At 31.7% G+C, this 71,492-nt stretch overlaps 7 protein-coding genes across 19 annotated transcripts in view; 3 read left to right on the top strand and 4 right to left on the bottom strand.

The window, feature by feature from the left end:
* Positions 1-592, bottom strand: part of LOC108321811 (probable transcriptional regulatory protein At2g25830) — a 5,311-nt gene extending 4,719 nt beyond the window's left edge. For all 3 annotated transcript variants that reach the window (XR_008248651.1, XM_017553671.2, XM_017553670.2), the window contains exons 1-2: positions 319-592; positions 1-22 (exon numbers count right to left, since the gene is read on the bottom strand). The exon at positions 1-22 is cut by the window's left edge and continues 40 nt beyond it. Coding sequence is in view for 2 of the 3 variants with exons in the window: in XM_017553671.2 (XP_017409160.1) it covers positions 1-22; positions 319-585 (289 nt within the window). In the remaining variant the exon portion in view is untranslated. The remainder of the gene's footprint in view (positions 23-318) is intronic.
* A 23,670-nt stretch (positions 593-24,262) lies between these two features.
* Positions 24,263-29,325, top strand: LOC108321843 (protein unc-13 homolog). The gene is made up of 5 exons (XM_017553719.2): positions 24,263-24,895; positions 25,299-26,168; positions 26,544-26,999; positions 27,504-27,693; positions 27,777-29,325. Exons 1-5 carry the CDS (start codon positions 24,383-24,385, stop codon positions 28,706-28,708), a joined length of 2,961 nt encoding a protein of 986 aa, XP_017409208.2. The 5' UTR covers positions 24,263-24,382; the 3' UTR covers positions 28,709-29,325.
* A 758-nt stretch (positions 29,326-30,083) lies between these two features.
* On the bottom strand, positions 30,084-33,232 carry LOC108321776 (ultraviolet-B receptor UVR8). Of its 4 annotated transcripts, none has more exons than XM_017553626.2 (5): positions 33,036-33,232; positions 32,748-32,927; positions 31,798-31,833; positions 31,522-31,679; positions 30,084-31,445 (listed from the first exon to the last, which is right to left on the bottom strand). In XM_017553626.2, exons 1-5 carry the CDS (start codon positions 33,202-33,204, stop codon positions 30,174-30,176), a joined length of 1,815 nt encoding a protein of 604 aa, XP_017409115.1. In that variant the 5' UTR covers positions 33,205-33,232; the 3' UTR covers positions 30,084-30,173. The 4 variants fall into 4 exon arrangements, with proteins under 4 accessions (XP_017409115.1, XP_052732822.1, XP_052732820.1 ...); XM_052876862.1 differs by having other exon boundaries at positions 31,522-31,655; positions 31,810-31,833; XM_052876860.1 differs by having other exon boundaries at positions 31,522-31,870; positions 33,036-33,215.
* Positions 33,233-34,608: 1,376 nt separating this feature from the next.
* Positions 34,609-39,501, bottom strand: LOC108321788 (uncharacterized). 3 transcript variants are annotated; one of them, XM_052877070.1, is made up of 3 exons: positions 39,349-39,468; positions 35,890-35,988; positions 34,609-35,719 (listed from the first exon to the last, which is right to left on the bottom strand). In XM_052877070.1, exon 3 carries the CDS (start codon positions 35,463-35,465, stop codon positions 34,752-34,754), a length of 714 nt encoding a protein of 237 aa, XP_052733030.1. In that variant the 5' UTR covers positions 35,466-35,719; positions 35,890-35,988; positions 39,349-39,468; the 3' UTR covers positions 34,609-34,751. The 3 variants fall into 3 exon arrangements, with proteins under 3 accessions (XP_052733030.1, XP_052733031.1, XP_017409135.1); XM_052877071.1 differs by having other exon boundaries at positions 34,609-35,669; XM_017553646.2 differs by lacking the exon at positions 35,890-35,988 and having other exon boundaries at positions 34,609-35,669; positions 39,349-39,501.
* Positions 39,502-40,377: 876 nt separating this feature from the next.
* On the top strand, positions 40,378-43,383 carry LOC108321812 (uncharacterized). Of its 4 annotated transcripts, none has more exons than XM_052877119.1 (8): positions 40,378-40,595; positions 40,941-41,138; positions 41,638-41,698; positions 41,849-41,885; positions 42,420-42,497; positions 42,588-42,660; positions 42,872-43,000; positions 43,091-43,383. In XM_052877119.1, exons 1-8 carry the CDS (start codon positions 40,554-40,556, stop codon positions 43,115-43,117), a joined length of 645 nt encoding a protein of 214 aa, XP_052733079.1. In that variant the 5' UTR covers positions 40,378-40,553; the 3' UTR covers positions 43,118-43,383. The 4 variants fall into 4 exon arrangements, with proteins under 4 accessions (XP_052733079.1, XP_052733078.1, XP_017409163.1 ...); XM_052877118.1 differs by having other exon boundaries at positions 40,379-40,595; positions 40,932-41,138; XM_017553674.2 differs by having other exon boundaries at positions 40,382-40,595; positions 42,872-42,911.
* Positions 43,384-50,526: 7,143 nt separating this feature from the next.
* LOC108321784 (protein NONRESPONDING TO OXYLIPINS 2, mitochondrial) lies at positions 50,527-54,193 on the top strand. 3 transcript variants are annotated; one of them, XM_052875801.1, is made up of 3 exons: positions 50,527-50,773; positions 50,867-51,052; positions 51,222-52,734. In XM_052875801.1, exons 1-2 carry the CDS (start codon positions 50,646-50,648, stop codon positions 51,018-51,020), a joined length of 282 nt encoding a protein of 93 aa, XP_052731761.1. In that variant the 5' UTR covers positions 50,527-50,645; the 3' UTR covers positions 51,021-51,052; positions 51,222-52,734. The 3 variants fall into 3 exon arrangements, with proteins under 3 accessions (XP_052731761.1, XP_017409127.1, XP_017409126.1); XM_017553638.2 differs by lacking the exon at positions 51,222-52,734 and adding an exon at positions 53,950-54,193 and having other exon boundaries at positions 50,530-50,773; positions 50,867-50,988; XM_017553637.2 differs by lacking the exon at positions 51,222-52,734 and adding an exon at positions 53,950-54,193 and having other exon boundaries at positions 50,533-50,773.
* Positions 54,194-59,102: 4,909 nt separating this feature from the next.
* LOC108321821 (GATA transcription factor 12) lies at positions 59,103-60,672 on the bottom strand. The gene is given in 3 exon segments (XM_017553690.2): positions 59,103-59,342; positions 59,345-59,981; positions 60,278-60,672. Coding segments are annotated over 3 exon segments (942 nt in total). The 5' UTR covers positions 60,551-60,672; the 3' UTR covers positions 59,103-59,310.
* Between the last annotated feature and the right edge of the window lie 10,820 nt (positions 60,673-71,492).

Below are 71,492 nucleotides of genomic sequence, written 5' to 3'. Positions count from 1 at the left end.
TCTTCTTCGCATCTTGGGCTTCCTGTAATTTTCTTATATAAGAATCAATCCTTGGAGAAATAGAAGATTTCTAAAGTTCAAAATAATTGGTAAAATGTATCTATAAGACAGCGACCCAACTTAAAGCCACATAGTAACAATAAGCCTTGTTTAAAAATAACGCGAGAAGTAATCAAAACACGAGCACAACCTCATTGATTTACAGCAATACAGCTAGAGGTGTAATGTCCTTAAATAAATGGATTGTGAAGGAAGATACTGATACTAGTTGAGAAAATGAAGGAGAAAAGAATTTGATCAAACAGGTGGCATGCAAACCTTTCTCCCAGCAATTTTGCAGGAACGGCGACCCATACAAACTGGAGCGGAAAACCATATCCTTCTCACTTGGGAGTTCTGAGTGCACGCTCTGTTTGGATTCAACCACAAGGTTTTGGCGCGAAAGAAGATGGAGGAGGAAGATGAATGTGAGAGGCGAGTAGTCAAAGCCTGAAGTTGAAGCAGTGCTCTCATCTTTTTATTTGATTCCTCATACAATACACACCCGCGTGGTGAAGCCATTTTTATATTACTAATTAGTAACATATTTTAACTAAATGTCATACAATATTAATGGAATTTGTATGTTTAAGAATATTAATTAGTAAAGCTTTTTCTATCAACTTTTATAGTTAGTTTTTAATTATCAATGTCAGGAGAGAAAAAAATAGTATGGACAGTGAATTTAGTTTTCGGCTCAAGTAAGTTAGGAATTTTAATTTAAGATTGGTAGAAGTTATTTTTTGTTTGAGACGGTTTAGGATTTTTTTTTAATATAGATTAAGGTTATTCTTTGATTAACCTTAATTAAAGTTTTCATAACTAACGTGGGTACCACCATAGATGGATATAGAAGGGTACCTTCTTTATGAAAAATGCTAAGAGCACACTTTAAACAAACTCTTCTCAACAATTTTCTTGCATTGCTTCATAATTGTTGAAACACAACTTATGTCCCTCGTGGTGTTTATAAGCGATTGTTCCTACCCAACCATAAATCAATCTATCATAATCTAAACTTACTATTATTTTTTGACTTAGCATATTTTTATCAAAGAATTCAATTATAAGATCAATGGCTCATTGGATTCACCTGATCTCTATAGGTATTATATTTATAATATTAACTGTTATATAGTGTAATTGACTAACGTAGACATCATAATGTCTTTTACATACACACTCCATTTAATTTTGAAAGAAAAAACAGAATAAAAAAAAAGAAAAAAGAATTAACGCAGAAAGATCTAGAAAGTATGTGAAGTTAATCTTCACATAATAATAATTATTCAGCAATAACAAAAGTTTTATGACACTCTTAATTATGCTAAACATTTGACCTTTAGTTTTTGTTAATTTAAGTATCTAACATTAATGAAGTCACATAGAGAAAAAACCAGGTTATAATTTCCTAGTATAATACATTTTCATTATATTCATATTAGTCAGAATAGAACGAAATAAAAGTCTAGAAGATTCTTTTAATATTTTTGTCATGCGTCTCACAATAAAATATTATAATTTTTGTTTTTAGTCTCTAAACTATAAAGTGATTTTGGTTTTTGTTCCTTTTCGAAAGGTTTGTTCATTTTAATCTCTTAGTTTTGAAATTCTTATGTTCAGTCGTTAAAATTGAACGGAGTTAATTTTTTGAGAGTTGCTCCCTCCACCACCACCAACCGCTCCCTGCACCACCCCATACCTAATTTGTCCTTCTATAAAACGGATGTCAGCATCCATTTCACCTTAACATCCGTTTACATATTTTATATTTTAGTTTATTATTTTTATTTAAAAAAAAAAAACTTCAACGGATGTGGCCACATCGGTTTAATAGATTTTTAAAAAGTATTTTATTTATTACTTAAATAATAATATATAAATTAAATTAATAATTATTATTTTATTAAATAAAATAAAATTAATTTATAAATAATTAAATAATAATTAAAAAAATTTAATAATATTTATATATTAATTTAAAATATAAAAATTTAAAAAACTAAAAACTAAAAAAAAACTAATTTAACGGATGTGGCACGTCCGTTTAGTATATTTATAACAAATTTTTTAATTATTATTTAAATAATAATAAATAAATTAAAATTAATAATAATTATTTTATTAAATAAAATAAAATTAATTTATAAATAATTAAGTAATAATTTTAAAATAATTAAATAATATTTATATATTAATTTAAAATAAAAAAAAATTAAAAAATTAAAAACTAAAAAGAAAAAATTCAACGGATGTCGCCACGACGTAGCACATCCGTTTTAATATATTTATAAAAATTCTTTTAATTATTATTTAAATAATAATACATAAATTAAATTAATAATAATTATTTTATTAAATAAAATAAAATTAATTTATAAATAATTAAGTAATAATTTTAAAAAAATTAAATAATATTTATATATTAATTTAAAATACAATAAATTAAAAAACTAAAAATTAAAAAAAAAAAAACTCAACGAATGTGGCACATCTGTTGAAGAAAAGAGGTGGGGGTGTAGGATATTTTAAAATATAAATGATAGTTTTGGAATTTTAAAAAAATGTGGTGGTGCAGGGAGCAAAGTGGGGTGGTGTAGGGAGTAACCCTCTAATTTTTTTTATATGGCAAACGGCGAGCCCACGTGTGATGTCACCTTCCTGTGTCACACTGTTTTTCTTTTTCTGAAATAAAATTAAGTATTTGCCATGTTTTTTCCAAACCATTCCTTCTTCTCCCCAATTACTCAAAACTTCCGATCATCTCTTTCACACCACCACTGTCCCTTCCCCTAAGTCTCCATTTTCATCCATTTTCTGAGCACAGGCCACCATAATAACTAGAGGTGCAAACTGAAATATCCAGTAAAACCAACCGTAGGAAAACACAACATTGAAATTGCAAGATTATGATCAGACAAGCTACACACACGCACAGTCATCCGAAGCACAACATAATTCCATCAATAAAGTTAATGCAGTTACCTAATCACTCGTTAGGAAAAAAATAAATTAACATACATGTATAACTTAGAGAATCTCAAACCTTTTGACCTTGGTGGGTGTGTTGGAATTGGAGTTGGAACCAGGATTAGCCTTGGCAGCCTCTGCGGTCCTCACATCGAGCTGAATGAGACTCCTGGTGGCGAGAATGGTCTGTGGTACCAAATCATGCGAAGCACGAGCGTACAAACAGCGAACCACGAAGGAATTCGCGTCCTTCACGTCCTGAGAGTTCAACGGCCGCAAGAGACAATGTCCTAGGATTCTGAGCGAGGGTTGGAAAATCTCCTAGGGGAGAGGGATTCTCTCGCCTTTGGTGGCGCAAGTATCGGAATGATCGGGAATCGGCGACGAATTGGCAGAAGTCGAGCTTGGACCAGGCGAAATGTGGGAGATATGGGAGAAGTAGGAGTGGATGGCGACGCCGACGATGGCAGGTTGAAGGCTTGTGCGCGGCGGAAAGATGATTGTTGGTGGCATTGGAGCTCGCGATGTTGCTAGCGATTTGGGAAGAAGATGATGTTGTTGGATGTTGGTGGTGATTTTCCCCTTTGGCTATGGAAGAAGGTTGAACGACGTCGCTTGCAACGCGAAGAAGGAGCTCTGGGTGGTCTATGTGGCAGCTGCAGCGGCATTGACAGTGAAGGACGATGAAGGATGGCTCGCGCAGGAGGATGCTCGCGCTCTGAACTCGCGGTAACTTAGGGGTTGCTTGCGCGATCTAATGATGGAGGTTGTAAAGGCTCGCGACGACGGTGAGTGGTTGCTCATGGTGGTGGTCCAATGTGAGCTTGAAGGATTCTTGGTGTTGATGGCAGCTTTTTGGCAATGGCGGCCTTCAACATGGCTAACGGTAGAGGAGGATTAGGATTTCTATTTGGAGAATGTAAGTGTTTCTAGGTTGGTGACATTTAAAAAAAAAAGCAATGTGTCACACATGTACAAGGGAAGCTGGCAACCCACGTGGGCTCACCATTTGCCACATCAAAGAAAACTTAACGCCGTTCAATTTTAAGGACTAAACATAAGAGTTTCAAAACTAAGAAGACTAAAATGAACAAACGTTTCGTAGAGGGACGAAAATCAAAATCGCTTGATCATTTAGAGACTAAAAAAATATTTAAACCTTAATTTTATTTGTTTTAACCGTAACAATTGAAAAAAAAATTAGTTGTAAAGATTGTGAAAAAATAAACTAAAAAATAAAATGAAAAATAATTTCTAACTTAATTGTTTTATTATTTACATTGAGATAATCATTGATAAAAAGTTTTATATTAATTTTATTATTGGTGAATTTATAACATTAAATTAAAAAACACGAGTACAACTTAAATAAGAAGTATCACGAATTCATTTACTGTGATTCAATTTCTAATAAATTTTATTTCCTTTGGATCTTCTTTCTTAAATTTCTGGATCCATCCTGGGTGTTACTATTTATTCTTTTGACAAAATTCTTATAAACTCTGTCCAAAAAATAATTTTAACCAACATCATTTGAATTACATCATTAAATAATATTTTTGAATTATTATATATGTTTAAATTTTATGTTTACTGATTTAAATAAAATTAATTAATTTTAATTTTTTATTTAAACAAAATATTTAATATTCAATATGGTTAAATTTGCTAAAAATTCTGAATTTCTTATCATTAATTTTTATTAAAACATGTATAAATTTTAATAATTAGAGACATTAGGAACATAAAACATTAACGGGTGTTGCTCCCTTCACCACCCCAAGTGCTTCTGCACCTTCTCACTATTTTTTTTTATTCCAAAAATACTCTACACCTCTCCACTATTTTCTTTTATTCCAAAAATACTCTACACTTGTGATATATTGCAAAATATAAATAATATTAATAGTAAATATATTATTATTATTATTATTATTATATACTAACTTTATAATGACGAAAGAACTAAATAAATTCAGAATCTTTAACAAATAATTTTTCTTTTATATTTTAAGTATTTAATAATATTTTTATATTATTTATCTAATAAATTAAATACTTTATTCAAGTTATTTGAATCAAACATGTCGGTAAGTTAAAACATAATATAATGTTAAAAATTATAGATATTAAATGTAAAAAAAACACATATATATAAACATTTTTCTAGAAATTTAGAACAAAATTTTACCATTTATTAAGTAATTTGAAGGAAAAAAAATATATTGAACAGTGAAAATAAGATTGAATCAAACTTAATTTAAGGGAAAGTGTAAATAAAATTTTGTAATATATGTGTAGAGTATTTTTGAAATAAAAGAGAATAGTGGAGAGATGCAGGAACACTTAGGGTGGTGGAAGGAGCAACACCCAACATTAACCATTATCCATGCATATCCCAATCAAAGACGCACTTAGACCATGAGTGTTTCATCCTACACATTCAACATCACATTTAAAATTAAATAAAATAATTATTAAAATTAAATAAAACACAATATTTTAAAAAGATTTTTAATCAGATAATATCCGTTTCTAATATTATCGGATTTCTATATCCCATTAACAAATTTTAAATTTGTTTTCTATTTAAATTTTAATAATTATTTAATTTAATTTAATATTTTAATGTAATATAATATATTTAAATATTTTTAATGTGATTTTAAATACTATTTTTATTTTTATTATTATTACTTTTATTTTAGTTATTTTATTTTACATTTTTAATAAAATTATTATAAAATATAAATCATATTTTAATAATTATTAAATTATAAAAATATAATAAATAATATTATTATTTTTTAATTAATTAAATATTTATTAAATTTTAAATAAAAAACTATTAGCATATTTTACGCTATCCAATAAACAAGTTTTTTAAAATTTTTGTTTTTGTTTAAAATTTAATAACTGGTTAATTTATTGTAATATTCTAATATAATCAAATTTTATATTATTGTTATTATTATTTTATTTTTTATTTTTTATTTTTATCATTATTACTTTTATTTTAGTTATTTGATTTTTATTTTTTTAATATAACTATTATTTTAATATAAATCATATTTTAATAATTATTAAAATATAAAATTATATTAAATAATATTTAAATTTTAAATTAAATTAGATTATTATTAAGGTGGTGCAAATGACTTTAATAAGAAAGAGAATAAAATAAAAATATATTTATTAAAAAATAAAATTTTTAGAAAAGTTGGAGGTGCAAGTTAAAATGTTAAAAGGTTAAAAATATAATTTTTAGAATGTAAGATGAGATGTTGGAGGTGTAGGATGAAACACTCTTAGACCATTTATTTTGTGGGCTTTCGTATGCTAATAAGTTTTGGGCCTTGCTATTTTGAACTCCATATTTTTACTTCTCACTCCTCAATTTTATCTTACTTTTTCTTTGAATTTCCCATTTGTTCATCTCTCTTCTCTTCTGTCTCACTTTCTTATTCTTTACAAGACATTATCTTCTTTTTCTTTTTTTCTTTTCTCCCACTTTGTTATGCCTTTATGTTTTCTCTGTGAACTATGAAAAATATGTCAAAAAGGAAGTCATAGTACTATGTAATAATATTTGAAATTTTATATATGTACGGTATGAAATATACCTATTAGAGTTAATGGTCATTTATGAACAATTAACAGATATTAATGGGTCAGATTGTCTTATGTTTTACAAATATACGGTATTAATAATTGATTATTGATTATCTAAAAATACACAGCGTTAATGATTAATCAATGTGTTTGGATGTCACAAGCCTTATAAATATACTATTGATGTGGAAATAGAATAATTTTGATCTATCATAATAAAATATAGAGCTCTTTCTGAAACATATCTTACTTGAGCGTCAGAGTGTCTTCTGCAGGTCAACAATCCATTGGTGTGAAGTACGTTCTTGAAGAGGATTGGACGATCGAAACATAAAGCAGAGAAAGGGAGAACGAGCGACTCTCATACCAATTCAACCAAAACACTTATGTACTGTATGAAATATATTGATCGGAGTTAATTGTCATTTATGGGCAGTTAGCAGGTATTAATGGTTCAAATTGTCTTAGCTTTACAAATATACTATATTAATAATTGATTTTTGGGTTTAATTGCCTAAAAATATAGCGCATTAATAGTTAATCAATGTGCTTGACTGCCACAAGTCCCCTATGAATATACGATTGATGTGCAAGTAAAATAACATTGATCTATCCTAATAAAATATAGATCTTTTTCTGAAACATAACCGACTTGAGTGTCAGAGTAAGATGATTGAATGATCGAAACATAAAGTAGAGCAATGAATCAGCCATCAGACTAATTCAACCGAAACAATATCCAAAATAATATTTAATTACATATATATTTATTTATCTATTGTTGTATTTTCATTTCGCAACCTTTTAAATTAAATATTGACTCATTCATTTCACACATATAATTAATTCAACAAAATATTATTTAAATAATCATTAATAAAGTCTCATTCAGTTCATCATTTATCTAAATTAAATCTACCAACTAAATAAAGAACCTACAAAAATACATACTCGGTAAAAAAAAATCAAATCACTTTTTCTCTATTACATCATCCTTGTGTCATGAGTTACATATAAAAAGTGTTCATAGTATCTAATTATTTAGTCATAATTACCTTGTATTAACAACTAAAACATATAGTCTCTAATTCCTTTTTCTTCCAATAGCTTACATAAATTGTGACATAAGTATTTCATATAGTGCACCAATCATTCCACCACGAACTTCAAAGGGAAAACTCTTAATTTCTCATTCATATCCTAACTCACAAAATGACCATTTTTATCTTGCTGAACTTTTCTCTATAATCTTATTTCTGTTATTCAATAAAAGACCAAATCTTAAAAACGAGCAATCTAAAGTGAGTATCACCTCCTTTCACCCATAAAAACAAAGTCTCTCTAAAATAAGAATATCACTCTTTCTTAATAAAATAAAAATAACAAATATCTCGAGTAATATAATAGATCGAATAAATAAAAAATATTATTAAAATATATTTTAAATCATAATTATTATATCATATTAAAAAGTAATCCTAAACTCACAAAACCAATTGTAAAATAAAATTTATATTCATATATATATATATATATATATATATATATATATATATATATATATATATATATATATATATATATATATATATATATATATATATATATATATATATATATATATATATATACTTTAAACTATCTTTATCTATAGACTTTCTTCCTGTTATTAAAGTTTTAAGCGAACCTAAAAGTTACCCAAAATTGGTTGTTCGCGGCGAGTAAGAGATGTCTGCACCCCAACACTGCTACACCACAACTTCACGTGTGCCTTCTCCTTGTACTTATCATGTTTTCTCGTTGTTATAGTCAATTAAAAAAAAAGTGATTTATTAAAATTCGCAGTACTTTGTTTTCATATAAGACAAAGACAACAGATGTAAATACGAGTTTAAATTTTAATATAATGCAAAGATTTTAATGGACATTTTTATTAAACAATTGTGCATTCAACTCATCTAAACTTTCTGTTAAAAATAACTTAACATCAAGTTCAAAAAAAAAAAAAAAACATGTGTGGTTTTGGAAAAAGACGACACCCGTTTCCTACAAACCAACCATGTGTGGTTTGTCTATTACATAGTTATGAAAAAATAAAGCAGTTCATATTGAGAAGATGGTCCACGGTGGGGAATACGGCAAAACATTATTAGTATTTATAAATATGTTTAAGTTGATTGGCAGCTGGTGGTTGGCATGATTGAAGCGACCAATGATGCAGTGGTTAAAAAAGGGCAACGAGATTTTATGCCAGTTATGAAATATTAATAACATATTCAGCTGTTTCTGTTCATAATCATCATCAATGTTGATCTCAGAAATTCCTACACAGACAAATTAAGGAGTAAACATCGGAAGAGATAAGAAAGATGAATGGGCACATGAAATTAGGTTCATTCCAACCAGCCACGTGTTTTCGGAATTAAACAGCACATTATTTATGGACATCTCCTGATTTTTCAAATATATATATCTTCTTTGTACGTATTATTATGTTATGGTTTGTTCTCGTGGTAGTTTTCAAAAACACCATGTGATGCTTGGCTGTCTCTATAAACTGTACGTCTATTTCTTCCTTCACACGTTGTCGTGGTTTATAGCTTATAACCGGTTACTTTCCTTCCTTGTTTCTTCTTCTTCAAATGCAGATACTACATTTATCTTTATACCCTTTACTTCCTATTTTTAATAAACCTTCACTTTTACTTCTATATGTATTTTTTTTACTTATTAGCTAATTTTAACATTGTTAATATAAGTGTTAACTTTTATACAATGTCAAAAACAAATTCTACATGCTATTCAATTCCTATGGATGTTAAACAATTGTAAATGTTTATGTTATATGTAAAACATTAATTTAAATCTTAAACTTATTTATTAAAATACACAAGTCATTTATTCCACTAATATTTTTTAAGCTATTTACACCAATTAAATTGTTTTAGAGTATCAAATTTTCATTCTCTACAACTCTATTTTATATCATCATGATAAAGTACATAAAAATACATTATTTTGTTCATTAATATTATTATAATAATTCTAAAGTCAAATTTATATTATACAAACTAAAAGTCAATTTGTGTTAATAAAGTTGGTTTATTTTGACATACGTACCATATACCCCTACGATTTATTAAGAGGGACATAGTGAGGTGGATGGACGAACGATCTCAAACCCCTTATAATCTTAAGTACAATCTCTAATCAAGTTTACTGGTAAACATTACTTATTGCTAAACATTACTTACTGCTAATTACATATCGAAACCTAAAAATATAAGTAGAAGTAGGTGATTGCATTTATTGCGAATTTTTAAGATTTTACTGTAATTTTTACTTGATTAGAATACTGACTTGAACGTAGGAGTGCATTTGACAAGTACTCACAGTATTTATCCTAATATACTCGTGTTGTCTTGTGTGTACTTGATCCAACTCTTCTATATCAACTTTGAGTGTCATGTTATAAAGGAAATATGTCTTGATTTATTTACCTTAAATTATATATTTTATGATTTGAATGATATTTATTCGCTTGAGTTTTTATTATTATTTGTGCGATATTGAATCACATATACATCATTATTACAAATACCATTTAAATCTCATTTAAACAATTTGTCATCATTTAAATGATATCATGATATAAACAAAATTTTCAAAAAATAATTATACAATTTATATTTCTAACACTTCATATTATAATATATTCTCATAAGGTTAAATATTTAAACTTAAGAGAAAGTGAGTTTAGTGAGATAAAATTATAATAAAAAAAAATTAACCGTGTATATTGTATTTATAAACTTACATTTTTTTTCTTTGCCTTTAGTTAGATATCGGATCGGATCCTGCTCAAATTGCTTTTTCCAAAAAAAAAATTATGTTTTTAAACGATTAACGTTTAATAAGTAAACACAATTTATGTTTAAAAGGACATATACTATGAAACATATGATATAATGATATTTAATGAAAAGAAACTAAAAGTAAAATCAGAATTAGCAATCATAAAATTCGTATTGTTGTTAGACTCGGCACATCATGTGTAGTTTGATGTTGAATTCATAAATTATACCATCTCATTATGTTAATAATATTAACAATGACAATAATACTATTAATAATAATAATAATAATAATAATAATAATAATAATAATAATAATAGTAAAAAAAGTGTAAAAATTGACAAACGTAGAAAGAAAAGTATAAAGGCAACAGCTGGCTAACGCTGGAATGATAGTTCCTTTAGACTTTCTACTTCTCTTACTCGTTCTTCCCTCACTAGGCCACACCAAAAGAACACGCAATCCCGACAGTTTAAGAAACAAACCGAGTTTTTTTTTTAAATACCATTTTAATTTTTTTTAGTAGATATTTAGTTTAAAATATATGTTAAAATCATCTCTAAAAAATATGGATGAGTTAAGTTTATTCCTAAAAGTACCCATTGCATAATAATTGAAATTGCCTCTATTATAATTGTTGATTATTTTTAGGATTCCTTTCCATCAACTAAATTCATTTCAAAAAAAATTAACCTTATACTCGATTGGTTTAAAATGAAATTCAAGTTTTTTTTTATAGCCATGCTTTATTAGATACGATGATAATACAACAGCATGTGATATGCTCTGCAGGTTTATATATTAAATTCACTTTATACTTAACATGATTTAGTAAGATTTGTAAGAATTTACTTTTGTTCTTTGCTATAAGTATGTAACATTAATTTATAAGTGATGATTTATGTTTAAGTTTTAATTTGTTTGTTGATATGTCCAATGTATGTGTTTTATAGTTGGATAGATACTAAGTAGATTTTCGGGCCTTGAGTGAATGGATTGAAAAATAGTAAAATAAAAACATGAAAATTTAATGAGAGAGCAATTTATTTTGTACGTAATCTTGTACCATTTTTCAATATGAAATTTTATTTGTTTTATGGTAGTAATTTATGTAATAAGTAATTTGTAAATAAAAAAATTATTTTTAAACAATAAGAGTAATGATTTACAAATTAAGACATTATCACCACTAGTAAAAAAAATTGAAACCAATAATTTTAAGTATAAACTAATATGAATGGAACAAGATATAGTTAACAATATTAGTAAATATGAGAGAGAGATAAGATGACGAGGTTTTGTTATTTTCTTCAAGTTTTTTACTACTCTCTTATGTTCTTATGCATATAAAAAAGTTTTAACTAGAAAAGTCCAATAAATATATAAGTTGCACTCCAAGACTTAGGCCTTGTTCACTTGAATGGATTTGGGGGAGACTAATTGAGGGGATTTGAAGGTAAATTTTTTTGTTGTTTATTTGAGTGAATTTGGAGGTAAATGAGAGTGGATTTGGAAGTAAATTTTTTTAATCTGTTACATCAATCAAATCCTACACTAATTATCACAAACTTTACTTCCAAATTCACTCTTACTTATCTCAAAATCCACTCAAATAAACAAAAAAAAAATTAACTCTCAAATTTCCTCAATCACTCTCCCCAAAATCCATTCAAGTGAACAAAACCTTAAGGAGGTTACTCGAGACTTCCCAATACTCTCTTTTTAAAAGTGTTTTACAAGTCTAAATCAAAAGCAATTACCAAGATGAGTTATAAGTTTTGTTATATTGTTAGATTTCAATAAATATAAAATTCGCACTCTAATACTTGAGACAAACTATGCAAGATTTCTCAATATATGTTTGTACCGGTTTGTTGTTGATTTAAACTTGCTTTTTGGGACATAAATGAAGTGATGATCTTACTTTTGGATTGAAACTTAAATTTGTACATATAGATGGTATAACTTGCTCATTTGGTCAAACAATGATATATTTTGTAGTTGTTGGTTCATATCTTCCTCAAACAAAAATTGAGATCTAGAATAAAGTTTTTGTTCAAGTAATAAATTATCACTCAATTAAGCTCAAGTGAGATTTAAAACTTGTTTTAGTTTATTTAATTATTATTAAGATCTCGTGATTTAAAACTTGTTTTAGTTTATTTAATTGCTATTAAAATCTTGTGATAGTAGCAATGACATTATTTTGTCATAATCTTGCATAATTGTGTGAGAATGTAATCGTGGATATAGGTAATAATCTATCTTGATTTAAGCATATTAAGTATCGAGTCATTCAATAAATATTGTATCTTATATAGGTTAGATGTTAGTTTCATATAACTTTTTTGAAAGTCCTCAAGTTGTAAATTAGTGATTAACAAATATGTTTAATATAATTATAGACTAGGTAAGTATGACATTCTTTTTTTAAACCAAGAAAAATGTATATTTTTATCATTTTTATGCAAGTTTACATTATGTTTATTGTTTATGTTATGATTGTAATAATTGTGTGACATGTTGATGATTATGATGTTGAGTTAGAAATAAACTCATTTACTAAAATGGCATTAAAGTCTCTCTCAACAAAGTTTGTTGGGTCTATTAGGTGTCAGTTTATTATATTATTGTTATATATAATCTATAAATATGTAATTTCATGCATGCATGAGATGTCATTTATTTGAAATCATATATTAATTAAACTTATTTACGTAAATTATAAATACAAAACATTATATTTGTATAAAATCATTTAGTTTCTCATTTATATTCAATGTTTTTTTTAAATATACTAAAATATAAATCATTATATAATCTGTTATTGTTATTCAATCTTAATAAAAGTTAATAAAGATAATCATGAAAATATAAAATTATAATGTAACATTTGATAAATAAAATTCACTTCTTATAAAAATATAACTGACCATATAACGTTTAGTAAAGATTACATTAGTATAATTTAATATCTTTCCTTCACATACACATATATATAGATATATATAATTGTCATATATATTGAATACATGAAATTGAATTTATATTGAAATAATGGGAAAAAACTTAAAATGCATAATATGCCATTTTTTTAGTAATAAGTAAGGACAAGCTTCTATTTTTAAGAATCTTAATGGAGATTATTTTGTCTTATAGCAACCATAACATATAAAAGGGTTTTGATTCTGAACTTCTCACAGCCCATATAAACTTATCCAATCTATACCCTAAAAAATAGACTTTAATGAAGCTTTAAACAATGACTTACCAGCTGTCTATTTTGTTATTGAGTGCATTTCTTTTACCACCATTAACTTTACAAATGCCACAACCGACACCCACCAAACTCTTTAAGAATCAAGTTTTCATCGAATAAAAGAAAAAAGATAAAGTGGTGCTCACTGTGATCCTTAACATATTTCAACAACTATCTTAGATATATGCATCACTGGTTCTTCGTATCAATCAAACTTCGTGTCTTCTTTTTTTCGGAGAATAACGAAACTTAACTTCTCACAAACTTTAAACTTTGGTATTGAACATTTACATTAACAAAACATAAAGTTAAACTTACATAAGGTACTTTAGATTTATATCCCACTCAAAACCTTTAAGTAAAAATGAAATGTGATCGATATTATTATATAATGTTATAAAAAGAAATAAAATGTTATTATATGTGATCCTGTTCTGGTTCTAAATTTAAATACTCAATAGTCACAATAAAAATATAAAAAAATGTGAAATAATTAAATACTTAATAATCACAATAAAAATATAAAAAAAATGTGAAATAAGACAAAAAAAAAAAATAAAACCACCATAATCTAACCTAATATAAATACATATAATATGATTCAAAAATAAAATCTAAAACTCAAATAAAAAATAAATAAAACTAAAATTACAAACAAAGACTCTTGCTTAGCGAGACTCACTCATTTAACAAAGAGAAACTGACTGTAAGGACCGTGATTTTAGGAGTGGTGGGGACACTACTTCTTTGTTTGGAGTGGAATTATTGAGGGAAGGAGAAAAGGAAAGGGGGGCATTTTACGAGGGAGGCTTGGCAGAAAGGGGGCTCTCATTTTTGGCATGTGAGAGAGAGAGAGCCGTGAAGGTGAGGCAGCAGCAAAAGGGAAGGGAGCCTTCCTCCCTCCATTTTTCCAGCCGTCCAGCCGTACAAAGAGCACCGTGGAAGTTGCACCAAATTCAGAAGGGCTGAGAGGAGGAGCTGGGATGTACATCTGGTGAGAGGGGAGTCCTTGCAGGGAGAAGAAGTGAAGAACTCTTAAAGATTGGAAGAAGATCAAACTCTCTAGAAGTGATTCGAGGAGGTCTTCAAGAGGTAAGGGGAGCTAGATCTTTTGTTTGATTGTTGATATATACTATGTTTAATGCAGATCTGGGGAGTTTGGGATGAAAAATTGGGGTTTTCTGGGTTCTGGAAAACATGGTGCGATTTCTGCAGAATTTTGCAGAAACGCGCGTACGTCCAATTTGGTGAGTGAATATGGGACGTTCGTCCCATTCGCTAAAGAAGGTTCGGTTTTGTGGTTAGCGAACGTCAGCGTTCGTCCAAAATGGCTCGTCGGCCAAAATATGTTGAGCGTTCGGTCTTGGCTAGATTTTAATAGTGAGCGTTCGGTATTTAAGTGTTTCGTTGAGCGTTCGTCCTTAAGTGTTTTCGTTGAGCGTTCATCCTTAAGTGTTTCGTTGAGCGTTCGTCCTTAAGTAGTTATGTGAGCGTTCGTCCTTGGTTTGGTGAGCGTTCGTTCTTGGCTTTGGTGAGCGTTCGTTCTTGGCTTTGTGAGCGTTCGTCCTTGGCTTTGTGAGCGTTCGTCCTTGTATTTGTGAGCGTTCGTCCTTGGTTATGTGAGCGTTCGTCCAAACAGTGTGATATTGAGCGTTCGTCCAAACACTGTTATATTGAGCGTTCGTCCAAACAGTGATATAGTGACCGTTCGACCAAACAGTGATATAGTGAGCGTTCGTCCAAATAGTGATATAGTGAGCGTTCGTTCAAACAGTGATATAGTGAGCGTTCGTCCAAACAGTGATATAGTGAGCGTTCGTTCAAACAGTGAGATAGCGAGTGTTCAACCTTGATAATAATTATTCTAAGTTAGTGATCGTTCATTCCAACAGTATTCATTTTGAGTGAGGTGTTCGGTTTAAGCGTTCGGCCTTTATTTGATATTATAAGTTATGAATCTTGAGCGTTCGGTCCTAATTGGATAAATCTTAAGTTGAAATCTCTGAACGTTCGGTCTTATTAGCGATTAATGACGTTCGTCCAAAGAGTGTTAGCGTTCGTTCAGATAAAGTCCGTCCAGAAGTATTGTCAAAATGGTTTAGATGACGTTCGTCCAATGAATTATGGTGACGTTCGGCCAAGTGGTGTTCGGCCTAGTGTTTGAAAAGGGCGCTCGTCTAGTGACGTTCGTTCCACAAGTGTTTTGATGAATAGTGTTCGGATGAATAGTGTATGGATGAATAGTGTTTTGATGAATAGTATTCGAATGAATAGTATTAGGTTCGAAGTTGATTTTTCACTAGAATTGAATTATGTGTATAAATGTTTGCAATGTATATTGTAATGTGAATCATGTGAAAGTATGTGAATGCATGGTAGATGCTAAATTACTGAGATAATATGATAGATTATTGTGATCATCTGATGTAAATGTTGAAATTTGAGAATTTTGTGTGGAATATATGTGGTGATGTGAGCTATGAGAAAATATGAGAATGTATGAAATATGATGAATTATTGTGATTATATGATGGGAATGATGAATTTGAGTATGATTCGGAAATCTCAAGGAGAGATGGATGAAAGTGGTTATGGGGAATATCGTGGTTGTTTCTGTATAATTGTAGGGGCTTCGAAATGGTATGTCTATCCCTACACTCAAAGCATTATTCACACTCAAGTAGAGAAGAATAATGTCAGTGGTGAGAGTAGAGGGAGATCCTCGTCTATAGTCTTTGAATTTAGACATAGGCAGCTTGGGGGATTTATATTGCTAGCGTTGGAGAAAGACCAGCAGAGCTAGCAAGTGTAGAGACGACCAATAGTTCGACAATTATACAAAATCCGGATGAGTCGTGTGAGTATGTAGATTGTGGTTTAATAAGCATGCCTAAGTATTTCTGTATTTAAATCTATGTATGATGACGTGAATTAACTGTACTAGGAGATAACATGCTTTTTATATCTAGCTCACCCTTGCATTGTTTTGTTATGTGCTGTTTGGGTATGTTTCTTTGGCGATGATCATCCACTTGGATGGGAGCAGACGTTGTTGAAGAGGTTTCCCTTGAAGCAAGAGCTGGAGGTTGCTGATGTTGCGGAGTAGTCTTCGTAGAGCTTCCTGATTAAACACTTGTAGTGTTTAATCCTTTCAACTGTTCAAGTTTAAATTTTCAGTTTCTGTTGATCCTGAATGACTGTAATTTCATACATGTCGTATTCTGACTGTTCTCTATATTTGAATGATGACGTCTTTATTATGTAATATTTGTTATTATATAATCGGGATGTTACACTGACTGGTCCAATGATTTAACATTATATAAAATTATAAATTATTCTTATGATGTTAATGTTCTTCAAATTCTGTCTTTTATAAAATATTATAAAATTTTAAAAAAATGTATTTTAATTTTAGACCTTCTCATTAATCCTTTAAATTATAAATGTTTTTCTTGGTATTCTTTTCAAAAAATAGTCTTCTATCAATATTCTAACAAAAAAAATAAAAATTCAATCCTATACAATGTTATGTAATTTTAGTGTGATAAAAAAAAATTTATTTTATATAACTTACCATTTTATGGGCTTAATTGTTTTTTTTAGTACCATAATACTGCATTTTGATTTCCTAAAATCTCATAAATTTTGTGTTTATTATTAACATTTAATAACAAAAATTAATATAATTTTCAACAATTTTTATCAATGTGATGTGTAACATATATATACTATATACGACTTAATTTATTTCTTCTGGTGATATGAAAAATACAAAAGGTGTAATCAAAGACATGTTAACTTATATGTGTTAATAATATAAGTAGCCATGTCATAGTCAAGTTTTACATTATTATTTATTATATAACTTCTCTAACATATATGAGTTGTTAAAGTTAACAAACATATTTGAATGACACTATAAAATTATCTTAAAAACATAGTATATTTTCTTATTTCTAAAAGAATGTACGAGTATTTACATTAACTATATGAGATTAAATATAAATAAATTTTACAATTTTATTGTAAATAGTTTTTCTTTATTTTATAGGTAGTTTTATAATTAAAAGGGTTAATATTAAAAAACGGTAAAATTAAAAAATAATTAAATTTAAAAAATGATAAAATAATTAATTTAATTAAAAAATATATATTTAAAGAACAAATTTAGAAAACAAAAGCGAACACAGAAAAATAATCTCATCTATATATAAGTATAAATATAAAAAAATAAAAACATTTCACTTATTTATTAAATTATCCTTTAATAATGATTGTTTTAAAATTTAATTAAACTAAACTGACAATGTGTCTAGTAATAAATCGTTATGTAATTAGGTTTGTTTGATTTCTACAGTAGTTTTTTCAATAACTATATTTAATTGTTTATGTCAAAACCTTTAAAATTCAATGTGAGTGAAAGCCAGGTGTTAATGAAAATCAGAAAGTGGAAAATAAGTGTGGGCAACAGAGTAGTCGATTGGTTTGTTGGCGGTCCTTAAGATTGTTGTAAAAAATGCTGACAAAATCACGAACAGTATTTCCTGAGGCGTGTAGAGTCACTGTCCTTAAGGACTTATCCGCGGTGTATTGTGCAAGTCCCCCAGGATACAACAAGAACTTCTCAGAATTTCTGAGAATCTCAAAACTAGCAAGAAACTCTAAAGAAAGTATAAGGAAAGAGACAAAGGATGAAACTTAAAAGAGAAGAGAATGAGAGAAGATTCATTTTTTGGTGTGTTTTTGGAATGGGCGAAAAGCTCTCTACTTATAGAGTTAAGAAAGAATAAAATCAATAAAAGACAATAAAAGCCATTAAATATTTTACCGTTGGGGCACTTAGTAAAATGAATTTAAACGTTATTGGCAATTAAAGTTTTGAACGTTGCAATCCAACGTTTTTCTTTTCCAATAATCTAACATTATTACAACAATATAATTTTTTTTTTCAAAACTTAGAGCCATTTCTGCATGCATCTTCTCTCTCTTCAACCTTTCTGAGTTTTTCTCCTCCTTCTCTCTATAATTCTCATTATTCTCTCTACGAATTCTCATCTTTTTCTTCTTTCGATCATCATTCAGGCAGCGCCTGAGTCTTCCTGGTGTCAAGGGCTTCACTTTGCACCGATCAAGTTGTTGGTTTGAGCTGGTAAGTTCATTCTTCTCTTAGCACGGTTGTTTTCTGGCACATGCAAGCCAAATTTCTGGTTGCATGAGATTATTATCTTCTTCCATGAAATTCTGATAGCAATTATGGTCTTTTATTTGGTCTAGTTTCGTAATCGGGGAACTCTAAGTGTATACAATTGGTAGTGGTGAGCCATATCATGCAACCGTGAGCGTTCGGCTAAGTTTAGAGGTAAGGGAAGCTTGTTTAATTTAATTATGATTCTCTGTTTTGAATGGTTGTATGTTTGAATGATACTTTGTTTGATTTTTGATGGATCTGAAATATTGGTGTTATTGCATGTTCGGCTGTATGTGTTGATGATTTACAAATGGTATGGACTGGGTAGGAATATGGTTTGATTTTAAATCTGCAGTATTCTGCGAAATTTTGTAATTGTCGCCGATAGTCATTCTTGACCGTTCGGTTTTCCATTAGGCATTCGATCTGGACTGAATTCTTCTTTTGTAGAGAATTTCAGTTAATGACCGATCGATTTTCTATTAGTATACTTGTAAATAAGCGTTCTGTCTACGTATAGTTTCCTATTTATACTTCGTAATCAGTCTAGTTAAGGTATTTAATAATACTTAAAGTCTTAGATATTATATTTATCCTCTGTTGAAAATATGTGTTAGGTAATTGTATTTATAATATATTTATTCATTTTGTATAAGCTCAGTAGTGTTCGGTCTTGAACCAAGCGTTCGGTCTCAGTAGTGCTCGGTCTTGAACCAAGCGCTCGGTCTCGTCACAATACTCAATTATGTACTTATATTTGAAACTAGGAGTGTTAGGTCCAGCTCAATAGTGTTCGGTCAAAGCTTGTAATGTTCGGTTTAAGTTCTTAGGTTTCGGTTAAAGGCTTTCAGATTTTCGGTTAGGTATAATTATTGTATTCAATAAATTCTTTGGGTTCTGTCTAGTAAAGACCGTTCGGTCATAACTGTTGAGTATCGAGTAAACATTCTGTATTACCATAAGTGTTCGACTTTTGATGAGTCTTACCTAGTATGGATCGTTCGGTCCTGTTATGTGGATAAGTGAAAGACCGCTCGGTCTTACACTAAGAGTTCAGTTATGGTAGTTTAAAAAGTATTCTCTTGTTCGGTCTTGCTTCTAAGATGGAGGTTATTTCTTTCAGTTCTGTTCTAGGATGGGATCTCGTTTTCTGGGTTTGGTTTGAATGTATTGATGATGAAGTATGATGGTATTTAAAATGTGATATGAATGGAATAATATGGATATGAAGGAGTATTCCAGGGAGGAATATCTCAGGATTGGTTATTGAATGGTAAAGTATGAATGTGGTTATGCTTAGCTGGCGTTTATCCTGATATTTTGTGATTACTCATTCTCAAGTAGAGAGGAGTAAATCATGTGTGAGAATGGCAGAAGGTCCTAGTCCATAAGGTGAACTTGGGCGAGGTATAACGGACTAACCTTGAGTGACAGCTGTTGAGGGCATCCCAGCTACTACATCACCCGGGTGCATAAACGTCGTAGCTACACAGAATTCATACAGTCCGGACAGTCAGAGTAAAGTGGTCGGTCATTGCATGCATTGTTGTATGGTTATGGTTGGAAATGTATGATTGGTTGTTGCATGATTGACCTATTGATTTATATCAGATTTATGTGAATTATATGTTTTACTGAATTAATTAAATTACGTAAGCTTACCCTACTTTCCTATCTTGTCATGTTGTCCGTTCGGTTATCTTCCTGTTGCAATGATCATCTTGTGAATGTGAGCAGAAGGGGACGAGTGTTTGTTGGAAGAGGCTTTGGAAGAAGTGGAAGTTAAAGCTGAACCATAGGACCGTGCGGTCATTAGAATTAATTCTATTTTGGATAACCGATCGGTGTAAGCATAGTTTTGGAACCGTTCAGTTTAGTCTTTCATTTTGTAAAGTTTAAATTCTGGAGTGTTGTTGTAAGGTCGTTCGGCCATAAACGTACATCTTTTCTCTCAAAACTGAACTATAATATTGTTAATTATGAATATTCTATGATATGGTTTTATACTGTATTTTTGAGATGTTACAGTTTATGAATTGTTTTTTCGTATTTGTATAAAAATTAAAATATATATATATATATATATATATATATATATATATATATATATATATATATATATATATATATATATATATATATATATATATATCTTAAGAAAAAACTTTTCCCTGAGGAAAATGCATTAAAGATTGTGCACTAGATTACAATTTTAAAGTTTTTTTTTTTATGTATAAATGAGTATTTTGATTTTAAATTAGAGTAATCTTCTAAAGAGAATTTTTAATAACGTATACAGATTTATTGACATTTTAAAGTATATGAATTTTGATGAATTGTTTTGTAGAAATAACTTTGATTGGATTTATGGGATTTTTTTAAGTAGTAAGTACAAGCACAATACCCCCCAAATATGTCCTAAAAAAAGCTTAAGATTTTCTTTGATTATATTGTTTTGTGGGTTGATATATACTATTTTCCCATCTTCCCAAATAATTCATTGTATATTTGATAATATTGGAAAACAATGTAGACGATTAGATGTAACAGAAGAAGGTGATCATGAACAGTAGATGTATCTGAATAAATATGTATATAATGAAATTCAATGTTTGAAAGGGAAGGTTGGGTAAAGAAATACTATTAATAAAGTCTAATTACGCGTCGTATTCAAATACATGTTTATACTTTTACTTGCCTCAACCACTTATTAATATTCCTACTTGCTATCGTATTCAAATTTTACCGGTCTTTATACAGCTATTCAATTTCTTTTCAATCCCGCGTTATGCAACTGCGTAAATTCCCAAAGACAGCTTCTTCCACGGATGAACAATTCAAATAATAGGAAGAAGATGTATTATAAGACATATGTTCTATAAAACTGACATTAGGTGCTAATAAACTCTCGCAAAAGAGACCGAAATCAGTTATAGTATTTAGTTTTAAAGTTTCCAAAAAAACTCTTGTTTCACGAATTAAAATGAATTTAGATTCAGAGATCACTAGATATCTTATCATTGCTCAGTATCAATTCATTCACACTTTTAACCGTTCAACGGTAAAATTTGGTTTTGAACATCATACCACAAACCTGCAATCTCTCAAATTGTGATATGATAAACTAAATATCAAATTAAATAATCAAATTGATATTTCTAACTCAATGATTATTGATCCAGAATTGTGTTTTAATGTTAAAGTGAATACTAATTTGCTCATTTCATCATACACTCGTTCCATAAGTTCAATCTCAAATCAACCAATTCAAACATCACACAATCATATTTCCCAAAAGAGGATCTTAATAATATTTTCAACTAACCAAGACTTCAATTTCATCCATTTCAAAAAGACAAACACATACAAACTTTCAACCCCGCCTCAACAAAAAAATCCTTATAACATATACTACCAATTTATAGACCAATGTCAATGAACACACCATTATAAAACTAAAAATATATTTTAGTAGTGATTCCATCAACTAAATTCGGTCATTTATATCAATCATAGACCATCAAACATGCACACACAATTCTAATCATATTATAATTTGAAATAATGATATTTAGTTTATCTTACTTGATAGAAGCTCAAACTACTCTAAAGAACTTAAGACTTCCTCAATTCAAGAAACTTTACGTGTTCCTACAAACAATAGAAACATAATTCTGACATACTATTAGTACTACTGATGAACAGATTTTTTTATAAAAGACTCAAACAACAGATGTTGCTGCTCACATACATAAGAAAAACTCATAAATTGAGAAAAAAAACAAAAACTAATTTACTCTTCTATAATAACTGATCGAATAAATTTGAAGACCTCGTCTTAGTGATCACTTAAACATTCTCTAATCTTCAAACAAATTATCAAGAAATGAGAAGGCTTAAAAGATAATAGAGAGCTCTTAGGAAATAAGTTTTAGAAAGATGGTATGTTTTAGATAGTAAAACCTGAAAGATGATATATTTTTAAAAAATGGTATGTTATAAATAATGAAACTAGTTAACTTTTTTAATATTAAAATAAGTGAGTTTTATTATTTAGAATATACAATCACTTCTAAAATATTATTTTCTAAACTTGTATATTTTATCACAAAATATGGCGTTTAAATAATTTTTTTATAAAAGATTGAAATTATAAAATTTCATTAGAGTAATTATATTGTCTAAAATATTTAAATTCTACCTAAAAATTCATAATTTGAAATTCTTCATGTTCTTATGTTTCGCTTTTCATAATTTTCCCTAGCTTCATTTTGATTAAGATATTATTGACTTGACTAAATCAAGACATTATTATCGGCAGAAATATTTTTCAATTGATGATTAGGATTTTTTTTATTTGTCAATGTTAATAAGAGTTCTTTAAGATTTAAGTTGTTGATTTTTGTTGTTCATGTAAATTACTATTACCTTTCTCTTCTCAATATTAAATAGTGTTACTAGAAAAATGTTGGAAAATTTATTTTTTTTGAATGTGAATTAGATTTTTTTGTTGACATATGTATGCTGTGATTATTTTTCTTATTGATGTTTGCGATGATTTTTGTATCATCAATAGCTATATTTTTTCTTGTCAATAATTTACAAGGATTTTTTTTAATATTAATGGAAAAATTTCAACCAACATTGATTATAATTGATTTTTTTTATCAAATTGAATTGTTAACATTATAGAAATAACTTTGATCAATATCAACCTAAATAGTTGTTATCGAATCTTAGTTAACATCAATAAAAAAAAGTTTTGCAAATATTAAAAAGAAAAAATCTTGACTAACTAGTATTCACTATAAATGATTATTAATACACACACACACACACACACACACACATATATATATATATATATATATATATATATATATATATATATATATATATATATATATATATATATATATATATATATATTTGTAATTTTGAACAATTATTGAATATTTAATTTTTTAACTTAGTGATAATTGAAATAAAAAATTAATATTCCTAAATTTGAATTATGTTGTTTAAAAAAGATATTTTAAAAAAAAAATTATAATTATACTCATTCAAATTAATGTATTGATTTTATCAAGGTGAAGAACCAAGAAAAACAAAAAGAAAATATCAATGTAACGTGTTTTTTTTTCTTCACATGATGCAATTAAATATGTTAGAAAGTAGAAAAAATTGAAGAAGGCAAGCCAGAATTTAGGAGAAAGTCAGAGAAAAAAAATGAAATAAAAAGATATAAGTGAATATTAAGGTTCTAGAGAAAGGAAGGTTGAATTGATTTAGAAGAGATGAATAAAAAAAAGAATAGAAGAAAAGTAAAAAGAGAAAGGAGAGGGAGTGTCCCCATCTGATCTGAACGGGACTTTTACCGTGTATGTATGTAGTCCATACTCTTGACTCTCTCACCTCTTCTCTTCTTCTTTCTTTTCTTTCTCTCTGTTCTCGCAATGGCTCATCTCTTCAGGGACCTATCATTGGGCCATTCCAAGAGAGACACAACTCCGCCCACCATAATGCCTCCAAAACCTTCCGCCCTTTCTTCCGCCGACGACCTCCCTTCTCCGCTCGGTCAACTCGCCGCCAACCTTTCCGATTCCGACCTTTCCTTAACAGCCTTCGAGATCTTCGTTGCCGCCTGCCGCACCTCCTCCGGCAAGCCGCTCAGTTCCATCCCTAATCACTCCTCCGTCCATTCACCCGGCCAGAACTCGCCCAACTCGCAAGCACTCCAGCGATCCATCACTTCCACCGCCGCCAGCAAGGTTAAGAAGGCCTTCGGCTTGAAATCGCCTGGTTCGGGCTCCAGAAAGAGTCCTGGCTCCGGTTCGGCTTCCGGTTCGGGCCAAGGAAAGCCGAAGCGACCGTTAACAGTCGGAGAACTCATGCGGAACCAGATGAGGGTTTCCGAAGCCATGGATTCGCGCGTGAGACGCGCTCTTCTCAGGATTTCCGCTGGCCAGGTCATAACACTCTTCGCTTAATCCACTCTTCACGTTTTTCGCGCTTCCTGCAATGCATGTAACAAGTGATGGTTGATCTGGTTCAATTTTTCTCTCTTATCGGTTATCACTGAGGTTTTAAATATCGGTCACTATCGAGGTTTGAACGCAATCCTTGAGAAATTGTGGACAAATGTGGCTGCAATTGCGGTCGGCGAGATTTCAGAATCCTTTGATCTGCTATTAGATTCTCTCAATTTTTTCGCGTGATTGTTACTTTGATCCAAATATAACTAAGACATGCTCGAATGAACATATTCGCAAAGTGCTGGTTAACTTGTTCTTAATTGTTGCGTGTGTTGAATTGCTCGATATATGAAGCAAATTGTGTCATGAAGCTTAACTGAGTGTATGTTCGTTGTAGGTCGGAAGAAGGATTGAGTCTGTGGTGGTTCCGCTTGAGTTGCTGCAGCAACTCAAGGCTTCGGATTTTACTGATCAGCAAGAGTACGTTGAGTGGCAGAAAAGAACCTTGAAGGTTCTGGAGACTGGTTTAATTTTGCATCCACAAATTCCCTTGGATAAGTCGAATTCTGCGGCACAGCGTCTGCGGCAGATTCTTCATGCTGCATTGGATAAACCTATAGAAACCGGGAAGAATACCGAATCTATGCAGGTTCTTCGTAGTGCTGTCATGTCTCTTGCAAATCGGTCGTATGATGGATCTTATGCTGATTCATGCCACTGGGCAGATGGGATTCCTCTGAATCTGCGGCTTTATGAAATGCTTTTGCAATCATGCTTTGATGCTAATGATGAATCGTCTATTATTGAGGAATTTGATGAGCTGATGGAACAAATCAAGAAGACCTGGGGTATCCTTGGGTTAAATCAGACGTTGCATAATCTTTGTTTCACTTGGGTTTTGTTTCACCGGTTTGTTGTGACTGGCCAGGTGGATTTGGAACTGCTATCTGCTGCTGATGGCCAGCTGGCAGAAGTTGCAAAAGATGCGAAGACAACAAAAGATGCAGAATATTCCAAAGTTTTGAGCTCTACGTTGACTTCTATATTGGGGTGGGCTGAGAAAAGGCTCCTTGCATATCATGAAACTTTTGACCGGGGTAGTGTTGAAACCATGCAGGGCATAGTCTCTTTAGGGGTAGCCGCAGCTAAGATTTTGGTTGAGGATATATCCAATGAGTATCGCCGGAGGAGAAGAAATGATGTCAATGTGGCACGTGAAAGAATTGAAACCTACATCAGGTCATCACTACGCACTGCTTTTGCCCAGGCAAGTTCATCTGTTAACCGTTGGTTTTTCCATTCAGTTAAAGGTGAATGACGTGGGGGTTATCATCTACTTGGATTGCATTAGTGCTTGAAGAGGGAGATAGGGGTAAGGGGGGGTGTGGGGGTGGGAGACAACTCTTTAACTCACTGGTTTGTTGCGTATGAAAATATAACGTCTGCACATTTGACAGGGTCTATAGGGAACAAAGGTTTGGATATCCATATGCGGTCTAATGGATAGTTTGGTTGTGTTGATAGATTTTGATTGTAACTTACATTTATGCTTTTAGTATCGATGTTAAATTCTTCATCTATCAGCCTCTCTGTATTTTAATGAATGTATCTGCTGAAATATGTTTGTTTTGCTGCTGCATAGATAATGGAGAAGGCAGACTCCAGCAGGAGAGCATCCAAAAATCAGCCAAATGCTCTCCCTGTCCTTGCCATCCTTGCGAAGGATGTAGGTAGCCTGGCAACCAATGAAAAACAAGTCTTCAGTCCAATACTTAAGAGGTGGCATCCTTTGGCAGCAGGTCTTGCTGTGGCCACCCTTCATTCATGCTATGGAAACGAATTAAAGCAGTTCATATCAGGTATCACAGAATTGACACCTGATGCGGTTCAAGTGTTGAGAGCTGCCGATCAGTTAGAGAAAGACCTTGTGCAGATAGCTGTGGAGGATTCTGTGGAAAGCGATGATGGTGGTAAAGCAATTATCCGTGAGATGCCTCCTTATGAGGCTGAAGGGGCAATTGCTAACCTTGTGAAAATATGGATTAAAACTAGAATAGACAGACTAAAGGAGTGGGTCGATAGGAATCTGCAGCAAGAGGTTTGCATCCATTATCTTTTCTTTTGTTACCAGTTGATGATTTTCATTGACACCATTACCTATGAGAATTGTTGCGGATGAGCATTTTGATGCTAATTAGGACGGGGTTGGAAAACAACTTTTATGAAGATTACTTGAGATTTTGAAAACAACTTATGACTCCTAGAAACTCTTTGAAAAGAGCTTTAAGTTTCTTGGTAAAGATTATCAAGATAAGCCCTTTAGCTTATTTCAATATTTTTATTATCAAATATATTGGATAAGTACTTGGTCAAGTTGTTTGTCTAAACACACCCTTAGACTCATGATTTTAAAGATGAAACATAAATTTATTTCTGAATATTTGTATGTTGTGTATTTCTTTGCATGATGAAATTCTCTTAATTGATTAGAGATAGCAGGTTCATTTATGCGTGTGATTGTTTTTCGTGTTTTCTGTTTATCTGCATTAATTGAATGCCCATGTCATGAACTAACTTAGTTTACTGTGTTATCCAATCCTAGGTTTGGAGTCCTCAAGCAAATCAGGAAGGATATGCTCCATCTGCTGTTGATGTTTTGCGGATTATAAATGAGACATTGGATGCTTTCTTTCAGCTTCCGATACCCATGCATCCTGCAATGCTTCCGGAAGTGATGAATGGCCTTGACAAATGCCTTCAGTATTATGTCATCAAAGCAAAATCTGGCTGTGGTAAATGCTTTTGGAATTTTATAGTTGAGCACCGGAGTCTGATATTTGGCATCTTTAGTAACTATCTTTGTTTTAATATTCAGGATCACGAAACACATTTCTTCCAACAATGCCAGCGTTGACCAGGTGCACTATCGGTTCAAAGTTTCAGGGATTTGGCAAGAAAAAAGATAAATCTCCAAATCCTCAGAAGAGAAACCCTCAGGTTGCAACAAATGGGGATAGCTCTTCTGGAATACCACAACTCTGTGTTCGCATTAATACTTTGCAATGGATCCTGGGTGAATTTGATGTTCTGGAAAAGAGAATAATTACCCTTCTACGGAACTCTGAATCTGCTCATGTGGAAGATTTTTCAAATGGATTAGCAAAGAAGTTTGAACTATCTCCAGCTGCGTGTCTTGAAGGAATTCAGCAACTCTGCGAGGCTGCAGCCTATAGAGTTGTCTTTCATGATCTAAGCCATGTCTTATTGGATAGTTTGTACGTTGGGGATCCAGCATCTTCAAGAATTGAGCCATACCTTCAGGAACTTGAACGGAAATTAATGTTCATTTCAGATACTGTTCATGAAAGAATTCGCACACGAATTGTTACTGAAATAATGAGAGCTTCCTTTGATGGATTCTTGCTTGTATTGCTTGCTGGAGGTCCCTCCCGTGCTTTTAACCGGAAGGATTCTCAGATCATCGAGGATGATTTCAAATTTCTGAAGGAATTGTTTTGGGCAAATGGGGATGGCTTGCCTTCTGAATTAATAGATAAGTTTTCAACAACTGCGAGGTCTATCCTTCCCCTTTTCAGAACTGACACAGAGACCCTCATAGAGCAGTTTAGACGGTTGACCATGGAGACATATAAATCCTCCGCCAGGTCTAAACTTCCATTACCTCCCACCTCAGGACAGTGGAATCCGTCAGAACCAAACACATTGTTACGTGTGTTATGTTATAGAAATGATGAATCAGCTTCCAAGTTTCTGAAAAAGGCATATGATCTACCTAAGAAACTTTGACAACCCTGAGAACTAGTTAATGGAATGGCAAACTGAGATGTACTTGGGAGTGGGAGATGCGATCTGTTAACTGTCTGGTTCTGCTGGTGTTAAGTGCAACGTTGCCAAGCAGGTAATTTGTGTGAATTGTTCAGCAAGACCTACGTCAGGATGGGGCCGTCCTGTAAGACATTGGGAATATTGTCAAGAGGCTTAGTGCTATCGGCAGCGTATTCTCCAAGTCTGAAGTGAGGCAGCATAAATGTGGGCCATGATTATGGCTGGCTTATTTGGGAAGGTAGTTGAATATTCTTTCTGATTCATTAATTATTACTAGAGATATCTCACGGTGGTTTATTCTGCGTTTATCTTAATTTTTTTTATTTAGAGTTCTCTCTATAATATGAAAATGAGATATCCTACGTTCTCATTATTCTTTTGTTAAATTCCTTTGGATTGGGTTGCCCCTTCTACTAGTATGAAATGCAGGAATTGTATAATAGCCCATTTGTTGATTGAAGTTTATGCAACTTTTTCTTAGTATGAATGAAAAGGCCGGCATTGATTGTAAACTGGGATTTAACATTGTATATATATGCTATTGCAGCACTCTTATGTAATACATATATCCTTCTTTAGTCAGACATGTTTGGTTTTTGGACTTATCCGAAGGAAGTTTCTGGTATGGAATGTTGAGATGTGCCATGTGTGGACAGCTAAAGCACCTTTAGGTGCTTGATTATGGAGAACGCAATGCCGGGTACACATTATCCAGCGGGACCCGAACAATTGATTGCTCTCATTGTATCTATCATATACAATTTTACACTTTAGTGACCCACCAAAATAATAAAAAATAAGAAAGTTATAGCCGAAGTTATATAAATGCCGCAATGACAAACAAGTTTCTGAATTATTTGTAGGCACTTGTACCAGCAAATTCATTTAGATTTACACTTGTGTTTTGATACAAAAAGAAGTAAGAATAGCTTGTGAAATGTAGAAGTGAAAAACGAAAAGAAGTATAAAATCTTGGTAGTATAAAAATGTATTGTGGATCAGGAAATTGTAGATATGAAAAATCACAATATATTCTCTTTTTCTGGTTTGATAAAAATATAAAATGAAACGTATGCTGTAATAATTGTTTTTTTTCGTTTTATATCTGGTATTGTAAAACTAAGAATGTGACAAAATTGATACGCAAATTAACGATATTGTCATTTTCGGTTTGTTTCTGCGGGTTCCACTGGCATTAAACACGTAAGGGTCATTTGTGTAATGGAAGGGAGGTGAGGTTTGGGTTGGAGATTGTAATACAGGTTGTGGTATCGAATTAAACTAGTGCAAAATAAAATGATCAACTAGGGTGAGTAGTAAATGGGCATACCAATGGTGCAAAATGGAATGATCAAATAGTTTATTACTTTTTAGGTGAAATACTTTTGTTCCGAATGGTATCATGTTTTACATTTAGATACTGATTTTACACCTCTGAAGATTGGAGACACTCCTTTACAATTTCCTTTATCCTTCTCTTCATTAGTTCATCTTTTACTCCAGCAAGCATGTCTCGGTAAAACATTTCCAACCTAATTAGCTTCCTATGATCTGCGGTCTCTAACATCTTCTCCCATTCTTTTCCCATGTCAAATGAACCTGAATTCTGCAATGAATCAGGGATATCTTGCTCATCAAAGGGCTTTCCAAAAACCGAACCATGCAGTATACTGGCATAATTTTTAATCACAGATAGCTTTGTTTTAAGCAGCTTCAGCTCATTCAATGCTGAGGATAGTTTCTCTTCTGCTTCATTTGTTGCTTCAGTCTCCTTTTCTCTAGCCTTACCTTGCTCACCATCGCTTTTTACTTCCTCTTCCTCAGAGTCATCCATCATTTGAGGCCATAGTACGAGCGTGGGAGTGTAACAATCTACTCCTTTACCATCTCCAAGAACTCCACTTCTTCCCCTACCCCAAGACCACATTCTATATCCCCCTTGCGCAATTATAACAGTATGTGCGGCCCCACATGCAAGTTTAACTGGATCTGGAAATTTAGGTTGATTTGGCTTCCATGACATAAGACGGGGAGACAGTGCATCACCAGAATCTGTTCCAGCTCGACTAGCATCAGGGCATAAGCCAAGACCCTTCTCCATTCCCCATGACCACACATCCCCATCTGAGGAAACTACGCTTGTATGAAACAAACCACAGTCAACACAAATAAGGGATACATTTTGTGGCAATTCTTTAACAGGTGTAGGAAATAATGTGCTTTGTGTTGTTCCATGCCCAAGCTGGCCATTATCTCCAAGGCCAAAGGTCCAGCATCTGCTGTCTAATGTGTCACTACTACTTTTCTTTATACGAGTTAGCAAAGCAGTGTGATAGGCACCACATGCCACCTCATAGGGTGATTCCTCATCAAATGTTTTAACAACTTCCGGATGCAGCCTGTTCTCTCTGTCCCCCAAGCCCAATTGGCCACGGGTGTTATAACCCCAAGAGTAGCATACTAGATCTTCACCATTGTATGATTCGCCAGCACTAACCAGAGCTACGATATGCTCATTTCCACATGCAACCTTGACAACAGATCGACCCAGAAAATCCCGAACTGGAGTTGGAGTGAAACTGCTTACAAGTGCTAACTCACCTTCTTTACTTTGTTGTGGGCAGTTTCCCCACACCCATAGGGTCCCACAGTTATCAATAGCCAGAGATATCATTCCTCCAGCTTTGATAGCACATATCTGTGAAAGTTAAACAGTGTGAAGTCACCTTGGTTTCCACTTTAGATTAAGAAAATGAATGCAATTCGTGTTATACCTTAAGTAATGTTTTGGCTTCTGTTTCAGACACACCCGATGAAGAATTGACAGAGTGCAATTCAACAAACCTGTTCAGTAACCGGGGAACTAAACAATGGTCTCCAACCTCATATTCATTGTCATGTGATTTCTCTCCATTTGTACCAAGTTGACCATCCATACATTAGTCAAGGGTGTAGGTGCCAGTACAGAACATAAATTCAACAAACTGCTAAAGTAAAAACAAGCAATATATATTAACTGAGATGAACCAATGGATTCCAAGTAAGGATACAGAAATTGTAACCCCAAGACCAAACAGCTCCATCTTCTGCCAACACAGACTGAAGAATTAGATGGCGGAATACCTTCAAATTCAAATAAAAAGAACCAGCCTAAGTTACAATAGCTATGTTTCATATCTGTTTGACAAATCTAAATTCAAGCATACACTTATCACACTCATGAAGGTTTAGCAACAAGGTTACTAATAATTGGGAAACTTTAGCTAGACTTACCATCAAGGGAAAAAGATTCAAATCTGGAAATCTGAGTTAGCAGACAACAGTTTATGATTTGACTTCTGCGTTCACATTTCAGCAAACAACAATGAAAATGAAATTATACTGCAGGAGGTTGGTCACCTGCTCATTATGGAGCATTTAAGATGAAAATTAATTTCTCCAAAAATAAGATGAACTGTTCCTCTTAATAACAATAAGCTGAGGAAGTAAGTTACTATATTCTGATAAATTTTTATTTGTTCTTGTCCAGGTGACCTAAGAATTCAGCAAAAGAAAAACAAGGTCTGATGTACTAAATTTTATTCTTGAACAAAAATCAATTTTGGATTTTATTTAATCTATTTCTCACCAGCACGTTATACCACAATTTTTAATCAGAAGACAAATTTCAAAAAATGATAGATCTATTCAAGGAACAACACTTAAAGACACTCAAAAAACTGCACTCGAGTTTTCTTTCTCTAGATAGAACAAAACTTACATGCAGTTAGCTTGCCGTTTTGTTATCTTAATAAAATTGAAACTGTATCTTGATAATTTATATTGACCATTTATGCAAACATTTATTGTGCAAATTTAGAAGACGATATTATATATCTCATTGGAGTACATGACTAATAGCATCCAAAGAAATGCAGCTAAGTTTTGTCCATGGGATATCTATATAAAAAGGGGGAAATTGAAAGGTGTGAAGTATTGGAAAGCACTGAAAGATGTGAACCTGCAAGAGCGAGACTATGATAAGCGCCAGCAGCAATTCCCACGACCTTGACAGTGTCTTGTGTTCCATTTGGATTTGCGTTTCCAAATTTGAGTTGTACTGGAAAAAGCTCATCCGTTTCTGAGCCACTCCCAATCCTTCCAAACATTCCCCTACCCCAACTGTAGACACTGCCATCCCCTGCAAACCACAGCAACAATTCAACCCTCAGCTCAAGCTTCACACAAACAATGAAATTTGAAATTTCAATTTTCTTTCACAAAAAAAAAAATGAATTGGGATACTCACCAGTAAGAACGAGATTGTGTGCTTCTCCGGCAGCCAAATCAACCACCTTACGCGACGGGTTGCCGGACTTCAGAGGTTTCCCGGCGTCTTCCATTGCTTCCGATGAGAACTCGCAAAGCCACAACACAAGGCTCTGTTTATCCCAAAGTACGTAAATACATAGCTCCATACGAGACACGAAAATAAAAAAATAAAACACAAATGATATTTTACTCTCACAAATAAATCTAAAAGATGACAAGAAAAAAATATATTAGCGTTAATTTAAAATTTATAAGAAATATAATTATTTTTGTTTTAAATTAACTAATATTATACAAGATTGTAAATATTTTTATTATTAAATCAATCCATTTATATTATCTTTAAATATTTAAGAATGATTTAATATTTTAATTTATAATCTTTGAAAAACATCAATTTTAACTTCATATATTTAAAATACTAATTTATTGATTTTATATGATTTACATTTATTTTTCATTTATTCAAATAGGCGTATAATCTGCCAAATACTTGTTTAATATATAAAACTTTACATACTAGAAACTTGTCTCATATAATAAGTTAGACCAATTATCCTCTTAAATTTTAAAACTAAACTAATGAATCTAATGTTTAAAATAAAAAATTTATTAAAAAAACACATGAATGCAGTTTGAAAGAACCTTTCGTTTGTTTTTAAGTCAATAAATTTTATTTCATTTGATTTTATATAAAACTTGTGGAAACGTTATGTCTATTTATTTAGCTCTTATTTTTTTTATTTTTAATCTTTTAAATAAATAATCTAAATGAAATAGGAATTGAATTTCTATAATACTTGTAAAAATAGTTCATCTATTACTATTATTATTTAAAATAGAAAAAAGTGTGTACATAAAAAAGCTAACTTATAAAACAACTTCAAGTGTATTTTCTTTATTAATTTTATAGATTATAGATATGAATAAATAATTCTTTCATTAAATTTCAAATAAGTTTTTAAAATAAATATTTTTTGAAAATTAAAATATTACTAAATGCATTTTAATTTATATTTGAGATTTATCTGGAAAAGGACCGTTACTCTTAAGCCATTTCATTTAAAAAGAATAAAAAGTACATGTCATAACGTTCTATATCTTTATTTTTAATAATATGAAAGGATGGAATTAAGTTAACATTTACAATTTAGTTTCATTTAATTTAAGATTTGGTGCAATCAACGAAAAATAATTTTAAACAAACAAATATTGCAAAAATATTCTATTTTCAATAAATTCCAAAATAAAGTTTAAACAAGTATATTTATGCAATGCATTAAACAAGGCCATTTCAAAATAATCTGTATTCTTAAAATTTAGCAAGTCCCTCGAAATGAGTTCTATTTATTCAAAAAAATGAAAATTTTCAATTTTCTCAAAATCAACGTTATAAGTAATGATTAATTTTTTGAATCAGTATGTTTTCTGTCTTTCATCTTTCTCCTGGTAAAAAACCTCCGTGGTGTCCAACTATGTCTTTTTTCCATTTTGAAAAGAACCAAACTGCAAAGTATGTTTAGTGAAAACAAAAGGAAGGAAACTCTTGCTGCAGAGGATAAAAGAAGTATGAACTACAGAAACAATACACAAGTATTCTGACTAATCATAGTTTCAACATAAACAGTTTCAGTTAATTGTGATTATGATTCTTTAACCACACATCAAACATTATATTATATGTACATGAAACTCAGCCAGTGCAGAGCCCCCCAGCAGGTTCTCCGATGTCATCTTCACTAACATACGCAGAAAGGTTCAGATATTGATCCTGCTCCGCCGTATCCCTCCACCTTGCTCTACAAATCACACAACTAGCCGATCTTCTTCCCCTTGTTCTCTTCCACCTCATCAAGCACTCTTCATGAACAGGGTTACGACATGTCCCACATGCAACCAGCTTTTGCTCCTTCTCCATTTCTTCAAGGCAAACCGGGCACGTCGCACCCTCCTCCGTCTCTATCTTTGGCCTCCTTGACCCTCCACCGAAGAACAGTTGGTGGAACCTCTGCCGGAGGGTGCCGCCCGCCACTGCCTCCGGCAACGTGGGCTTGCCGAGGAGGCGTTGGAGCTGGCAGGGACGAAGGGTCCTCCTCCTTAGACAGACATCATCAAGGGACACGCCCAGAACTCGAATGAAAACAAAGAGAATGTGCTTGCATGGGGTTGTACGATCAGGGCAGGTGCAGGAGGGGGTGGAGGAGAGGGTGACCGTGTAGACGTTACCGGTGGCACCGAATATGAAGAAGGTGGAGCCGGCACGGTGGAGGAGGCGGAGACGGTGGCGGAGGGCACGGACTATTCGGTCGGAGATGGGTTGGCTGGGTTTGAACCTAGGCGGGTGGTGGTGGTGGTGGTTGTTATTATGGTTAGGATGAGAGTTTGAATTGGAGGCATGGGATTCCATTGTTGAAAAGGAAAGAGGGAAATTAAGGTTGTTGGTTAGGATAAGGAGAATATGTTGTTGGTCGAGGGTTATGTAGAAGAGGTGTGGCTGGGATTCGTTGTGTAGTTTTGGGGGACACGTGAAGGAATAAGAATGGATGATGGGGCAGGGAATTTTGTAATGTGTACAATTCCAAACCTTTACTTGCCAACTTCCCTTTTCTCCCTACAATGGTGGTAAACCATGCAGCACGCTTTAGCAATTCACCCCAAAACCTGCAACTCATACGTACAATGCACACTTTCTTCTTTACTTCATCATCATAAGATTAACACCTATGAAATTTCTACCACACTATCTTGACTTCCTATGAGGAGTTCTTATGCAGTTTGTTTAAAGTATAAGAACAGATCCAGATACTTGTCAAGTTATTACAAATGCTTACACTCTAGTGAATCTGCTCTTCGAATTGACTGGATATAGTGACAAAGTGGGACCAGAGTCTCTTCTACTCACTTGTTTTTCAGTCAGGAATTTTTCTCTTCTGTGAAAAGAAAAATTAAATATAAAGTCCACAAGAAAAAGAAAGAACAAAATATTTTCTAAAATAAATCTAACGTTGTTGGAAGTTTTCTAATAAGGAACACACAGAAAACTATAGATAAGCGATGTGATATAAACTTCCAACAACGCTACTTTTAACATTGTATGCTATCAGTTAAAACTAATTAAAATAAATATTCTAAGTGTGGCTTTCAAAATGTTGGGTTTTAATAAATTTAAGCCTACTATACAGAATAATTTTAGAAAAGTGAATTGTTATAATTTGTTTAAGTGCTTTATTATATATGTTGTTTTTCCGTGGGAAAAAGTTAAGACAAACTCTTCACAACAGTGTATAGTATTACCCCCTTGGAATTGCGCAACTCTGTAATTCTTATGCAGGTTCTGTTACGATAAATTATATTTTTTCCTTTATGTATACTACAAAAGCAATTTTTTACAGACGTAATAATATGTAAGAAAAGCATCAAATCAATTAAAAATGGGATATTACTCACGAATTATATACAAAAATAATTTTATATGTATAAGAGACATAGGTACATTCACATTCAGCATAAATAATACTACATATTAAATAATCCATACATAAGGTTATGAAATAATTCGTTGATAGTGGTCGTGAACAATTCCCACGATTAGAAGATGTGTGAATAATGAATGTGTTTATATAAAGAAATATCAATTGTATGTAACAAATGCATGAATTATTGACAAAATAAATTTGTGTGCAAGAAATTTAAGGAATATTACCAACAAATAAGTCCGTGAGGAAATCTATCTATAATACATTCTTTAATTAGAAAAGTATATTTTTGTTTGGTATCCAAATTTGTTTATATTCTTGTAACTCAATTGCAATAACGAAATAAGATGTTACTAAAGCATTACCGTGTATTGACACTAAAATTTTACTACCACAACTATTTCAAGTTGGTGCACGTGACATTATTTAATGAAGTTCTAAGAACACATAATTTGACTAAAGTTCTAATAACACAATCCAGAATCTAGTTATAACAACGATCCAAATCAAGAGCTAACAACATATAATCAAAAATCCAGAATGAAGCTCTAAGAAAATATAATCTAAATCAAGTTCTAAAAAAGCATAATCTAAATCAAGTGTTAACATAATCTAGAAGTTCAAAATTAAAACTAAATGCCTAATTATTAGAGTAGTCATGTGCATGTTGGTATTGGTTTTGGTGGTTTTGTTGTAGATCTTCTTGATTAAGGTTGTTGTTTTTAAAATATGGTATGTGCATTGTAGAAACAATTTTGACAATAGAGTAATGAAATTATGTTGAAATTGAGAGAGACAGAGTGTCTTCGTCACCGAGTCTTATCTTGGAAGTGAACTCAAGTGGCGACTCTTTATTTCCACTCATTGACCGTTCCCAGTCCAAGTGGTGTGAGTTCTTGCATTGTTGAGTTTATCGAGGAAGAAGTTCACTGGGGAGAGACAATCTCATATACAAGAGGTTAGTGATCAATTTGTGGATGAACGATTCAGGATGACACATGTAAGTCTAGTATTTTTTTGTTATTTCTTTTATTATAACGTCTATTGTATGTATGAGAATTTGAGAGGGATTTTGTCAAGTTAGATCAAAGGGCGCATCCTATGCTAGACAATCTGAATTATCTTCCACAGAGCCTGTAGAAGAAGAGAAAATAAGGGCTGACAGTTGGATTTTTGTTCTAGGTGGAAAGGAAAAAGATTGGTTCTACAGGTTGTAGAGCTCGCCTGTACTTTGAAAAGTGAAAAAAAAAACTCACGTATCAAGAAAATTCAAGTTTTTGTCTAGCTAAATCAGTGAGTTCATAATTATAGGGGGAAAATGAGAGGTTAAGTTGTCAATTGCAATCACTTGTAAGTGTTGTCCTTCCTTTCCTTCCACCTAATGCACAAACCATATTTCAACAACAATGTTACGCCTAACAATGCGTTTAGGCATATTACACTAACCAGGCTTATAAAATATTGTAACACACGACAAAATACATGTATATGTTTTCTAAAACACATAACAGATTTAAGGACAACCTTACTCTACATTGACATAAATAGTAGTAAAGTGTAAACTTATTCAAAAGCTAATAAAGAATCCTTTTTCAACCATGATACTTTTAAGTTTTCAAGAAGATAAAAATTGCACATTATGATGTATATATCAAATATCAAGAATAGGGATAAAGAATAGTTTTAACATAAGTAATAGAGGCAAAGATTTTCAATATGAAGGTTGAAACCTTGCTGTCTAACAATAGGAGGACTCAGGGCCCAAGTTGTCGACTATGCAGAACATGGACCATATAACAGAACTTAAACAAAGAGTTGCCATGTTGCAAAATCGCAAATCCAAATCAGCTGCTATTGATATTCAGATAAAGCTAAAAGGGTAAACGAATCTTAGGTGCGAGTCAAAACAGTAGGATGACATCTAATTTGTGACTGTAGATGGACAATTTTGACTTTGCTCGAACCTTTGAAATGCTATTCTAAAAGACTCAAAGATAATAAGATCACTTGCACACAGTTCACTGACTCAGACATTGTGTTCTAACCTTAAACACAAATAGATATGATTACACATCTAAAAAGGATCCAGCAGACCCAGAATCAAGGACATCATGACCCTTTGTTCCCCCAGTCCCCAACTCTAACAACATTATTTTCACATAGCAATGCTTCAACTTTGCTACCAAAAATTCCAACAATGCACGGTTTGAAAGGAGTTAAGGGAGATGAAGCAGACTGGTGAGGTTTTCTTTTACCTTATCAGTTAACTTTCACACTTCTATTTGAGGTTCCAGAAAAGCTACTCTTTGCCTTAAATATAGTAGTAAATAAGCGACAAATAACATCCCCAATGAATATTGAAAAACAAAGCAACAGAATGAGAACAACAAATAACATCCAAGAAAATAAGCAACAGGAAATCATTTGACCTGGCGAAACTAGTTGAGGAAAGGAAAACATGAGCATTATCAGAAACCAAAATGGTAAAGAATAATAGCATTGTTAGCAAACAAACAAGGGGATTGTACAAACATGAGATTGAGCCAACACATATTATGTTAACACATTTAAACCGTTAAAAATAAAATTTTTTGATAAGTCGTACTTCTGATTCAATAGCTCATGTCTATAATTTTTAGAACGTGAATTAAAATTTATACGTGTTTGTGTTCGTTATTAGCACCTTTATAACCTTTTGCATATTTTGTCATAGAAGATGGACTTGAAACCTAACTGTAAAGTTGCAACAACATAATTATCTACAATAACCACGAACAAAATACGAAACTGAAGTAGTTGGGTACTAGGGTGAACCTGACAAATAATTCTCGCTGACCACAAATAACATACGAAGTTAGAGCTGCGCAATTTGGTCACAGTGAGATTGGTTTTGTGCATATTACTAAAATGCAAAAAAGAAAAAGAAGATAAAGCGTGAAGAAATGGGAAATGAAGATAACATTCGTCAATTTGTACATAAGGATTAGGGTTACAGCCTCTGTTAATTTCAAACTCGCTTTAATATACTTTTAAAAGAAAAATAGTTAATATGACATATTAAGTGTTGATACATGATTTTTAATTCCTTTTTAATTCTTTTTTATAAATATTATACTAATTTTGTTATTAAAAATACTTTTTTAATATATTACATAATTGTATATTTGTATGTAGTATATTACAAAATTATTTTTAATATACATATTAAAATTATTTATATTTAGTTAAAAATAATATAATATATTAAAAAATTATTTTAATATAAATATTAATATAACATTTATATAAATAATAAATTTGACCATAATTAAAAAAACATCAAATTTATTATTGACATAAATTATTAGTTAAATTATTCTTATTAAAAAATATAAATTAATAATATATTATTTTTAATTACTTATTTTTTAAAAATAAATATTTATATTTAATTAGTTTTAATCTTAAAAAATATAAATTAATAAAATATAAATTAATAATAAATAATAATGTAATATAAATTTATGATATTTGACATTGACGTTAACCTCTAATAGTAGTGTGATAGTGTATTATGTCACACTTCACATTAATAATTTTATGTGTCACACTAAAAACCTCTCCGAAACAAATTTTTTTATAAAAAAATAAAAAACAACATGTATTAATCAAATAATAATTTTCTAAAAAAATACCTAAAATACTTCTTCAAAAATTAACACGGTATTGATTTTTTTTTTTAAAACGAATTAATTTAACACACCTTACACAAAAATGGAGACAGTAATTAAGCCAAAGAAAAATTTAAAGGTTAAAAAACAAAAAAAAAATATACACGGAAGCATAACCATTAAACCTTTTTTTCTTCCTTAATGCGGCATGTCTCTACTCTACACTGGCCAAAGCAGCCACCAGTAAATCTTCATCTTCTCAAAATTGGCTTACCCTTTTGAGCTAAGGGTAAGATAATAGCACTTTTCTGTTTCAAACATTCAAAATTTACCCATTCATGTTCCTTCTTCCTCCTCTGCAAAAACTCAATGTTCTCTTCAATCCTAAATTCTAATCAACCTCGGGATAAGGTTAGTCCATGTCTTTCACTTCCCTTATCTGTCTTCTTTTATGTTTTTTTGTCCCAACAACTGAACAAGACAGGTATTGCACTCTTTCACTATATATCCTCATAGTTTATTCAGGGAAATTCATTTGTTAACGCGTATTTGATATGTAAAATGTTTCACCATCCTTTTGAACAACCATGCACCTCTCCCCCAGGAAAGGGGTGGTCCAAAATTCCAATCTTTGAGTTACTTCTTTTTACCCCTTATATATTGGGAACCATGTCAATTATATTTTGAGTTTTGATACGCTGAGTACCTTGAATATGTTATTTGTTTGCCTGAGTGTTGTTTGTATAGCAACAACAGAAACAAAAGGAAGAATGGTTCGCGGGGAGTTTCAAGGCAGAGAACTTCATTCCAGGTCTTGTTATAGGTTTCATTTTTGGGTTGTTGTTAGATTTAACAAAGCCCAGTAGAAATCACTTGTCCAAGAAACAATTGTCATCTACCAAGCTTCAAGAGCAACTCTCAGTCTCCAGCAATGGTGACCGAGAACTTAAAATGGTTTGTCATTTCATCACATTTGCCACTCTCTCGTATCATTAGAGTTTTACCTGCATATGGTTACCTTCATCACATTTGCCACTATCTGTACATCATGTAAGCAAGTCATTCATGTGTGCATGATTAAAATTGTTCCCTTACTATCCATCTGCTTTTTCTCAGTTAGGAGGAAAGTTTGCCGAATGAACTTGTTTAATCATTGATGATTATATGTGAACAGTTTTCTCTGTAGAATCACTGAACAAAACCCAGGAACAAGTTTATAATTCTTTTACTTTTTTAGAAGTACATAATCTGAAGCAGCAGTGTATACAAAGTTTTTTGTATCCATGAATGTAATTACTCAATAATTAGATTAATTGAACTCCTCTTCTGTTTCAAACAAATTTATGGGCAGGTAAATAGATGTTACATGCATTCCTTTTAATTGTTAGAAACATCTACCATTTTATGTACAAAAAACACTTCTGATTTTAAAAAGTGCACTGTTTTCTGACAGGTTCTGGTCGTTCGACAAGACTTGAAGATGAAATCTGGAAAGATTGCATCTCAATGTGCTCGTAAGATATCAAACTATTGTTAACTTTTGAAGTGTTGTTTATCTCAAATTTGTCAAAAGTCTCTTTTCACCATTACAAATTTCCTTATCACTTCCTTTTGCATCCTTTATGTTTCTTAGTTTATGCCTTTACAATTACATTTTGTTGCAGATGCTGCAACTGGCATGTATGCTGAGTTAATGCAAAGGTACTTTTGTTCTGAGAAGTGTCCATTTCAAAGCATTGGGCCATCTTCTAGATATCTAATTAGTGGTCCTTGTGAGTCCTGGGAATTCACCTACCAACATCTCCTTCATGAAGAAACAAGACCACATCTAGGTTCACATAATGTTTAAAAGATTGTGCCATGTTGTTCAACCTTCAGGACAATTTTTGTAGGTGCATGATGGCCAATATGGTTGTGACTTCACATAATCCAGTGCTGGGATGACATTGTTGTCAGTTTTTTTAGATGCATACTGTAAAGTTGGTTATACTCAAGGAGATAATTTCCATTACCTTAAAGCAAATGAAAATAGGAACTTGACATGTTTAGTTTTAAAACATTTCATATTGAAAATGAAAATGATGATTATTTCATACCTGTGATTTTGCTATACTTCGTAGCGATATTATTATACCTTAAAACTTAAGTTCATTCAGGCTACATATTCCTTGATATAATAGCTTCTACCAGCAAGTTTATTGCTGTAATAAACTCCAGCACCTTGTACTTTTGCAGTGATAGGTCTCTTCTGAGACAATGGGAACAGTGTGGCCAGCCCAAAATTGTTGTGACTTGCAGGAATCAACAAGAGATGTAAGCATGTGATTTTAATCTGGATACTGTAAATTCACTTGTTCAGTAGAACAAGACCTACAATGCATTGATGACTTCTCTTTGGATCAGGAATAAACTGAAGGACACAGCTGAGAGTATTGGCCTTCCTACATTTGTTGTTGCTGACGCAGGAAGAACACAGGTAATGCCTCATATTTGGCTAGAAATAAAGTATAGCATCACCTTATAAATCTAGCATAGAGTTGATACTTAGTGACGAACTCTCCTTGTGTAATTGTTAATAATAACAAAGTAATGCAATAGGTTGATTGTGGAAGGGTTTGCTTTTATCTTCTAACATCCTCACATTGTGGCTTTTGATAGTATCATTGCTAACGCTTTTATATGTTCAGGTTTCGGCAGGATCAAAAACTGTTCTTGCTGTTGGACCTGGTAAGCTTCCTGTTGCTTGTATGTCATGTAAGACCAAAAACACGTGCAAGAAAATCCAAATGCTTCTGCAGTTAATTGAAAAATTGAATGTCAGTCTTGGATTTGATGCTGATGTTTTTCAAAGTTGCTACCTTTTTTCTTTGTTGACAGCTTTTGTAATGTGCTGCATTTTTTGTCAGGACCAAAATCATCTGTGGATGCGGTGACTGGTAGATTGCCACTGCTTTGACAGCATTCCAGAAGCATGTCCTAATATGATAAATACCTAAGCTTGTTGCCACTTGCTCTTGTGTTCTAACGCATTATCTAACACCGCCATTAGTTGCCTAATTAGTCATCGTCACAGTGGCTTAAGAACATGGCAATGGTATGCTTGTGTTCAATAGGTGTAGTTGCATGAATTTCATCACCCTGTCTACCATGATGAACAAAAACTATTTATTTGTTATTATATAGAATTGTTGAAGGACAAAAGTTGTTTTTTTCTTTTACAAATAAATCATTTACTATATCAAAAGCATAAAATATATTTGATGCTTATTATGTAATTTGACAGAAAGTTAAATTAAGCTTTGAAGTTGAGGTCATCTGTTAGGCGTGGATTAGATTATCTTCTTAGAATACAGTCATAGCATCATAAGTTTAATAACATTTGGTAGGTAAGGTCAACTACATGCACCATGTTGAGGATGATTAAAAATATAATCTTTGTTTAGATGAACTTTTTTACTGTAGCTTGAGGGTTCGAAGTTGCTGAATAGTGGCTTAATCCTATAAACTGGTTTGGGGTGTTTGGCCCTATTATATTAATTTTGAGAAGGCTATTGCTTCCTGTATCTCCACAATTACTAACTGTACCCGTACAATAACATAAAAAACTAAAATATCTTTCACAACTACTTTCATCGCTGCTGTTGTAGAAGAAAATAGGAAAAACACTACAGAGGAGGAAAAGAGAGAATGAAAAAAAAGATAATTTTGGAAAGTTCTTTTCAAATCGTATGTTTCGAAATTTTTTTCTATAAGCCATTTCAGAAAACTCGTTTTGGAAAGTATTATATGTAACAGTGAGGAAATAACAGTGATAGAAGACTGACAAAACGTAATAAGACTGGTTTATTACGAAAACAAGGTCTGGCTTAGATTGCACTTCCTATGAGTTCCAATGAGATCATAAGGAATCAATCCAATCACAAGAAGCTTCAGCAAAACAAAAATGGAAGGGAAAACCAGTACAGTATCACAGCAATGAAAACGAAATTACAGAGAGAGAAGAATAATTTTCCAATTCATTGCCTACTTCTCTCTTACCCACCCTCTGCTATATAACTAATTCCCTTTCCATATATACCCTCTCAAACGTGCATTTGGGTGCCTCACACGTTTCTCCTTTCTTGCCACGTCAGCTCTTTGAGGTGGTGACACCTGTCCTTGGATGTTAACAACTTTCTCGCGTTTTCTATCCTCGACATTTTCTTCTTGACTCTGTTCTCCCTGCATTTTGCCCTTTATTTTTGTAGTGTGACCCTCCTCATCATTTGCGCTTGTTACAATACTCCCTCCTTTAAAACTAACCTTGTCCTCAAGGTTAAACGATGGATAACCTTCAACTATGTCTTCCTTGTCTTCCCAAGTTGTTTCATGTTCCCTTAATCCTTCCCACTGGACCAGGATTTGAGGAATTGTGACTGTACCTCTCATAATTTCCCGTTGCCTGAGTACTCTGAAGGCTGTTAGAATGGGACCTTCTATAGTAGTCGTAAGCGGCAATGGAATATAAACAACATCATTATTAGTTCCCTTATATAGTTTCAGCTGAGAAACATGAAAAATTGGATGTATCTTAGCATGAGGAGGCAAAAGAAGTTTGTAAGCAACCGTGCCAATTTTCTACATAATCGGAAAAGGTCCAAAATATCACAGACCTAACTTTTGATTCTTGCGTAAAGCAACCGAGTGCTGCCTATAGGGTTGCAACTTAACCAACACCGAATCACCAACCTCAAATACTTTATGAACTCTCTTTTGATCTGCATATTTCTTCATCCTTTCTTGAGTCTTGAGCAAATTCAACTTTAATAGAGCCAAAACAACATCTCTTTGTTGCAACATATCTTGGATTGAAGGAGGATCTATTGATGAGTATTGGTACTTGAGAAGTGTAGGTGGATCTCTGCCATAAACTATCCTGAAAGGTGTCATTTGAGTACTGTGATGATACGAGGTATTGTACCAATATTCCCAAGGTAGAAATTTGAGCCAAGCTTTGGGAGTTTCATAAGTAAAGCATCTCAAGTACATTTCTAAGCATTTGTTAACCACCTCAGATTGTCCATCCGATTGAGGGTGATAAGCAGTGCTAAGGTTCAATTTTGTTCCACTTAGTTTAAGAAGATGTTGCCAAAAAGAACTATTGAAGACCTTGTCCCTATCAGACACAATTGAATTTGGAAATCCATGCAATTTTACCACTGTAGAGAGAAACACTTCTGCCACCTTTTTGCTGTTGAAATCAGACTTGAGTGGTGAAAAATGAGCATACTTGGATAATCTATCAACAATGACAAAAATTATCGTAAATCCCTCAGATGGTGGTAACCCAACTATGAAGTCCATGGTGATGTCTTCCCAAATTTGATGAGGAATTGGTAATGGCTGCAACAGTTCCGCAGGTAAAGTTGTTGATGTTTTTGCTTGTTGACAAACCATGCATTGTTGGACAAAGGCAGTGATATCCTTATGCATATTCTTCCAAAAGAACTAAGCTGAAACCCTTGCCATCGTCCTCGCAATCCCAGAGTGACCGCCAAAAGGAGAGGAGTGGTATTCACTGAGAATGTGGTCTCTGATTGCTTGCTCACTTGGAACTACAATTCGGTCTTTCCAATATAATACGCCACCCAGCCAAGAATGATGAGAATGAACCAGTTTCCCTTGAGAGCAATCAGTAATAATGGGTTGCAGCTCTGGATCTAAAGGTAAAGCAACTTTTATCTTTGGAATTAGATCATTATGGACCTGAGAACAAGCCATGAAGAATGATCTTGAAAGTGCATCAGCAGCTAAATTTTCCTTCCCGAGCTTGTATTCAATAATGAAGTTATAGTTCAAAAATTTGTGCAACCATGTCTGCTGCTCCGGGGTCTGCAATGATTGGTCCATGAGGGCCTTCAAACTCTTTTGATCAATGCGAATTATGAGCTTGTGCCCCAACAAATAATGCCTAAACTTAGAAATGGCTTCTGTTATAGCATAAAATTCATGTGTATAAGCTGATTGCTTGGCTAATCTGGTAGATAGTTTCTTTGAAAAGAAAGCAATAGGGTGCCTGTCCTGGCTCAGGATTGCACCAATTCCTGACCCCGATGCGTCGGTCTCAAGCACAAACAGCTTAGAAAAGTCTGGTAAGGAAAGCACTGGTGCAGTGGTAATGGCGTTTTTCAATGACAAAAAAGCATTATATGCTTCATTTGACCATTTAAAGTTGTCCTTCTTTAATAAATTTGTTAAAGGATTGGCAATTGTTGCATATCCTCTAATAAATCATCTATAATAGCCTGTGAGACCTAAGAACCCGCGGAGTTGTTTGATAGTTTTTGGCACAGGCCATTGCAACACAGCTTGAATCTTGTTATCTTCCATTTGCACTCCACGGCTAGAAACAATATGTCCCAAATAATCTATTTGTTCCAGCCAAAATGAACATTTTGACATTTTGGCATACAACTTATGATCTTCAAGAATCTGCAAGACCTGTTGTAGATGATGTAAGTGAGCTGACCATGATGGACTATAGACTAGGATATCATCAAAGAACACCAAAACTGACTTCTTCAATAGCCCTTGGAATATGTCATTCATTAAGTTTTGAAATGTTGCAGGAGCGTTTGTTAACCCGAATGGCATCACTAACCACTCATAATGGCCTTGATGAGTTCTAAAGGCTGTTTTGTATCTATCTTCTTCATTCACCAAGATTTGATGATAACCACCCCTCAAATCCAGCTTCGAAAAATACTTAGCGCCAAACAGTTCATCCAAAAGCTCTTCTACCGTGGGAATCAGAAAACTATCCTTAACTGTGATGACATTCAAAGCTCTATAATCTGTGCAAAATCTCCATGTCCCATCTTTTTTTTTTACTAAAATTATTGGAGAAGAAAAAAGACTTAAACTTGGAGCAATTATCCCTTCATCAAGCATCTCTTTCACCATGATCTCTATTTGTTGTTTTTGACTGTGTGGGTATTTATAGGGTCTGACTTTCACTGTAGCACTACCCTGGAGCAAGGGAATTTTATGATCCTGAGATCTTGGAGGAGGCAATCCCACGGGTTTGGCAAAAATTCCTCTATAAGTATGTAGTAAGAGTGCTATCTCTGGATGCATATCCTGCAGACTGTTGGCCCACTGGTCTTGGGTCGTAAAATTAGAACATAGTTGCAGAGTGAATATTTCAGCAATACTCTGCGTGTGGCTCAATCTCTTCAACTGATTGAATTGTGTTATACCAATAGGCTTTTGTTTTTTCCCAACTAACGTCACCAACTTTTTATCTTTGTAAAATTTAATGGTCAATGATCTATAATCAACAATGTGTGGCCCTAAAGTAGCTAGCCATGTTGCCCCCAAAATCAAATCAGCACTAGAAACTGAGAGTAAATAGACAGGGAGGCTGATAATCTAGCCTTGCACCTCAGCTCTGAAATCTTGCCTTGAGTCGATAAGGTGTTTCCATTACCAACTAACACTTGAAGACCTGAAGTAGGTTCCACTGGTAACTTAAGAAATTTGGTCAGATTAGGTTGCAAGAAATTATCACTACTGCCACTGTCGAGTAGTATCTGAACATCCTTCCCTGCAATTGTTCCAGTAAACCGCATTGTACCTGTGCCCGTTGATCCTTTTAATGCATTAAAGGATAAATGATGTGTCAATTCTTCTTCCAAGTTAACCACATCCTCCGCAATTTCCTGTTCTTTCGTCTCATCCTCTTCTAGCTGCATAATTAAGTATTGTCGATTTAGGCACCTATGCGTGACAGAGAACTGTTCATCACAAGTGAAACATAAGCCTCTTTCTTCGGGATTGCATTTCAGTAGGGGGCATCTTCTTTATGGTACTATTTCTAAAAGATGCAACAAGAGGTTTGGTGTTTGGTGTAGCCAAAATGGGATGTTGCACAGGGTTAGTGAATGATTGTTGGGAATTAGTGGTATGATTCTGTCTATGGTAACTCACATACTGAGGTTTGGTTTTGACACTATATTTTTCTTCAAATAAGCGGGCTAATGCAATGGCCTTTAAAATAGAACTAGGGGCTTGGGCAGTGACCTCACGTTTAATGTGAGGTTTAAGACCACTTACAAAACAGTCCAATAGACCTTCTGCGCTAACGCCATAAATACGATTAGCAAGGCTAGTAAATTCAACATAATAATCGTTTACGGAGCCTGTTTGTGTGAGTTTAAAAAGTGTTGCTCTAGGTGAATCAAACGGAGAAGGACCAAACTCAAGTTTGAGTGACCTGACCAACGTATTCCAGGAAATAATTGGACTGGTTCGCTGCATCATTTGATACCACGATACTATATTCTTCTCAAAGTGGACTGCTGCAATCACAATGTGCTGCTCATCAGGAGTATTATAATACTCGAAGAACTGCTCCGCACGGAAAATCCATTGAAGGACCTCAGATCCGTCGAATTTAGGGAAATCCAGCTTCAAGTTCCTCACTTGCAAAGGATGTGTGAAACCCTGTGAGTTCCGTCCCCCACCTTGAAGATTAGCTTTAAAATCTGCTAATTCATTTCTCAACTCTGTCATCTCACGTGCGTGGTCACGATCGCGTTTCTCTAGGATTTCGAGAATATGCGAAAGCTCCGGTGAAGGTGTATTTGCAGTCATGGTGGAGGTGATGAAAGCACCAATGTAACAGTGATAGAAGACTGACAAAACGTAATAAGACTGGTTTATTACGAAAACAAGGTCTGGCTCAGATTGCACTTCCTATGAGTTCCAATGAGATCATAAGGAATCAATCCAATCACAAGAAGCTTCAGCAAAGCAGAAATGGAAGGGAAAACACCAGTACAGTATCACAACAATGAAAACGAAATTACAGAAAGAGAAGAATGATTTTCCAATTCATTGCCTACCTCTCTCTTACCCACCCTCTGCTATATAACTAATTCCCTTTCCACAGATACCCTCTCAAGCGTGCATTTGGGTGCCTCACACGTTTCTCCTTTCTTGCCATGTCAACTCTTTGAGGTGGTGACACCTGGCCTTGAATGTTAACAACTTTCTCGCGTCTTCTATCCTCGACATTTTCTTCTTGACTATGTTCTCCCTGCATTTTGCCTTTTATTTTTGTAGTGTGACCTTCCTCATCATTTGCACTTGTTACATTATACTTTGGAAAGTTTGTTTTAGAAATTTTATTTCAGAAAATTTGTTCTACAATGCATTTAATTTGTTCTGAAAATTTTATTTTGAAAATCTTATTTCCGAAAGTTTGTTCTAGAAAATTTTTAGCATATGTAATCTAAAAATCATTTTTATGAAAGTTAAAATGGTTATTTTAAAAAATAGGAGGGGTGTGTGAAGAAATTATGGAGCGTGCAGAAAGTAAAAGCCTTTTTTGAAATTAAAGTGATAATTTTAATATTGCTTAAGGACTAAAACCAATAATTTCACAAGTTGGAGGCTAAAAAAATTATAAGAACCAACATCAAAACTCATTAATGTTATGATGACTAAAAGCATTATTTAAGTCTTAAGATTACTAGGACAAATGGGTAATTAACATTGAAATTAAAAACAAAACATCTAATGTTTATTGGATACAAAAATGAAAGGAGAGAAATTCTCAGTCCTTTAATGTTCGCTTTTTTTCCTAAAATTGTGAGTCAACAAATATTTTGTAAAATAAGTTGCTGAATGCTAACAAACATGATATTGTAGAATTCATTTTGATTTAAATTGAGCTCAAAATAGAATAATTTACAATTAGAAATTCTATGGAGAAGCATATAAACTTATAATAAGCATACTTTTGATATTTCAGTGCACTCATTTCTTTACTATTGTGTGATCCAAAATTTGTTGAACTTAAACTTAGCCCCATACAAATTTATTAAATAAATCAAAGTATAAGAAATAAAAGTAATAATCAGGTCAAAGATCCTGTTAAAATTGTGGTAGCTAAACTTTAAATCACCTTAAGTTAAATTAAAATTCATTTAAATTAACTTTCTTTTTGGTGAAAAAGTTAAATTAACCCAGGATATACATCTTAACAGGTTAATCAGATTAAACTTGACATTGACAATCATAAAGAAAACTAAAGAAGTAATCTTTTATTGTTTGGTTAACAAGTCATAAAGAAAACTATAACAACGAGTTTAGAGATCAATATGTTTTTTAAATAAAAAATAATTATTTGTGTTACTTATAGTTAAAACGAACAAATAAGACCTCTTATCTCAACTATTTAACTCAAAGGCAAGTTATTTATTTATTTTTCATTTCTCCCTTACAAGTTACCTCAATTTATTCCCCTTTTCATTAAAATGCAAAAGAAAGGAAAAAGGAAAAAAAAATGAAAAAAAGAAAAGGAGTAGAACAAGAACAAGAAAAATAATAGTGAAAAAGGACAAAACCCTCAGCAAAACCCTTTCTTGAACTGTGACAGGTGAAAGCCCTAACTCTGGAATTTGGTGGGTGGCTGCAATGGCTTCTCGTTATAGATCTGTTTCGCAACCAGCATTGTCCTTTATCAAATCCACCATCACCAAACCAGCTTCCAAGCCCACACCCTCAGCTTTTCTCCTCAAAACTCGTTCTCCGGTTACGGCCAGGCAAGACTGTTTCCCCTATGAAGTGATCCCTTTTCTTCGACCCAATTAGATTTTATGTTTATTCTGCGCTTCTTCCTTTTTTTTTTGGTTCAGGTGGGTGGGTGGGGAGCTCGGTTGCCTGCAGTCGCTGCTTCCGCTGCACTCGGCGGTGTCGTCGGCGCGCCTCACTTCTTGTCTAGGCATCGATTCGAGTAGGTCGAGGTCGTTGTCCCAGGGTATGCTCTGCAGTGCCAACCCCGGAGTTTGATTTCTCCAATTCTTTTTACCGCTTTCTTCTCTGTAAGCTTCATTGTTACTTCCCCTCTTTTCTTAATGCCATCTACCCAATCAAACTAAGGCATACTGAGTTTTTCTCAAACTAACCGCATTATCATTTCTTCGAGTTCCAAATCCCTATCTATTATGCATCGTAGAGTCTCAGTGTTTGTTTCATTTTGTTCATGATTAGGCAACTTGCTGTGTCTATATTTTAGCAAAACAAGAGGACGTTGCTATCAGGTTATTTTTAACATATACAAGATTGCAGTTTTGCTTTGCGAGTGGCCTGTGAGCTAATGTTAATCATATGTCGTCGTAAACAACTGATAATCTGAGGGGAATAAAAAACTAAAAAATACTGACGTACTCTTGTGTCAGAGGCTCCTCGCATATCCATTGTCCTATATAAGATTGTAGCTTTGCTTAGGGAGCGGCCTCAAAACTACTGTGTCCACATTCATATTGAAGAATTGATAGGAAAGTAAATAAAGTGAATTTTAGTGGCATTAAAACAGTAGGAGCAATGAAATTTATATTTGCTGGAGAATATCATCACTTTACATTGTGATAGTTTATTCTATGTCCATTGTTCGTAATATTTTTGTGATTTTCTTTTATTATTTTCTCACTGATTCACACTGTGTAGTAGTTGGATTGCGTTGTACCACTAAGACTGTCTTTGAATTGGAGTTTATAAACTTGATTTTTAATGAACATTCTTTTCTAAAATTGATTTTGGTTAAAATGGGGAATTGGGTGGATGGATTCATGTGTGAGTTTGAGTGAACTCACAAAAGAGTTTTTGAAGTGAAGTGATTTATGTTTGGCTATTTTTATTCTAAAAGCTGGTTAGTAGTAAAACTCTAAATTTTTTTATCCAATACAAAAGCTTTCTAAAGTTACCTCAACTCAATTAATGTTGGCCCCGTAATCAACAACTTGAAGTTAGACTAAACATATGAACATTTATCTAAAATTACACCAGTTGTTATTGCAACATGATTTTGGATGGTTCAATGTGAATCCGAATGCGCACTATATTTGGAAACATTTATTTGGCAAATGACTTTTTTATGATGAATGTTGTCTGGATAGTGTTGATAAGAAGTTACTTTGAGATCTATATTTACTATAAAGGATACTATTTTTGTTTGATATTATTGAAACAGTAAGATAATATCAAGTTAATAGGAATTTTTTTTATCAATACACCGAAGCCAGATTTTACTCAATGCAAAAGCAGCCAAAATGTTGCTTCCAGGTTGAGGGGCTCAAAAGACTCAAGAAGTTTGTGTTCTGAATTTGTCAAATGATCTTTGGACCTTTTAATGCAAAACATATCCTACAACCTGAGCTATAGCCTCTCCAACACAAAAACAAACACTCCATGAGTTGTTTGTGCTTGTTGACTGTCACTTTCGAAGCTCATGCATATGAACCTGGAAATCCTTGATTTATCCATTGCAAAGTGCACACATGCTCACCACCAAGTTGCCATTCCAAATCCCCTCATTGTTGCCCTTGAATCTGAGGAAGAACCGATTACTTAGGTTGTATAATTAAGGATATGATCTGTACCTAAATGATATCAAAGTACGTACCAAGCTCTGAGCTTTGATTCATATTATTGCATTTAATTTTTCCTCTTGGGTAGAACTTCTGTACATAGAAACTCATCGTAGTGAATATTCACCTTTCTGCCATTGCGAAGGCGTCGTATGTATTTCATTTTTTATAGCTCACACTAAATAAAGAACTACTCAGTACAGTTATCAACCTTGGGAAGGAAGACACTGAAAATTCTATAGTGGAACTGCTACATTATTGAATTTTATGAACTAAAAAAAATATATTATACGTGTTAGTTTATAAATGTTTAAATTTTAAAACCCAAATCAGAGAATTAAAACATGGTAAAATAGAAGAAGACACTGTAGAGAAAGATGAATCCTGAATGACCTGTTTCAGAATGTAGAATATACTACAACAAAAGGGTGATCAAATTAAAGAGAATAAAGGGACACAACAGTAACTGAGGGCTGAGAGAAGATACGACAGACTGGAACAGAAGGCCACTTGGATCATGGTGTGGCCAGAGAACACTTACGGTTTTACTGAAATTCTGATTTCCAAAGGATAAGAGGGGAGATTGCAACTCTCACGTTATTTTGTACATGTTAGTTAACTAACGGTCTTAGTTAGTTAATTGTTAGATTCAGTTTGTTTCTTGTAATTAGGGGATTGGACAAAACGGAGTAAGGCATGCTGTTGGTTATAAATGGGACGGAGGATCCAGAGAAGGGTATCCTTTCATTTGAGAAGGGTTAGGGCCTTTGGACACTGAGAAGTGCAGACCGCCAAGTCTCTGTGAGCGTGATCATACTATATTCAGTGGACTTTTTCTCATTTTCTCTATAATTCTGATCCCGTTTGTCACAGACAATCATACTTTTCCTAAGCGTTGTCTGAATAAACAACTTAGGTGACATCAATGCTATGCTTGTTATTCATTGGTTTCATCCATGTGATAAATAGCATTTGGAAACCCATTTAAAAAGTAAGAAATGATATTTGGAATGTAGAAGCTAAAACTATTAAGTTCTCGGTAAATGTGTAAAACCACATCTGGGATGTGAACAAAATAATTCATCTATAATTCTCCTTTTCAATTTCCATGTAAAAAACCAAAGGATGCAATGGCTTCCTGCTGCTACCTTGTACGTTTATTTACCTTCAAGCTTCAGCCTTTTTACATATTCACAGCCATTTTTTCACGAACTGCGTCGCTTTGAGGTTTTGCTCTGGTACTGTGTGTTAAACGTCACTTGCTTTGCTTAGTTATTATTCTATTGTGTAGATGAGACTTCCTGTTGTAAACCTGTGCTTATGTAATTTTTATCCTTTTCAAATTTTCTCAGAAATGGGTCTCAGCACCCCGCGATAAGAGGTCTTGAAGACAAATTGATGGGCAGATCAGAGAACATTATTTACTTTGCTGGGATGTTCTACCTGTTAACTGTTTTCAAGTTTTCAAGTTTTCTAGACACTTCACTATAACAAGTATATTGGGAGAATCCTTTGATCATTCCAGTCCAAATTGTTTTACAGATCAACCTATGTGAACCTCAGTTGGTGAATAAAAAACAAAAAATTGGTGATTCACCTGGTCATCATTTCTGCTCATGCATGTTCCTGAACTTGTTAGCAATAGCATTAGAATCAGTGCATTTACTTGCGTCATCTATAATAAGTGTAGTTTGGGCGCTGATTAATTCAGATAGGGTATGTGAGAACCGACGTTTGAGAAGTGGGAGGAAATTATGTTGAGTATAGTTTTTTGGGGACATGATGTGCAGGTAAATAAAGTGAAGTGTAGACAAACAATGACATGTCTCCATCTTCTCTGAAAACAGCCTTGACGAAAGAGACTATGTCTCCGTCATAACCATACATGACCATGTGAGACCCTCTCTCCTTCGTACCACGTAGCCTCTACTACTTTTTTTATCCAAAGTGCCTAATAATACACGCAACTGTTGTCATTTTGCCTTCCTAAGTTCTCTTTTGAAGACTTTTAATATAATCATTACAGAGGAGCGCTTAAGGGTAGAGTTGGGTTTATATCTAGTTTGAACATAATTAATCTTTTTTAAAGATACTTGTTATCTCATAACAAGCTTTAAATTTGAGTCTAATGAATAAGAAAAACAAGTTGAAAAATGTTTTTGTTGACATTTTGGTTTATTTCCAACAAGTTCTACTACGGCTAAATGTGTAGCAAATTCTTATTAACAGATACTTAATGAACAAATGTTGAATCTTTTTTTTAACTACAGACACTGTAAGCAAGCATATTAAATGCTCCTAAACTACACAAAACAAAGTTTTTTATCCTCCTAACGTGTCTTTTGATATTGTTGTTTATTTAATGCATTAGATATTTGTTGAAGCAATATGGAGGGTGTTGTTATGAAAGCGAGTAAAGAATAAACTATTGACGAACATGGCAAATACTACCCCATGCTCATGCAGTTGAACAGTATTATATTTTAAAGGAAAACCTGCAAATTTAAATGCCACTATGCATATGGCATGGCATGTAGCTAGCCATGATCTTAATATTCTAAGTAGTAAATATGAAGGGTTGTTTTGTCCACTTCATGTGTGGAATTGGAATGGCTTCAAGCAAGTTCTTGTTTCTGCATGAAGCTTGGTCAAAGATGTATATGGCTTAGCTTTGGAGACATCAATATCTAACCTTACTTTTTTTTTATTTGCAAAATATGGCCTTCTCCTTTATTTATATTATCACATATTTAAGAACGCTCATTTTTTGTCTTTTCAATCTTGCTAATCATGTATCAGATCACGCCTCTGTCAATATGCTTAATTTGGTTTATACCATATTTAATATTTTATTTATCCGACCTTTTAGATCAAAAACTGTTCAAATCGTAGGTTAAAATCGAGCCACTCGATATTTGAATGAAAAAAAATAACTTTTGAATTATGTATAATCAAGTCTCTATTTTTTTTTTCTCTAATTTTTTCTATTTCCATAATTTGAGAAAATGATATATGATGTGTTATAAGTGAAGCATGTTGGTATTTTTTACATTATGAATGTGAGAGAAGTTATAAAGAGCAGGAAGATAAACCCTAGTTTCATTAGTTTGGGCTTATTGTGTGGGAGGTGAGGTCCAGGCACATTGACCCGTTAGGATTAAAAAAGATACCTCAACACAAACATACACACAAATCTTAATATAATAATGATTATTTGACACACATCAAACTTTTACATTTATTTGATACTATCTTTACTTACTTTTTATTTTCTTCTTTCTTAAAAAAATACAAAAAATTACACTTTTATGACCAATTTTACCCTCATACTTTGTGTCAAATGTAATAGGGTTAAATTTATTTTTTTTTAAATATTCATTGAGACATAAATTTTTTACATTCATTTGATATTATTCTTTCTTATTTTTTACTTTTTTTCTTGAAAAATTATAATAATTTACATTTTTATGATTATTTTATTCTTGTACTGTGTATGTCAATGAATGTAGAAGTATGTCATGATATTATTGTTCTTTTTTTTATTGATTTCTCCGATTAAGAACTGAGTTAGTTTTTCATGAAAATGGCTTGTGAAAGAATCTTTATCTGAGGTGCTATTACTTTAATTGCACAATAAATTAATCACATAAGGTTATCTAATTCACAAAATTATTCTCACTCAGTTGTTGCAGTTTCTCCTTTCCTGAATTTTAAAATGTTTCATGAGAAATCATGTCCAGAATGCATGAGGAAGAAAAAAATATTCCAAATTCAATCTGAGGAAAGGGACAACGGAAAACAACATACGTGGTGGCCTTAAATAAATGCATGAAGGTAGTGTGAGTATAGAGAATGACTTGTGAGACTTTTTTATTTTAGGGTTGAGTCTTGTGACTACGTATTTGCCATTTGCCATACAAGTATACGTATATTAGTGTGTATGCATACATCACTCATTGGTATAGTGATCTCGTTCACGCTCAGTGGAAGAGTGTCATGTGACCACCGCAATCTTAGCTTCCTCTCAGTCTAATAATGCACTGCTTATTAATTTAATATACTCGAGCTTTTGTTTATAAATAAGATTGGGGTAAATTAAATAACCCTCTTCTTCCCTTTTCTTTTTTGCTTTATTCTCTGCATATTCTTTTGAGACTTTTTATAATATATTGACTGAACAAAACACGCAACCTACAATTTCAAGCAAAAGAAAAAGGAAATAAAAAGAAGAGGAGAAGATTCATATTTAGCTATTCAAATGAGTAATTTAATAACACTGTATACAATAGAATTAACACTGATGGGAAGACGTTATCTTGATAAAGTAACGTTATATTAATATTATATAATATAGTATAAGATATAATATAGTCCTCTGGATTTGTGTTGTCTGAGGTCGTACATACACTCCCACAAGTATATAAAATGCATTTGTGAAAATTCTTTTTCTCGATTTCATTACTTAGCCAATCAGCTAATTAGTTGAAAATAGATGAATCACATGGGAGTGATGGAGATGGAGAAATGGCTGTGAAGTTTCCTTTTTCCATCTTCTGTCACATGCACTGTGAACTGGGCTCAGACCAAGCAAGAACAAATTCTTTCACGTGCATGAAAATTCAACCTATTATACTTCGAGCACTCAAACTTTTAAGAACAAACCAACTTTTACTCTTACGTTTATTTACTATATTCATTTTCTCACTGTGAAAATCAAGCTGTTTGATGATTCATTCAGATATCTCATGTCTATTTAGTGTTTCACAGAGGGAACCTTTTTCACTTCTTCCCATGTTAATTCTCTGTAATTGTTTTTTATCAATCTTATAATCATTTTCTTCTTATTTTATCCACTACTTCTCTTCTAACATGTTTTATCTTACATAATAATTAATGAGTGCAATACTTTTTCGAATAATTAATATTTTTAAAATGTATGGAATTTCTTTTAAATTTATATTTAATATAATATGCATGTACCTTTCTTATCAATTATAACTTTAAAGAACTGTTGATGTAACAAACACTGAACTGATGTGGTCAATCAATTCAGTAAAATCAGTCTAGAAATAGAATTTTAGATATATAGGTAGCTAAGTGTTTTCACATTTTGATTAAATTTATTATTGCTATTCTAAAAAAAAATTAAGATTTTTTAATCTCAAAGTTAATTGTATCAAATTTAAGTTCAGTTAAATTTAAAGTTTATATGCTATCAAAATAATAAATTAAAATTTATTTTAAAAAGATTTTGTTTTATTTTTATTAAATCATTTATTAATATTTAGTTTTACGTTTAAAATATATATTTCACGAACTAAGAATTGTAATTACTTATAAAAACAACACTCATGTATATAAGATATCAATAAAGTGACCTTATTTGCAATAGAAAAAAAAAGTCTACCTAATATTTTATATTAGGAATACTTTGTTTATATAACACATTAATGAATGCGAGTGAATCACAACTGTATATAAGAATTAGTCATAGAAAAATTAGAATAGAAAATGGACTAATTGTTAAATATATATTCTCAAACCTTATAGTGTAACTCGAGGTTCTTAGTTCGGTGTGGAGCATCATTTTGATGAAGTTTTGACCTTTGGAATTATAGTTTTACTCTAACAAGGACTATTTAAGATTATAATTTATTTGGTACGTACTCTAACTATTGGAAAAAACATTTAATCATCATTCTCATAAGACAAATCTTATGTATAGTTTTTAAAATTAAAAAACTGGATGATTTAAAAGAAGACAAAGAGAAACTAAATATATAAAATAAAATATACATGAATTATAATTTTAACAGCAATGTGTATGGTTGGATGATATGTATATAAAAATAACTGTCAGCAATAAATAACAATTTTACTGAAAGATTTAACTGAAAGAAACAAAATAAGAAAATAGGAGAAAGGAACATTTACCAAAAACTGAAAATTTTATGCTGACGACTCAGAAACATGACTGGTGCCTAGATTTGCCACCAATAATACCCTGACATGAATGGATGCGAGATCGATGTATTTGCATGCGATTTTTACTAAAATGCCGTCACATATTCTTTTTCTTTGCTTTTTTATTTGCAACTTTTATGCCATTCTAATGCTTATCCTCCTTTTATCACATGAAATATAGAACAAAGAAACAATATATTAATTATTATTTTTGGTGTTTTACTACTACATTAGAAATTTAGGAGGTTTCGTACCGTACAGTGGTAGCTCAAGTCTTTAATTGTTTGGACATAGTTAACAGTGTGCCGGAAAATTGAGTTAGACTTTGTTAAAGTGGTCCATACAAAAGCAACTGTTATTACCCACTACTACTATTAAACACTTCAATTAATTTTTCTTTAAATACTACTCTTATTTACAAACATAGTACAAACTGTGCTCAAACATAAAAGTATTAAGTTATAGTTCAATATTATTTCTTTTTATATACTACCCATCTATATCATAATTTAAAGATATAAAGAAGTGAATTGGGAAAATTTTTAGTTTTCGGAGTTTTCAAGTCTGTCAAAATGACTTGAAGAAACATGAGAGCAGTCTACATATAGCATAAAGTGAAAAATTTCAAATTACAGAAAAAGAAATAAAATAAATCCCTAGAAAAATTAGGTAGGAAATTAAGGAAAAGAACTGTAGGTAGCTACAAAATACCCGAAGCTCCACCGGAACTTTACTAGTCTAGCAGGAGATTAGATGAGGTGTGGGAAGTCGGAGCCCATTGCTGATGGATCAAATAATCCTCACCGTTGGATGGAACATCGAACATCATGTTCTGCTGATGTTGCAGATGGAGCAATTGCTGCTGCTGGACCCTCACCATTTCCTTCTGCCGTCGCAGCTCCAACACTTTCCGGTGCGAGTTCGAGTGTTTTGTCAGCACGAAGGTTGGGCTTGCGGCGGGCCTGTACTCCGGCACCAGCCTACCGGACTTGTACCTCACGCCGCATGCATTGCAAAGTGTTTTAGGACCCATGGGACCCGTCCGCCACTGTGGCGTTTTGTCTGTTGCGCAATGCAGACACTTCCTGCCCTCGCTGCTGCCTTCGCTCACATCCCTCCTCCGCGGGGCGACCTTCTTACCGCTGTATGAATGAGAAGACTCCGGAGACATCGTGTTCGGAGAGAGGACAACCAATCGAGAGGACCAATTGCATGGTGGTCCACGAGTCCGCTTACTCCTCGCCTTCCCCCGAACCGATACTTGAGGGTTGAACAGAGCCGGGTTCGGGTCTCGCGTTTCCGATGCGGTTTCCTTTTGCACTCCGGCACCGGATATCAGCTGCAGCTTCTGTAAATCCTCACTGGAAAAGGATTCCTCGGCGAATTTCGACAGCCACTCCAATTCAGCAAGATCGTCATACTGTGCAGACACACAATCAATTAATTAATTAATTAATCTTCTTTATTATTTAAAAAAACTATAATATTACCGAAAGAAAAGGAAATTGCAACATTAACAAAAGCGAAAAGCGTGTATGTAATAAGGACAAGAATTTGTTGTATTGATTGGACGTGGCATGAGAATTGGAAAAAAGAAAAAAATAAATTTATTGAAATTAAAATTTTTGGGTTTGGGGAGAGTGTAGAAGTAACACATAGGCAGCAATTGCATTTGTTAGCATAACACATGTATAGAGTTTAGAGACACGTGTGTACCGGGAGGGAGAGGTCACCGGAGAAATGAGCATCGGTGGCGGAGAAATTGGAGTTGTTGGTGGTGGTGTCGAGGTTGGTTACGGTGGAAGAGTGGTCAGTGGGGAGAGAGTCAAAGGTGGCGTCGATGAGGGGAGCCTCGTCGCTGTTTGAGAAGTCGAAGAAATCTTCGACGATGAAGTGGTCGGTGGTGGAGGCGTTGGTGTTAGAGGAAGTGACGTTGTCGGAGGAGAATTGAGGGTAAAAGGTGTTCTGGAATAACTCTTGTGCTTCCATGGCTTCTGGTTGTTGTGGTGGGTTCAAGGAAAATTATGAAGAAGGTGAAGTGAGAAAGTATAGGGAGTTCCAGACACAAAGTGTGCCAAAGTTGTGGTTTTCAGTGGTGAGAGAGAAAACCAGAAGAGGGTTTATTTGCGTTTAAAGGGGACAAACGGACACCTATATGGGACTACTCTCTCTTTTTTTTTTTTTTTTTACTTATTTATTATTTTTTCCCTTTTGCCAATGTAAAAAATAAAATATAAAACAAAAAGTCTCCTGTCCTAAAAATAATAAAGCGTAAACTATAAATAATAAGAGGCTTTAATTGAGTTAAAAGAAACTGCGCGAATTTGTGATTCAAGTTACTTTGGTTATTTGCTATTACCTTTTCTTTTTCTTTTGAACTCAGTTTTGATTTTCTAAGTTTTCTCTGCTTTTCTTAGTGTAGGGTTCTTCTATATCTCTTCTCGCGTTACTTTTACGTAATTGAAAGAATATACAAATTTGAGTTTTAAAATTTAAAATGTTACATAGACTATATGCATCATGATTCAAATTGTACAATACATCAAATAATTTTTTCATGATCAGATACAATAAGTCTTCAATTTAGTCAAATCAGCATGTTGATCAAGCAGTGTTAATATCTTAGAAACTGCTAAAAATAATAGTGAGATACGTAGCATGTACTTGCTTAAGAAAAAGTACTTAAGATCATAAATGGTTACAATATATATTCAAAATTAAGATATTTACAGTGAATGAGACTGTACTCACGAGCATCCCATGTAGACTTACGAAAAAGTCATGTAATATTTGTAAGAATATACATGTGTAAAAATATGAAATATATATATAAATAAGATCTTTTATTATCTACCAAACTAATTAAGTAGGAAGTGCTACTAACATTAAATTAAGTGTGACATTAATAACTCAAAAGATCAATTAAAATATGCAACATATAATAAGAAAAAGTCAAAGATTATATTATTATAAAATATAAAAATATCAATGTGTACTAGTAAAAATCAGTAAAAAAAAATCTTAACTTTTAATTAGAAAATTAATTATTTCACAAACACAAATATTTTACATTAAGTTGACATTTTTTAAAAATATATAAAAATTTATTTTTTTATGTGTGAAAGATAAATGTGCTTCATCTTTTATCAGTGATATTTGACTTAAATCTTAATAGTGATTCCTAACACAAGATTAGTTTATTTTTGAGTACAGACTATGCATTATAAAAAGTAGAACAGTTAAAGTGTAGAGTGAGGGCTAGGTTTGAAGATGGAGAGCTAGCTAATTAAATATGGTAAAGGGATATAGTTGTCACTTTAGTTTGTCTAAAACCAAACCCATTTGAGAGTGATAGAGCAAGTTTATAGCTAAGGGTAGAACATTAGTGTTGTATTCAACTTCATTTGCCAGCCTTTCCTCTTCAATTTTTCATTGTTTCTTGGGAACTGGGTTTCTTTTTATTATTTTTGTTCAGTTTTTTCAGATGCTATAGTCACATACTAATATATTTTTGTCAATTAACTAATTATTATATATTTTTAACATTAATGCATTGTTTTTTTATACAGAAGAATCAAGACAAGAAAATTATTATGTGGTCCAGCATATCATTTATCTTAGCAGTCAATTTTCAAGTGATAAGTAGCCACGTTCCTTGATTTGCGAGAATAAGTTAATTAAAAGTTGCTATACATGTCATAAATATTCTCTTGCAAGAATCTCTTCTTCTATGCATGTCAATGATTCTTGTTTGTGTTTTAACCTTTAATTGCTAGGGTTCAACAAGTAAAATCTATAACCCTCGGAAGAATAGTAAAGAAAATAAAATTATACACACAAGAGATCAAAAAAACAAAATTACAAAGAAAAAGCATAAGGCAGTATTAATTTTTTTTGACAAACTTTACTAATTAAACAAATCTAAGTATGTCACTGTATTAAGCACTTAAGCACAAGTTACGATACATAAACAGAGATAAGTAACTTTTTAATCATTTTACTGCTTCACCTTGAAAAGTAAATAGCAAGTAAATTAGTGCATAACTATTACATCTAAATATGTTAATTTTTTTTTTCTCTTCCTCCTACCTTACAAGCATATCTCTCTTCGTAACGTTTCAAGTTTCAATTTTGATATTGGGACATAGTTTTTCAGTTATGATTTCAGCAAGTCCCAAGATTAATATTGTGTGATATTATGAAAAACAACAACAACTTTGCATTATGAAAATTATAAATTAAATAAAATAATTTAATTACACATTGGTGGTAGAAGAAATAATACATTTTTTTTATTCTTATTGACAAATCTAGCTAAGTGTAGAGAGAACATACATATGCTTTCCCTCGATTCAATTATCTTTATACATTTAAGTTTAATTGTTTTTTTGACATCTTTATGGTCATCTTAATTTTGTAAGGTAAATTATATTTTCTCTTTAGGTAACTTTCCTTCATTTTCTTAAAATATACATTTTAATACCGTTTTTAACAAGGAATAAGATATAAGGTTCCTTATCATCTCCACATTTGCTGATAAAAAACAAAACCAGCTCCACAATTATATAACTATACTTTTAAAAAGTAAATTTCAACCATAATAGCATTGCTTACCAATGTTTTAAATTTATTTATTTTATCATTATTTTTATTATTTTCAATAATGTGTAGTATTGCGGTAGTGTTTGTACATATACTTTATATATGCACATTCTTCAAGGAATCAAAAGGTCAATGTTTTGTTTAGTCTCTTTTGGTTAGTTTTAATTAGTGTTGTTAAGATGGATTGTAATCTGCGAGCCAACTCGACCCATCATAGATTTGAGTCGGGTTGGATTTGAAAAAAATGTAATTTTTTTATGTGGGTTAGTTTTCAACCCGACTCACCGGGTTGAACCCGTGGTGAGCTGACCAATCCACCTAATTTAATTTAATTATTTGTTATTTTTGTGTTTTAATATTATTAGTTAGCCTTTTTTATTATATTTAAATGGGGATAAAAGAAAAAGATGTTTCAAGAGGAAAAAATATTATAAATCTATCTATTCAAGAATCTAATATTATAAATGGACAAGTGATACAAAAATTATCAATATTAAAAACTTATTTGTTTGCCTTTTGTGTTTGTTTTTAGATTACGTTTGGATTGTATGATATTTTTTATTTATTTTGAATTGTCTTTGAAGTTTAACATCATTTTAGAGTGAAATTTATTTAGATTTAAATTAATAAAATTATAATTTTTTTTATTTTTAAAAACACTTATAATTAAGTGAGCTAGTTAACCTGTTTAATCCCCCAACCCCCGTGAGAGTCGGGACAGGTTCGAATTTTTTCAGCTCGCTAATAAGTCAGTCGGGTTGGGTTGACTCACTAAATGACCAACCCGTGGTGGGTCCACCCGGATTACCCATTTTGACAGTTCTAGTTTTAATCTTAAATTAATTCTATAATAATTTTTCCTATCACTAACTATTCTTTAAAAGCTATAAATGGTTAAAATTATTTCTAACAAATATCAAATTTCTATAAAAAAGTAAAATTTGTCAAGTCCTTTATACATAATAAAATAAAATTTAAGTTTAATTAAATATGAGTCACAGATATCATTTTACATTTTCTTGTTAATATAGGAAATTTATGATTGATTTTAGGGTTAAATATGTTTTTGGTCCCTTAACTTTCAGCGAAAATTGGAATTAGTCCCTCTTCAAAAATTTGGACTAATTTAGTCCCCAAACTTTAGAAATGTGTGAATTTAGTCCTTTTAACCAAACTTTGTTAACTGTATTTGATGTTTCAAACATATTTCTCAGTGAATATTGGAGCAAAAATGTGTTAAACGGGGTAAACAACTCAAATGATATCATGAAACGCACTTGAAATATCAAATAAACCTAACAAAATTTTGTTAAAAGGACTAAATTCACACATTTCTAAAGTTTTAGAACTAAATTAGGCCAAAATTTTGAAGAGGGACTAATTCCAATTTTTGCTGAAAGTTAAGGGACCAAAAACATATTTAACCCTTGATTTTATTATAAAGTTTTTTTTTTGTAGTAAATCCATATTAGCAAGAAGTTTTCACATGAATTTGTTAAAAGAAATGTGAAATTATTACAAGAAAAGAGAAACCAAAAATATGGAAAACCAAACCAAATTTATATAAAAGAAAATACAAAGTAAATAAAATTTAAAATTTTATTATGAAAAAAGAAATCATGTTTTTATAAGGAGTTCATATGTATATATAAATAAGAAATTCTATATTAATGGTTTAGTAGTTAATATTAAAATGTTATAAATATTAATTTTAAAAGTTTATATTTAACAATAGTATATAATCACTACAACCAATAAATTTCTTATTTCAATATTTTATTTTTACTTGATTCAACCATATGATTCCAGGAGTGTACAGCTATATTAAATAAAATCCGTTGAAAGTAAAAAAAAAATGAAGAGGAGAAGGAAGACATGCATGTGATGTTGATGTAAGTGTGAATAAATTCTGGTGTTCTCTGCCACGTGTCATCCACCGACAAGTAAAAGAGTGCTAATAACTGTGAATTTATCGTGACGACAATCCCTATGCAGCCACAGGTTCTAATCTCGTAGAAATTAATGAATAATGGATAAGGTTGTGCTCTTAATATTTTATTGCTTCAATTATAAGAAAAATCTCATCATTTAACAAACATAGTATTTGTATATCCACTACCCTACTTCATCTTTCAATCCATATTCTTCCGTAGTGCTGTTAAAATTAGATGGATCGTAATCGTCCAGCTAATCAGTTTATTATGAATTTGAGTCAAGTTAAATTTGAAAAAATATAAATTTTTTTATGTAAGTTAATTTATCAATTTATTTAATTTAATTTAATGTTTTATTATTTTGTATTTTAATATTGTTAGTTAGTATTTTTTATTATATTATAAATAAAGATAAAAAAAAATGTTTTAACAAAAAATATTATAAATTTATCATATTATAAATGAATAAATGATACAAAAGTTATTACTATTGAAAACTTATTTGTTCGTCTTTTGTACTTGATTTTGAATTACACTTGGATTGTATGATATATTTTTTTATTTTGATTGTTTTTGGAGTTTAACATTATTTTAGAGTAAAATTTATTTAGATTTGAATTAAAAAATTATAATTTTTTTATTTAAAAAAAATTATAATTAAGTGAGTTACTGAACCAACGTATGTTAAACTGAGTCGGGTCGAGCCGAGTTACCGTTTTGACAACTTTTACATTTGTTTAACTTATTAAATACAATTATAAACATGTAAAAATAAATTCAAATTCCAATTACTATAAGTAAATAATATATAATTATGAATTACTATATGTAATATCATTACATAATAATTACACTTTGTGAAAATAAGGGAGAAATGATGATTTTCATTTTTGTGAATTATTACTATAATTATAGTTAACAATTTCATCAAAATAATAGTTTATAATCATTGGTTATAGAAAAAGTAAAAGTAAATTTACTTACAGCTTACAGGTATTGTTTCTTTCTAATATTTGTTTCATAATTAAAGGTAGCCGAAGAATTATTCTGAATAAGCATGCTTTATTTTTATATATTTTTTATAACTGTATTTGACCTTTTTACCTAGATGTTATATAGATACTCTAAATGGTTTATTAAAGTTGAATATTTTGTTCATATATATAATTTGGTTTCTTATAACTCATTTGAAATTAAAATGTATTTTCATGTCACTTTTGTATGACTTAAAATTATAGAATTGACAACTACCTACATATTATACAACATATAGTAAACATGATTACTAAATTTAGAAACATGATTTAGTAAAGATAGTCATTGAAAAATATCAAATCAAATCCTAATATTGTTTCTCATGATATAATTATTGTTTAATAAAATTATTAGACCATTCGGATGAATATTGTATATATACACTAGTAATATGATATTATACAAGGTATTATAATAATTATTAGTTATTTATTTGAGTAATGCATTAAATTATTAGTGATGGATGTAATATTTACAATAATTAATTAAAATTATTATTATTATTAATAATAAGAAGAAGTAGTATGTATGAGAAGCATGCAAACTATATTAACCTTTAAGTCTGACCCATACCTAACGTGACTTATGAGAAAGCGGGTTAAATTTATAAAATAAAGAAGAGCGTGTAAATTTTATCTCTTTAGTTTCAAATATTTACATATTTCATTTTTAAGTTAAACCCTCACTCTAAAATTAAAAAGTATAATAAATTAATGTGATATATAATTAATGTGACACTTTTATACTTAAATATTTTATTTAATTTGGATAAATTAATTACATGTATGTTGTACAACTGTGTTAACTATAGAATAGAATTATTTGAATTTAATTCAGATTATTTAAGTAATTAAGAAAATGAAAAAAAAAGTAAAGTAGGGGGACGAAAAGTGTAATTAAAAAATCATGGATTTGTATAGTAAATAACAAAATACAGCTAACTGCTGTGGAATGGTAACATAGGACACAATGTCATTATATAAATTCAAATAGAAGAATCAAAACTATAAAGAAAATTATACGCACTCTCAGTGGTCTATATATTTATGAATTTTGATAATTATTTATTTTAAGGAAACTTTGAACTGTAAGAGTTAAAAATACATTTGATCAAAATGGTAAAATAAACTGATTATATAATTTATATATATATATATATATATATATATATTAAGAATTTGGTATTTAAATTTGAGAGGATGATTATGATTATTTAAGAGGCGTGGGCACAAGGTGCACGTGATTGAGAAGGATGGGTAGTGTGTCACTCTGTCAGCGAGCATGTGAGTGTTACGCTCGTGTCAAAAGCCAAAACAGACGGTGGTCAATTACACGTGGCAAGAATCTATTTGTCACAACCTTTTTTATATCATCTTTTCTCAATTTTAAATATCCTATACGAGGCTACCATAACGTGAGACCACGTGCCTATCTGCCACGTGAGTTGGGTTAGGATGTTCGTGCTTTTTCCTGATCACACTACTGCTTAAATAATTAATAGATGAATTTCTTTTATTGAAATCATCTTTTTCACAATAATTACAGTTTTTGAAATAATCTAATACACTTAAAATCTCAATTTCCATTCTCCATTATTTAATTCAAAATCCTTCTTCGGCCTTAGTGTATTTTAAAAATTTAATAGAAAAGTCATATAAATTTATCTTTACCCCTACTAATGAAATTTATTACATTTTTTTTTACTATTTAATGTTTGATGGATGGAGCTACTAATTTATTAAGAGCATAATATGATTATTTTTCTTAACTTCCTACCTTTAGGCTAAGCAGAGTTTTAATTATAGCAGAAGCTCGTGTAAAATAATTAAATGATATACCCAATTCAACAAAACCGACATTTTAGAAATGGTGCACAGGCTGTTTGATGAGAAAATGTGCACGATTGTGTATATGCACAATTTGACGGTGGTTTTAAGCAGACTGTGTAACTTGGCGACATGTTGAAGAGTGTTTGAAGTTAAATCCGAGTTTTATGACATAGTCACATGGTTTTAGGAGAAAATGTTTTAAATATCTCTATTCTAAGTTCAGAGGCAATACTTATGGGAATTCTTATTCTTGCTATTCAAAATTTGGCTAATCTTCTTCATAGTCTTCCAACAATTAACATACTATAAGATCTTATTTTCCCTCTCATATGTTTCAAACCTACATAGTTGAAAGAGGATTTTCTTGTACAATCAAAAGTTTGGTCTGAACTTTGCTCCATGTGGTCTTATATTCTTTTAATTAGGTTTGTCTAAAGGTTTTCATTGCTTCTTTCACAATTAAGCATTCCTAACAATACTTATCAGAAACTTCAAACATCTCACAATCATCAAACCATCTTCTTCAACATTCTCACAAAGCTTCAAATATCCAATTTTAGTGATTATCGAAGCTACATTTGCACACCCTACAATATACTAACTAACATAACCGTTGGTTAATGTAATGAAATTATATTAAAAATTTTGATTCAAAGGTTACTAATATTTTACTGATATTTTGATTAAAATTTATTTTAATACTATTTTTTATTGTTTTTTATGGATAAATAATATATGTTCTGGTGTAAAAAGTTTTATTTTCACTTCAAACAATCTTTTTTATTCCTTAATTTTTTTTATTATTCGTGTTTTCTCGTCGATCAGGTATATTTATTAAAAACACACTGATGTTTAAGTTAATTTAATATTTAAACTGTTTACTAATTAATTCGTAAAATTTTCAAAAATCATATAAAGTTAATTACGATTCAATTTTGTTAAATTTAATTATTTATTTTTTATCTTAATTGAATGATTAACTGAATCTGATAAATAATAATTAGTTTCATCCAAATTCGTAAAATCAATTTGATGTAATTTAGTTGACATGTACCTGTCTATATATATAGATTGCCTTACAATAATATATTTGCTACATCAGTTATGAACTATCAATATGCATGGAATATTGTACAAAATATTTCTTAAATTGTGAGAGTTTAATGGGGAATTTATCTCCGTTTGATTCTTATTCTAAGTAACCTTATGCATGCACTTGCACTCTGGAAGAGCAAAGACAGTATGAAGAATACAAAGGCTGGCAGTGACAGATAATGAATTGGACAAGCTTGAGTGAGAAGCAAAAGGCTGAGATATTTTGTACCTCTTTTTTGGCTAACTTGTGTTTTGTCCCTTCTTTATCAATTTTCATTTTACATGCAAAGCAAAAAATGTTTCTTCTTCAACCATTTTTAACACTTTAAAGCAACCAAATGTTGTGTCACTCTGCAAATCTCTCACCCCTTTCTTTTTTCTTTTTTTTTGCTTTTCCTTAAATTTTTGTTGCTTCCAGCATTGACAAACAATTTCTTTTACAACTTTGACAATCAATCATGACTTCAACAAGTCCAAACTTGGAGACCTGTAAAATCTATAAATTATCTTATTATATTATTTACCTAAGATTCAGCTTGTCACGCTTGAAATATAATAGATTTTTCAAACAAAATTTTAAATTTAAATTTTTTTTAAAAAGACTAATGAGCAATTTCATCTTATTTTTATATATTTGAATAAAATGTCAATAACGTAGGTATCAGTTAGTCGTACAATGGAGTAAAAAAAACCTTTAAAAGACGAAAATCGTGTTGCGGTCAATAAAATAGTTTCTTTAGAAATTTTAATTTTCTTATAAAACTTTTATCAAACTGGTGTGCTAAAATTTTAAAGAGTATAAGAAGAGAAAATCAACACAGAATTTTTATCTTGGTTCAAATCAAAATATTCTATGTTCGGTAACCTTTTCACTAAAATATTGTTTCACATATTACAATAATATGAAATAAAGAGTATGAATAGAAAATACATTTTTTCGACAAACGAATGGAAGAATCTTCCTTCGATAAACGAACCGAAAGAAAACTGCTAAGTCATCTTGAAGAGAACTGCCCCGACCATAGACTCACTAAGCGCGGGCTTCTCCTATTTACAAGACTTGACAAGAGCACACTATCACTTGAGAACTTCCTTAGAAAATCTATGTATTCTCAAATGGCATAGATTTCTTTTCACTCACAAAGAGCTTCCCTTAGACACACAGCTCTAATACTCTCAAATGAAAAATTACTTTCTAAGAGCCGTGAAAAACACTATTTATAGCCTAAGGTTCGTGCAAGGTCAGAAAGACATCTTCCAACTGCCACAAATAATCTATTATCATAAGTAATAATTGATTATTTGTGTCTGTTATGGGGTTTCAAAAAGTGATAATCGATTATTCTAAGGGATAATTAATTATTTACACGACCTGAACAATATTAAATCAAACAGTGATAATCACTCGAGATAATCGATTATTTGCGCAATGAATCCCTAAGAAAGAAAACTTCTAAGTGTTTATAAAAGTAAAATTATTCCTATACAAATGATTTATAGAGAAATCAATTTTAACATTTATAATATAGGTTCTTCATGTCTTTAAGTCTTCACTTGCATCATCATCAAAATTACTTCAAAGCACCAATGTTTTCCATTAATAACATAATCATGATCAAACATATAATTAAAAAAAAAAACTTTAACATGCCTATGGTTGAATTTAACTCAATCTAACTCAGAGAGTCGATTTTTTTTTAAATAGTAAAATTTTAGTTTATTTTATTCTATCAATTAAAAATATTTTTTTAAATTATTTAAATAGGAAATAATATAATATATTTTTCAAAAAAATACTATAAAATACCGAGAGAGAAAAAAAATTTTAATTGCACATTTTAGTTAAAAACATTTTAATTTTATAACTTAATTGACTCAACTCAATTTATTACAATAAAAAAGTGGATTAAATCTGACAAAATAAAGGATATAAATTGATCTAGTCCAACCTAATTAAACTTGAGATTTTCTTATTGGACCCATAATGACTTTACCTAAACCCACTTAATGTCACGTGTATACAGCCTAATAAGTATTACTATTTAATGAATAGGTTGTAAAATGAAGTTTGAAAAGATATTATCTTAAATAGAGAATGTAACTTCAGTGATAAAATGAAAATTGAAAATATTAAAACATTTTATTTAATTAAATCAAATAAAAATAATGGATGAAAAAGGAAGGTAAAAGGGATAGTATAATTTATTTTACGTTTTGTTTATAGCAAATAATGAAAATATCGGCATTAGTTGATAGTTAGCTTATAAATTTATGTAATTTGAACAGTAGTTAATATTAATCCAACCATTTCAACTGCTCAAATTATGTTTTTAAGATATATATATATATATATATAATGTAATATGACACTTTCTTAAGTGCGTTTAGTCCATTATCTATTGGGCTTTACAATCTTTTGGGTCCATTTTACGATAT

This window comes from Vigna angularis, chromosome 4, assembly GCF_016808095.1.
Source record: "Vigna angularis cultivar LongXiaoDou No.4 chromosome 4, ASM1680809v1, whole genome shotgun sequence".
In the NCBI taxonomy this organism is placed as follows: domain Eukaryota; kingdom Viridiplantae; phylum Streptophyta; class Magnoliopsida; order Fabales; family Fabaceae; genus Vigna; species Vigna angularis.
Note: the sequence above shows the minus strand (reverse complement) of the source record. Positions and strands in the feature narration are given on the sequence as shown.

Excerpts from the sequence above, each read along its gene's own strand:
- LOC108321843 (XM_017553719.2), top strand. The coding sequence starts at position 24,383 with ATGGCTCATCTCTTCAGGGACCTATCATTGGGCCATTCCAAGAGAGAC. Across the intron at positions 26,169-26,543 it reads TACGCACTGCTTTTGCCCAG|ATAATGGAGAAGGCAGACTC; the intron begins GCAAGTTCATCT and ends GCTGCTGCATAG. Across the intron at positions 27,000-27,503 it reads ATAGGAATCTGCAGCAAGAG|GTTTGGAGTCCTCAAGCAAA; the intron begins GTTTGCATCCAT and ends ATCCAATCCTAG.
- LOC108321788 (XM_017553646.2), bottom strand. The coding sequence starts at position 39,432 with ATGCACAAAACCAATCTCACTGTGACCAAATTGCGCAGCTCTAACTTC. Across the intron at positions 35,670-39,348 it reads CAGCGAGAATTATTTGTCAG|GGAGAAAAGGGAAGTTGGCA; the intron begins GTTCACCCTAGT and ends CCACCATTGTAG.
- LOC108321784 (XM_017553637.2), top strand. The coding sequence starts at position 50,646 with ATGGCTTCTCGTTATAGATCTGTTTCGCAACCAGCATTGTCCTTTATC. Across the intron at positions 50,774-50,866 it reads CGTTCTCCGGTTACGGCCAG|GTGGGTGGGTGGGGAGCTCG; the intron begins GCAAGACTGTTT and ends TTTTTGGTTCAG.
- LOC108321812 (XM_052877118.1), top strand. The coding sequence starts at position 40,554 with ATGTTCTCTTCAATCCTAAATTCTAATCAACCTCGGGATAAG. Across the intron at positions 41,139-41,637 it reads GTGACCGAGAACTTAAAATG|GTTCTGGTCGTTCGACAAGA; the intron begins GTTTGTCATTTC and ends GTTTTCTGACAG. Across the intron at positions 41,886-42,419 it reads TATGCTGAGTTAATGCAAAG|TGATAGGTCTCTTCTGAGAC; the intron begins GTACTTTTGTTC and ends GTACTTTTGCAG.
- LOC108321776 (XM_017553626.2), bottom strand. The coding sequence starts at position 33,204 with ATGGAGCTATGTATTTACGTACTTTGGGATAAACAGAGCCTTGTGTTG. Across the intron at positions 32,928-33,035 it reads ACACAATCTCGTTCTTACTG|GGGATGGCAGTGTCTACAGT; the intron begins GTGAGTATCCCA and ends TGTGGTTTGCAG. Across the intron at positions 31,834-32,747 it reads TCATAGTCTCGCTCTTGCAG|AAGATGGAGCTGTTTGGTCT; the intron begins GTTCACATCTTT and ends CTGTGTTGGCAG.